General features: G+C 31.6%; 7 protein-coding genes across 9 annotated transcripts; 4 read left to right on the top strand and 3 right to left on the bottom strand.

The window, feature by feature from the left end:
- Positions 1-21,441: 21,441 nt before the first annotated feature.
- Positions 21,442-24,016, top strand: LOC112783313 (uncharacterized). Its single transcript, XM_025826215.3, has 4 exons — positions 21,442-21,791; positions 22,276-22,563; positions 23,047-23,271; positions 23,580-24,016. The coding sequence occupies exons 2-4, from the start codon at positions 22,312-22,314 to the stop codon at positions 23,823-23,825; spliced, it is 723 nt and encodes a 240-aa protein (XP_025682000.1). The 5' UTR covers positions 21,442-21,791; positions 22,276-22,311; the 3' UTR covers positions 23,826-24,016.
- Positions 24,017-32,815: 8,799 nt separating this feature from the next.
- On the top strand, positions 32,816-35,940 carry LOC112785186 (uncharacterized). The gene is made up of 7 exons (XM_025828639.3): positions 32,816-33,093; positions 33,203-33,297; positions 33,732-33,855; positions 33,977-34,095; positions 34,702-34,882; positions 35,004-35,147; positions 35,515-35,940. The coding sequence occupies exons 1-7, from the start codon at positions 32,866-32,868 to the stop codon at positions 35,803-35,805; spliced, it is 1,182 nt and encodes a 393-aa protein (XP_025684424.1). The 5' UTR covers positions 32,816-32,865; the 3' UTR covers positions 35,806-35,940.
- Positions 35,941-38,611: 2,671 nt separating this feature from the next.
- Positions 38,612-45,170, top strand: LOC112783134 (purple acid phosphatase 23). 3 transcript variants are annotated; one of them, XM_025825917.3, is made up of 11 exons: positions 38,612-39,028; positions 39,742-39,933; positions 40,755-41,091; positions 41,823-42,040; positions 42,143-42,333; positions 42,998-43,279; positions 43,862-43,984; positions 44,393-44,467; positions 44,567-44,629; positions 44,814-44,867; positions 44,966-45,170. In XM_025825917.3, the coding sequence occupies exons 1-10, from the start codon at positions 38,722-38,724 to the stop codon at positions 44,826-44,828; spliced, it is 1,803 nt and encodes a 600-aa protein (XP_025681702.1). In that variant the 5' UTR covers positions 38,612-38,721; the 3' UTR covers positions 44,829-44,867; positions 44,966-45,170. The 3 variants fall into 3 exon arrangements, with proteins under 3 accessions (XP_025681702.1, XP_072086965.1, XP_025681703.1); XM_025825918.3 differs by lacking the exon at positions 44,567-44,629 and having other exon boundaries at positions 38,613-39,028; XM_072230864.1 differs by lacking the exon at positions 44,966-45,170 and having other exon boundaries at positions 44,567-44,868.
- Positions 45,171-46,912: 1,742 nt separating this feature from the next.
- LOC112783137 (CASP-like protein 1D1) lies at positions 46,913-48,604 on the top strand. The gene is made up of 3 exons (XM_025825920.3): positions 46,913-47,337; positions 47,475-47,601; positions 48,169-48,604. Exons 1-3 carry the CDS (start codon positions 47,114-47,116, stop codon positions 48,391-48,393), a joined length of 576 nt encoding a protein of 191 aa, XP_025681705.1. The 5' UTR covers positions 46,913-47,113; the 3' UTR covers positions 48,394-48,604.
- A 428-nt stretch (positions 48,605-49,032) lies between these two features.
- Positions 49,033-50,671, bottom strand: LOC112783136 (divinyl chlorophyllide a 8-vinyl-reductase, chloroplastic). The gene has a single exon (XM_025825919.3). It carries the CDS (start codon positions 50,481-50,483, stop codon positions 49,233-49,235), a length of 1,251 nt encoding a protein of 416 aa, XP_025681704.1. The 5' UTR covers positions 50,484-50,671; the 3' UTR covers positions 49,033-49,232.
- Positions 50,672-57,019: 6,348 nt separating this feature from the next.
- LOC140183248 (uncharacterized) lies at positions 57,020-57,901 on the bottom strand. Its single transcript, XM_072231274.1, has one exon. It carries the CDS (start codon positions 57,899-57,901, stop codon positions 57,020-57,022), a length of 882 nt encoding a protein of 293 aa, XP_072087375.1.
- Positions 57,902-57,952: 51 nt separating this feature from the next.
- Positions 57,953-58,498, bottom strand: LOC140183247 (uncharacterized). Its single transcript, XM_072231273.1, has one exon. It carries the CDS (start codon positions 58,496-58,498, stop codon positions 57,953-57,955), a length of 546 nt encoding a protein of 181 aa, XP_072087374.1.
- Between the last annotated feature and the right edge of the window lie 13,591 nt (positions 58,499-72,089).

The raw sequence follows: 72,089 nt of genomic DNA, 5'->3' as shown, positions 1-72,089 counted from the left end.
GTTATTGTTCATATATAGTATTATTTTATTTTTGTTATTTAGAAAGAGTTTGATTAAAAATATTTTAGGAATAAATAAGTTTAAAAGTTTAAAAGAAATGTTTTTATTGAACTTTTTACATAGAAATATAATTAAAAAGAGAATGTTCAATTATGTGGATATATTCGATATACAATCCGATCCGATCCGCATATTTGCGGATCGGATCCGGTACTAAAAAACGCGGATATCATATCTGATCCGATCCGATGGAAATTGTGCGGATCGAATCGAATTTTCAGCCATATCCAATCTGATCCGATCCGCGTACACCCCTAGTTCAATAGATGGCATCAAATTAAACTAATGGGTTTTTTTTGTCAGAGATCCGGGCCAAAACTGGCCTAGACCCCATACAGAAACTCGAAGGCCCAACCCGACGCAGAAGTCAAACATATATAGTTAATTTGAGTGTATATAGTATAGTCAAAAAATAAATTAAATTACATATATATACATAAATATATTAATAGTTTATTTTAATGTACAAATAAAAATTTTATTTTAATAATTAATGAGTTATTATTCAAATGGTATAATCTTCTTATCTACTTATCTACTTAATATACTAAAATTGGGTTTTCCCCCAACTAATGAAGGTGATGTGTCGATCTCTCATGACTCTATTTTCCCTCCAAAATGAACTTTCTTATTTTATATTCTAAATTATTTTATAAAAAATATATTTATTATAATTATATTATAATTAATATTTAATGAATAATACATCATTATACTAATTTAGGAACATATCTTTATTTTTAGAAAGTACTATTTTCATGTAATTAAAGCACTCTTCTCTCTTCTAAAATTATTTTTAGAAAAATATCTTTATTATAATTATATTACAATTAGTATTTAACGAATAATGCATGATTATACTAATTTAGGAAAATATCTTTATTTTTAGAAAATACTATTCTCATGTAATGAAAGCACTATTCTCTCTTCTAAAATTATTTTTAGAAAAATATCTTTATTATAATTATATTACCATTAGCATTTAATGAATAATACATAATTATACCAATTTAGAAAAATATCTTTATTATAATTATATAAAATAATCTATTTAATATACTAAAATTAGATTTTTCCCCAACTAATGAAAGTAAGGTGTCAATTTCTCATAAATTTATTTTCTTTTCAAAATAAATGCACTATTTTTTCTTCTAAATTTATTTTAAAAAATCTTTATTAGAATTATATTACAATTAGCATTTAATGAATAATGTATAATTATACTGATTTAAAAAATATCTTAATTATAATTATATAAAAAGTTAAACATAAATTTATAATTCTAATTGTTATAAATATGATACTAACGTTCATAGTGGTAAATTGATATTGCAATAATTAATTTCTATAATTATTTTTGTACTACTAAAGGCATATAGTGTTTCTTTGTGGTTAGTGAGTCTAAATCTAAGAATCAAAGCATTTTTTTTCTAATCTGTTATTATTTTTTTATTGGGCAATTGTTTTTAAGGAGTTTTGTAGGTCAAGTTCAAGTCACATCTCCTCTACGTTTTCTACGTTTGTCAAAAAATATTCGAAGTGGAGCATATAATGAGATCGAATTTTCTCGATTTAGGTTCAATTTTGAAAAATTCGTGCCAACCTTGAAGATGCAATTCAAAGATTGGTACTATATTTAAATTTTTTTCTCTTAAGCTTTTTGTATTAAAAATAATATTGTATTTTTTCAGAAACTATCGGTATAAGTCCTAATATTTTTGAAAAATTTATTATAAATTAATTTTAAGTTTAATTATTTATTTATAGGTTTAATTTCAGAAATTTCTTTATTAAAGATAATTAAAGTAAGTTTTGATTAATTGAGTTTGAAATAAATTAAGATTCTTATTCAATTTTATAATTATTGAATTATTTTTTATATTTAAATTATAAAGTTTAATAATTGTAAAATAATAAGAATTTTATATGATTTGGTTTAAATAATTGAGAATTCGGAATTTAATAGTTTCAATTTTATCGGATGAAGAAAATTAATTATATTATCTCTAATTTTAAATTAAAACACTTGATTGAAAGTCAATTAACAAATTGATAACTAAATAATATTTAAAAAAATATAATAATTTTAAAGGATTAAACTAAATTTTTAATTAATATTCTATACTCCTAATTTTATTAAAATTACCTAAACTACCCTAGTTCTAACCCTCTACCCCACCGCCTTCCCTTCCTTTCCCCAAGTCTAGACCTAAGTGTTTCAGAAAACAAAAGAAACGTTGAGGGAGAGAGAGATAAACAGAGACAGAAAAGAAAGAATAGGGTGAAAGGAAAGAGAGAAGAGGGAGATCCGAGAGAGGGGAGTGCTGGTGGAGGAGGTCGCACCATCCTCGCAGACTGTCGCTGCCGCTGTGTCCTGCTGCTTGCGCCGCCGCCGCCATCCAGGAAGCTGCGGTTTCTGCTCATCGTCGCCGTTGAGATCGCGAAGAGAGATGGCTCGCGAGTGAAGGGAGGTCGCGGGCTTGGAGCCGCCGCGCCTTCGTCGCCGCTGCTCGCCTTTCCTGTCGTTGCCGTCCAACGCGAAGCCAGCCGCCGTCGCCGCATCTCCCAGCCGTGTCTGCCGCCGCCGTATCGTCGAGGGGGAAGCTGTCAGGTCGCACAGAGTGAGAGAGAGAGAGAAAGCACGAGAGCAGAGGAGAGAAAGAAGAGACCCACACCAGCCACCGCCGCTTCTGCAACTCAAAACCCCGCTGCCGCCGCCGGAGTGTGCACTACCGGTAAGGGTTTTAAGCTTGGCTTCTATTCTTTTGGATTCTGGGAACCTCTATCGTCACTGCATGTTTATTTCAGCTATCCGCCGCCGCTGCTTCTTGTTCTGAACTGTTGCATCGTCGTTGCCGCCGTTCGGGTCACTGGGAACGTGGCAGTGATCACTGGAACCACCATCGGAGTTACCGTTATTTCAGTTCAGCCATTCGTCCTTGTTTGGGTAAGCGATGCGTTCCGAAACCTTTAAATTAGTATTTTTGTTTTAAGTTATTTGAGGATCTAAGGTCTTGGTGTTATAGGATCGAGTTACGGGTCTTAATTGCTGAGTTCTATGACTGTTGTGTACGGCATCAAGGTGCTGCGTAGTCACCGGAGCTGCTGTTGCTCCATTTTCTCGATTATTCATAAGTCCAGTAAGTCGTTCCTTGTTCCAAACTCTTTTAGTTTCTGTTCTGTTATAGATTATTGAGTTGTACGCGACATTAATGTTTTAGAATTGAGCTAAGGCTGTGTTTAGAAGCTGTGGCTGCTGCGGGGACGGTCAGTATTGATGTTGTTGCTGTGGGATAAGAATAGAAATGCAGTTTGTCGCGTAGTTGAATTTCGAACGAGGTAGGGGTTTTCTTAAAATCTATTTTATATTACAGAGTTGTGATAAATAGATATTGATGCAAAGAGATTTACTTCTGTGATTATATTTGTCTTATGGATGTGATGGTTTGTTGGACTGAATTATTGGGTGCTTGATTGCGTGAGTGGTGTGTGGTTGTGGATAAAAACCGGTTTGGAATGTCATTTACTTGATTATTAAGAAAGGTGGATTTTCTTGGTTTTAGAGTTTACTTAGTAATACAAAAGAAACGATTTTGGAAATAATTTGAGATATGAAAATAAATTGATTCTGGGAGCAGTTTGATTGTGAGTTAGTTTGATTTTATGAATGATTTAATATTTGAGCTGATTCGATTTTAAAAAGAGTTTTATTGTTAGAATTGGTTGATTTGAAAATAATTTGACATTGGAACTGGTTCAATTCTGGAAAATGTTTGAGATTTGGAAATGGTTGAGAAAAGGTTTGAGAGATGTTTGGATGGGACCCGAAAAGGGTGGTAGTGTCCGAGTTTTAGAGGAGATGCTGCCGAAATTTTATAAAATTGAAAGTTTTATTTAAAGTAATTAATTAAAAAAGATTTGTTTTTAAGCATTATACGTTTTAAGATTGATTTGTCTATCAAAGAAAGAATTTTATTTTGGAATTGAGATTGTTAACGAACAGAATGAAAAAGAGGATGATGAGGATTTTATTTGAAATATGGCTTTGAAATGAACTTAGAAATGAGATTTGGATTGATGAATGATTATGATGTTGAGAATGTTGAGATGTGAACTTTGAATTATTCACATGGCTTATGAATTTGAAATATCTGAGATACGAGGTTCCCTGGAGTAAGTGCCGTGGCTTGCCACCACGTGTATCAGGTTGAAAACTCGATACTCTATTGACCCTACGACGTAAGTGTGTGACCGGGAACTATATAAATTCCCGGGAATGTTACCCCCATTGAGTAATATTGATTATTTGAGAAAAAGCTATGCATAGACTCTTGGGGATGCACGTCGGGGGACAGTCTAAGTACAATTCAGACTTGTCGGGTTGGCTGGATAACCGACAGATGAGCCTCATCAGCCATAGGACAGACATGCATCATATGCATTTGTATGCTTTGCTTGAGTTTGAACTTGTTTTGGTTTGCCTAATTGCTAAACTGTTCGTAACTGCTACTTGAACTATTTGCTGTAACTGCTGCCTACTTGTGCTTTCCTTATCTGCCTTGCCTGTGTTTGTCCTGGCGTGCTACATTTGAGATTGAACTTTGGTGTTGAATTAATGATTGTGTTATCTGATTGCGTGGTTGGTTTCTGATTGAGATTTTCTTATAAGAAAGGAAAGGTTTCGGATTTCTGAAAGATTAAACATTGTTTCTTTGAAAAGGTTTTAAACGATTACCTATTGGTTTTTTTAAAAGATTCATAAGGCAATGATAATCACTGAGCTTGAAAACAGTTTTCCTATTAAATATCTTCTTATGACAACTTTGAAACTCCATGGTGAGACCGTGTGGTTAGGTTCTCACCCCCTACAGCTTTACTTTTTCAGGAACCAGAAGAAGAAGCTTTAAGAGAAGTTATACTGCGTTCGGTTTATATGTTGTTGAATTAATTAGATTATTTTCTTCTCTCGTCTTTGTTATTACAATTTTGTAAGAGGGATAAGAGTTGTATGTTATATATATATATATATAAGGAGTCTTGTATATGAATCTATGCCTGGTTGTATTTTTCTTAAGATAAAGTATTTATTTCCGATTTTTAAAGGAATCAGCGATACAGTATCGAGTCACAGGCTCCTATTTTAATATTTAGTATGTAAAGTAGTCGTAATATTTCTTTCTATCAGAGAAGTGCAGCCGGAAGCGTGACTTCTGATAGTGAGGGTGTTACAACCGGTCTTTTGGTGCATTAATGTAATGCCATTGAAGAGAATAAAAGTCAATTTAATTTGACAATTTTAACAAGAAGATAGTCTGAATTTATACCGATTATAAGTATTCGATCTTATGATATTATTTCGGTTAGTTGTTACAATAATGACTCTAATCTATACGTATCTAAGGATTAGAATATATTAAATATTATTTAAATAATTTAGTTCTAATATTGGTAGTTGATTAAATTAGTTTTAGAGAAATTTAAATTGTTGTCTCAATTTATATATTATGACTATTCTTTATGGATATGTTATTTTTAAACTTTTTAATATGATTTTTTTTAAGTTTGTTTTCTTTTTTTATATATGTATCACCTTTTTTTTATATTTCAGATTAGTAATGCAATTATTAAGAGAAATGTAATTTATTAATAAATTAGAATGATTAAAAGTTTAATTAAAATTAACTAATACTTGTTTTGGACACAAAATTGATTAATTAAGATTAAGGCGTGAAAAAGAAAAAAGAGTCACAATACATGATTTTGCTTTCTTTCTAATATATAAAAATATGTGAAAGAAAAAAATTAAAATATCACCATTTAAAAAAATTGTTAATCATACGCATGAAGAGGAATGGGGAATATGCATGAATATAAAAAATAAAAAATTATTACTCGACTGTGTAGATTATATATATATATATATATATATATATATATATATATATATATAATCATAACAAAAAAATAATTAGCATATGTGACTTAAATTTTTATATGTACAATTAATATATATATATATATATATAACAAATATTTAGAATTATTTAACAAAATTAATATATATATATATATATATATATATATATATATATAAAAAGAAGTATTTAGAATTATTTAAAACAATAAATATATTCTAAAAATAAAAAAATTATTAACTAAACAATTGATATATATATATATATATATATATATATATATATATATATATATATATATATATATATATATACGGAAATTAGTATGATTTATGAATATTATTACGCATATGATGGTATTAATGGAATAACAAAATTAGTATAATTATTGTAGGCTAAAAAAATTATTTATAATAAAAAAATCAAAAAATAATTAATATATGTGACTTAATATATGTGTATTTAAATAAGAAAAGATTTAAAATTATTTAAACAAAATAAATAAATATATCATACGAATAAAAAAATCATTGACTAATCGATTAATATATACTGGTAGTATAAATAAAAAACCATTAAATAAAAAAGAAATAGCCTGTTTTTAATTTTGGGAATAAAACGTAAATAATTATAATATAATAATTTGTTTAATTATTAATATTTATAATTGTTATTTTAAATCATAAATTTAGACGAGAAAAAAAGTAGATCAACAAAAACGATTAATAACTATATTAGAGTTGATACACATAACATTAGATTAAAAAAAAATAAACGCAGTTACTACAATTTAAATTAATTTTAATAAAATAATTTAAAATTATAATTTCAAACTTATCACGTGCATAGTACGAATTATTGAACAATTTATTATTATGTACATGGCACGGATTATTAAACAATTTCTCATGTATTTTTTTTTCAAAATAAAAATACTATTTTTACTTATAATTATTATTCTTTATCAACTCTTTCATTTAAATACTAATATTATTTATTAATTTTTTTTATTTTTATTCCTCACATTTATTAAAAATTCCTTTTCAATAATTTAGGTATTAATTGTTGTTATCTAATTAACTTATTTTAGGTATTTACTTATTAAAATTTTAGGTATTAATTATACCTCAATTACGGTATTAAGACTTTGAACATAATTTCAATTTAATTTTGGACAATATCAAATATAATGTTACGGTGGGTAACCGGAGATTAATGGGCTGGATGGCGTTGGTTGGCCCAAACGTATGAAGGAGGAGGCTTTCAAGGGGGTCTGAAACTCGGTGCCCTCCGTCCGACCTGTGCGTGCGAAAGAATGGGGGGTGGTACCTGCAAAGACACTCCGATGCCTAAGTCAGCAAGGGTGTTAGCAGGTCTAGAGAGTATTGGGACTTAGAGATACCTGAGGGGTGTCAGTGTATTTATAGTGGTGAACCAATAACCACCGTTGGAGTAGTGCCACCTTTCTAGGGTGTTAACCGTCCCTTTATCTTAGGGAAGTTAAGATATGGCTCGTGAAGTGGTTAGAGAGATTCTAGGGGCAGTTACTCATTCAAATGAGTGCTTATCTGTCAGCTAATCCTCGTTCCCGACTTCTTTGGAGCAAGTCGTGACGAGTACCGACTTCGTAGTGGCTGATCTGGTGAAAGGTGAAGTCAACCCTTTGGGTTGGGCCTTTTTATTTGGATCCTGGGCCTTATTCGTTGGGCCAGGGTATGAACAGTGCCCCTACTCGAGCCCAATTCCTCTTTAAGATTTGGGTTCGAGTATACTACTCGGGGTTGTAACCGACTTGTTGGGGGATCGACGTGATGTTTCGAAACCGACGTGACTTTTTGTGACCTTTTGGTTCTGACAGTTACGTCTAATCAAGCGTCGTGTCCGTTAGGGATGTGCGTAGGGATTGATGGTCTTGGTAACGGTGCATTTTCATTAATGGCTGCCCCGTTTTTACCATTGTGCCCATAACGTACTTATAAATACTTTCCCTCTCTTTCATTGTTTCGTTTCTGCGATTTTTCAAATTTCCTCTTCATTCGTTCGTGCTGCATTTTTTCATCTTCGAAGGCTTTCGTTTTCTCCAACCCTCATTTTCGGATAAAGGTTAGTTCTTTTTGTAACATGCTTTTCTATTTGCATGCCTTTATTTTGTAGATAGGTTGGTTTGTAGACTTCAGTTCCGTATTTCCTCCTTTAGGGACCGTGTTTTTTATTTTTCCTTTCTTTTTTCCTTGTAGGTTTTTTGTTACCTTTTTAAGAAAAAGAAATGGCTTCCGTAGATATCCTTTCTCAGTGGGTTGATGTCACGGTCCTAGGGGAGGAACCCTCGGTCGATACTGAGTTTATCACCAACCTTCGCACTCACCACAGAATTTGTACTTCTGAGGAGGACGAGCCGAAGTATGAATTGGTAGTCCCGGGTCCTGAAGACCGGGTTAGCTTTGGGAGGGTCAATGAGGCGGCCCCTCATTTTTTCTTTATGTATGAGTGTATGATCACCCGTTTGGGTGTTTTTCTTCCTTTTTCAAACTTTGAGATATCTGTTTTGCATCACTGTCGAGTTGCCCCTACCCAGCTTCACCCCAACTCTTGGGGTTTTTTGAAAATTTATCAATTTATTAGCCAAGCTTTGGAGCTTCCGACTTCTTTGAATATTTTTTTCTATCTCTTCCATATGACCAAACCCTTCAGTGGGCTAAACAATAAGCAACAGTGGGTGTCTTTCCGAGCCATACAGGGTCGGAGAGTTTTTACCCTTTTTGACGAATCCTTCCATGACTTTAAAAATTATTTTTTCAAAGTTCAAGCTGTAGAGGGTCACCACCCCTTTTTCCTGGATGATAATTCTTCTCCCCGCTTCCCTTTGTACTGGCTGGAGGCCTCCCCCTGCGAGAAATATGGTCTGGATGACCTGGATGAGGTAGAAGCGGCCATTGTGGGGTTCCTCCGAGAAGTATGGGGGAGGGCCCCCTACTTAGACACTAAAAAGTTTCTCCAGGGGTCTCCGACCTTTGTCCAGGCACAGCTAGGTAGCTTTTATTTGTTTGTTAGATTACCGACTTGCCTGATTGACCTTTCCGACTTGTCTTAACCTATTATCTATTGTTTTTTTAGAGATGGCGAAGACAAACGCGCAGGAGTCCTACCAAAGAGTCCAGGAGGCTAAAGCAAGGTCTCGCGTCAGGACTGGTGGCGCCAGGGCGGTTATCTCTCCTCCTCCTCCTCCTCGGAACATTGGGACTCCCTCTCAGCCCATTATGATTTCTTCTTCAGCTTTCTCTCAGCCATCCCCCTCCGCCCGATCTTCTCCTGAGCCAGAGAAGAAGAAGCGCAAGGCTTTAGAGTCTGGCTCTTCTGGTGAGGTTAAGGCGGATGCTCTTGCATTCGTCCGAAAGAACATCTATCCTCATGCTCGTATAAGCATGAATGATGTTTCTGTTCGGCGCCACCTTACCACTCTGATTGAGGAGAGCCTCAAGGCGGCGGGGTTTGTGGCAAACTCTTAGATATTTTTGAGAAGGCTCCTCTCAGCTCTTTAGGGATGACCTCGAGGGTTGAGGAGCTGGAAGGAAGGCTTCTCTTATATCAAGAGCAGGAGAGGGAGTTGAAGGAGGAAGTCGCCAAGTTGAAGGAGGTGAGGGATAGCCTCCGGGAGAAGGAGAGGAAATTGCAAGCCCAATGCAACATGGAGGTGGGCTTGAGGAAGACAGCACAAGACAGCTACCAAAGTTTATTTAACAATCTTGTGTCTGTGAAAAATGAGCTGCTTAATTCTCAGAGGGCCTATACCGAGTTGGAGGACTCTATTGCTGATGGGGCTGAGGAGGCCTGGAGGATCTTTAGAGAGCAGGTCGGAGTCATTGCTCCTGACCTGGACCTTTCCCTTTTAGATCCTGATAAAGTTGTCATTGATGGTGCCATTGTGGATCCCCCTGTCCCCGAGATTATTTCCGAGTCAGAATTGAAGACTCGGGGACAGAGAATTATAGAGTCCCCTCCTCGCCCTAAGGACGCTCCGAGTTCTTCTACCGTTCCTCCGACTTCCTCTTTGTCTCCTATGGATGCCTCTCTTGGTGGTGCTCCTCCTGATCCTGGTGGTGGTGACCTGTCTACTCCTCTTGCAAAAAAGTAATTTGTTGGCTATTTGGGGGCCCGGCCTGTGGGTCCCCTCTTTTTAAACTCTTTATTTATTTTTTTGGGTAGTGTTTGAACATTTTTTTGGCCTTTTAAGGCCATAAACAAAACACTTTATAATACCCTTTTCAATAAGGGTTTATGTTAAAAAATAAATACCCCTTTTTTGGATAAGGGTTTAAGTTACCTTATGCGTGCATGCTTTTCTGATTGCAATTTTTTCGAATTCCCCTTGATCTTTTCTGAAAAAACCTTTTCTTTGGCTTGTCTGCCTTTCTGAACCTTTTTGTTTTAAGGATCTTTAGGACAGCCTTTTAATCTTTTCTTGGGTCTTTTCCTACCTCTCTTTTGTTATTCCTAGTACTCAATTTCGTTTCATTGAGTTTTTATGACTTAGGTTATTTTTGCGATTCGTTTTCTTTTTCTACTCGGTTCTTTATTTCGACTTATGGGTCGGAATGTTTCTGAGTTTTTTACGATCAACTTTTATAACCTCTTTACACCGACTTGTACCTCGTCGTTTTATCCTGACGACCATCTAGGTCGGTCATGGGATTTTCACGTTTTGTTGAGCTTAAGTCGACGCGTTTCGTAGAAAGAGAAAGCAACAAAGGAATTTTAGAGATATTTGTAAGCTAAAAAGATCTTTATTAATTGGGGAGGTACTTCATTGCTACTAAGGGTTTTGACAGTCTATTTCCCTTAGTCCCTACTATGATGCCTCGTTAAAAACCCTTCTCCAGAAAAAACCCTTTGGTTTTGGGAAAAAATCATGAAGTTGGGAAAAGAGTACATCAGGGAGTAGAGTTCGCTTTTAGCTATAGTACCTTTTTCATATTACAAGCATGCCATGATCTTGGTAACTCAGTGTCGTCCAAGTCGGTCACTTTATAATAGCCTTTTCCTAAGACCTCATTGATTTTGTATGGTCCTTTCCAATTTGCAGCGAGCTTTCCTTCCCCTGATTTGTTGACTCCGATGTCGTTTCTGATCAAGACCAAGTCACTTGGGGTGAATGCTCTTCGAATGACTTTTTTGTTGTATCTTGTAGTCATCCTTTGTTTCAACGCTGCTTCTCTTATCTGGGCTTCTTCTCGGACCTTGGGAAGCAAGTCGAGCTCCTCTTTATGCCCCTGTATATTTCCGATCTCATCATGGAGAATCACTCTTGGGCTTTGTTCGTTGACTTCTATTGGGATTATGGCTTCTACGCCATAAACTAGTCGGAATGGTGTTTCTCCCGCGGCGGATTGGGGGTTGTCCTATAAGCCCAAAGCACTTGTGGGAGCTCTTCGGCCCAGGCTCCTTTTGCATCTTGTAATCTTTTCTTCAGCCCTACCAGTATGACTTTGTTGGCTGCCTCGGCTTGCCCATTGGCTTGCGGGTGTTCCACCGAGGTGAACTGGTGTTTGATCTTCATACTGGCTACTAGGCTTCTAAAGGTAGAGTCGGTGAATTGGGTTTCATTATCTGTAGTAATGGAATGAGGTATCCCATACCTTGTGATGATATTTTTGTAGAGGAACCTCCGACTTCTTTGTGCGGTGATGGTGGCCAATGGTTCTGTTTCTATCCACTTTGTGAAATAATCTATTCCCACGATCAGGTATCTGACTTGTCCTGGCGCCTGGGGAAAAGGTCCTAACAAATCCATTCCCCATTTTGCAAAAGGCCATGGAGAAGTGATACTGATGAGCTCCTCCGGAGGAGCCACATGGAAATTTGCATGCATCTGGCATGGTTGGCACTTTTTCACAAATTTCGTGGCATCTTTCTGCAAGGTCAGCCAGTAGAATCCAGCTCGGATCACTTTCCTGGCTAGTGACTAGCTCCGAGATGATTCCCGCAGATCCCACTGTGGACTTCTTTCAACACTTCGGCGGTTCTTGAGGTCGGTACACACTTTAATAATGGTGTTGATATCCCCCTTCTGTAGAGGATATTTCCCACCAAAGTGTAATGTTGTGCTTCCTTTCGGATCTTCTTAGCCTCTTTCTTCTCCTTGGGGAGGATGTCAAATTTCATGTATTCGACCAAGGGGTTCATCCATCCGAGGTTTAATCCGACTACCTCAAGGACCTCTTGTTTGTCTTTTTCTTTTACTACGGAGGGTTTCTGGAGAGTTTCTTGGATCAGGCTTCTGTTATTCCCTCCTGGCTTGGTACTTGCCAACTTGGATAGGGCGTCTGCTCTGCTATTTAGATCCCGAGTTATGTGTTTGACCTCGGTTTCTACGAAGCGCCCAAGATGTTCCAGAGTTTTTTCCAAGTATCTTTTCATATTTGGGTCCTTTGCCTGATACTCTCCACTTATCTGGGAGGTCACCACTTGCGAGTCGCTGTATATCATCACTTTTGTAGCACCGACTTCTTCCGCCAGCTTCAATCCAGCAATCAAGGCTTCATACTCTGCCTGATTATTTGAAGCTGGGAATTCAAATTTGAGGGAGACCTCTATCTGGGTTCCTCTTTCATCCACCAGTATTATGCCTGCACCGCTTCCTGTTTTGTTTGAGGATCCATCTACGTAGAGTTCTCATGTAGTTGGTTTCTCCTCTTGGTCTCCTGCATACTCTGCGATGAAGTCGGTGAGGCACTGGGCTTTAATCGCCGTCCGAGTTTCATACTTCAAGTCGAACTCGGAAAGCTCTATTGCCCATTGAACCATTCTCCCTGCAACATCCGTCTTTTGGAGGATTTGCTTCATGGGTTGGTTCGTGCGGACTCTTATTGTGTGAGCTTGAAAGTAAGGTCGTAGCCTTCGTGAGGCTACCACTAAGGAGTAGGCGAACTTCTCTAGTTTGTGGTACCTTAGCTCAGGGCCTTGTAGAACTTTGCTGATGAAATATACTGGATGCTATCCTACCTCGTCCTCTCTTATCAGGGCCGCCGAGACGGTCTTGTCTGCTACAGATAAGTATAGGACGAGGTCTTCCCCAGCTGTAGGTCGGGTCAGAATAGGAGGTTGGCTCAAGAATCTTTTGAACTCCTGGAATGCCTCCTCGCATTCAGGAGTCCATTCGAATTGACATCCCTTTCTCAATAAAGAGAACAGTGGAAGGGATTTTAGTGCTGATCCTGCCAAGAATCTGGAGAGGGCTGCAAGTTGGTCATTCAGCTGCTGGACCTCTCTTAAGCAAGTCGAGCTTTTCATTTCCAGGATAGCTCTACACTTGTCGGGATTAGCTTCGATCCCTCTTTGTGTTAGCATAAACCCTAGGAATTTTCCTGCCTCTACCGCGAAGGCACACTTTGCGGGATTTAGTCTTATCCCGTGTAACCTTATGGTGTCGAAGACTTGTGAGAGGTCTGCCAAGAGGTTGACTTCTTTTTTGGTCTTTACCAGCATGTTGTTGACGTATACTTCCATTAGGCTCCCAAGGTGAGAGACAAACACCCTATTCATCAGCCTCTGATATGTGGATCCTGCGTTTTTCAATCCAAACGGCATGACCACGTAGCAAAAATTAGCTCTGGGCGTGATGAATGATGTTTTCTCCTGGTTTGGCTCATGCATCGGGATTTGGTTATACCCCGAGTAGGCGTCCATGAATGACAAGTATTGATACCCCGAGCTGGAGTCTACCAGGGTGTCAATACTTAGCAGTGGATAAGGGTCCTTGGGACAGGCCTTGTTTAATTCGGTATAGTCGACACACATTCTCCATTTACCATTTTGTTTTTTGACTAGCACTACATTGGCTAGCCATGTTGGGTACTTGACTTCTCTAATGAAGCCGGCTTCTAAGAGCGCTTGTACTTGTTCTTCTACTATTAGGGCTCGTTCTGGGCCGAGCTTGCGTCTTCTTTGTTGTACAGGTCGGGACCCGGGGTAAACCGAGAGCTTATGGGACATGAGCTCGGGGTCTATCCCAGGCATGTCAGAGGCCTTCCAGGCGAAGAGATCGGAATTATCTTTTAGGAGCTTAGTCAACCCTTGTTTTAGGATTTCCCCTAGGTTGGCCCCTATGTGGGTATTTTTTTCCTCCTCTTCGCCGACCTGTATCTCCTCGGTTTTTCCTCCCGGTTGTGGACGCAGCTCCTCTTTGGCCCTTGCGCCTCCGAGCTCTACTGTGTGAACTTCTCTGCCTTTTCCTCTCAGGTTTAGGCTTTCATTGTAGTATTTCCTTGTCAATTTCTGATCTCCCCTTACCGTTACTATCCCCGCTAAGGTTGGGAATTTCATACAAAGGTGAGGAGTGGATACCACCGCTCCGAGTCGATTAAGGGTAGCTCTGCCAATTAAAGCATTATATGCTGACCCTACATCGATGACTATGAAGTCTATGCTCAGAGTTTTTGATTTTTCCCCTTTTCCAAAGGTGGTGTGGAGGGGCAAAAATCCTAGTGGCTTTATTGGCGTGTCGCCTAGTCCGTATAAGGTGTCGGGGTAGGCTCTTAATTCTTTCTCATCCAACCCTAGTTTGTCGAAAGCGGGCTTAAAAAGAATGTCCGCTGAGCTTCCCTGGTCTACTAGGGTTCTGTGGAGATGAGCATTTGCTAGGATCATAGTTATTACCACTGGATCATCGTGTCCAGGGATTATTCCTTGCCCATCTTCTTTTGTGAATGAAATGGTTGGGAGGTCGGATGACTCTCCTCCGACCTGGTAGACTCTCTTAAGGTGTCTTTTGCGGGAGGATTTGGTGAGTCCCCCTTCCGCGAACCCCCTGAGATCATATGGATATGTCTCTCCGGAGTCTGCGGTGGTGGGTCTCTTCTATCCATATCATCTCGCTTTCTCTTCCCATGACTGTCCGACCTTTCTATGAGATATCTGTCAAGCCGACCTTCTCTAGCCAGCTTTTCTATTACATTTTTAAGGTCGTAGCAGTCGTTTGTGGAGTGACCATATATCTTATGGTACTCACAGTAGTCGTTGCGGCTCCCCCCTTTTTTATTTTTAATGGGTCTGGGGGGTGGCAGCCTTTCCGTATTACAAATCTCTCTGTATACATCCACTATGGAGACTTTTAGAGGAGTATAAGAGTGATATTTTCTTGGTCTATCGAGACCGAGTTCTTCCTTCTTCTTAGTTTCCCTCTCCCTTTCTTTTGTTGAGGGAGGGTGTCCAGGTCGCCAGCTTGGGTCTCTCAACTTAGCATTTTCCTCCATGTTGATGTACTTTTCGGCTCTTTCCTTTACATCACTTAGAGAGATGGGGTGTCTTTTGGATATGGACTGTGAGAAGGGACCTTCTCTAAGCCCGTTGACTAACCCCATTATGACCGCCTCTGTGGGCAGGTCTTGGATCTCTAAACATGCTTTGTTGAACCTTTCCATATAGGCTCGTAAGGATTCTCCGACCTCCTGCTTTATTCCCAGGAGGCTTGGTGCATGTTTTACTTTGTCTTTCTGGATAGAGAACCTCATCAAGAACTTCCTTGAGAGGTCTTCAAAACTGGTAACCGACCTCGGGGGGAGGCTGTCGAACCACTTCATCACCGCTTTCGACAAGGTTGTCAGGAAAGCTTTGCATCGCGTAGCATCAGAAGCGTCAGCCAGATACATCCGACTTTTAAAATTGCTCAAATGATGCTTCAGATCAGTGGTTCCATCGTAGAAGTCCATATCGGGGCTTCTAAAGTTTCTCGGAACTTTTGCCCTCATTATGTCCTCGCAAAAGGGATCTTCCCCCCTAGGGGCGACTCTTCTCTACCGTCGCGGGAGTTCTGACCTTTGAGAGAGGATTCTAACTTTAAGAGTTTTCTTTCTAACTCTTTTCGCCGCTCCATCTCCTCTTTTAGGTTCTTTTTGGTTTCCTCTTGTCTCTCCCGTTCCTGTTCTAACTGTTCGAGGCGACTGTGAACTAGCCCCATGAGCTCAGTTGCATGGGATGGTCCCTCTTTCTCCGATTCGCGTCCTTCTGAAGAATTCACCTTCGGATTTTTTATTCTGGAGGTGCCTTCCCTGTGTTGGTCATTGGCTTCCTGGTGAAGGGTCAAGTTTGCCTCATTGTTTCCGGTGTTCAGATTCTCTTGTTCAGAATCTGTCTCTACATGACCCTCATCAGGGGATCTGTCTGCCATTACTGGTTGATCTCTCGGGTCCCCGGCAATGGCGCCAATGTTACGGTGGGTAACCGGAGATTAATGGGCTGGATGGCGTTGGTTGGCCCAAACGTATGAAGGAGGAGGCTTTCAAGGGGGTCTGAAACTCGGTGCCCTCCGTCCGACCTGTGCGTGCGAAAGAATGGGGGGTGGTACCTGCAAAGACACTCCGATGCCTAAGTCAGCAAGGGTGTTAGCAGGTCTAGAGAGTATTGGGACTTAGAGATACCTGAGGGGTGTCAGTGTATTTATAGTGGTGAACCAATAACCACCGTTGGAGTAGTGCCACCTTTCTAGGGTGTTAACCGTCCCTTTATCTTAGGGAAGTTAAGATATGGCTCGTGAAGTGGTTAGAGAGATTCTAGGGGCAGTTACTCATTCAAATGAGTGCTTATCTGCCAGCTAACCCTCGTTCCCGACTTCTTTGGAGCAAGTCGTGACGAGTACTGATTTCGTAGTGGCTGATCTGGTGAAAGGTGAGGTCAACCTTTTGGGTTAGGCCTTTTTATTTGGATCCTGGGCCTTATTCGTTGGGTCAGGGTATAAACAATATATATATATATATATATGATATTTTAGGTATTAATTATTATTATCTATTAACTTATTTTAAGTTTTAAATTATTAAAATATTAGATATTAATTATATTCTGTTTACCATGTTAAGCCTTTAGACATAATCCCAATTTAATTTTAGACAATTGTAAGAAGCAAATATATATATAATATTAAATTAGAAGAGTAGATTTTAATTTTACATAAAATAATATAATAGATATAGAGTATAAATAAATTTACTTGACAAATATAATTATTCATAGTATGATATTTTATTATTTTATTACGATAACATATCTGTGTGCATTGACTCCCTATATAGCAATAACACACACACACACACACATTTTATTATTTTATTACGATAACATATCTTTATGCATTGACTCCCATATTTTTGTTATTTTTCCATTACATGACATATTTATTATTATATTTCAAATTTAGAGTTTCTTTGATCTAACATTGCAGTGAAAGAATAATAGTTTTTTATTTAAATAAAATATTTGGGCTTCTATATTACCTGATTCTCCTAAATGGTTTTCTTGAACGTGAATCCCCTAAACCATATAATATATAAATCGTCCTAGGGTCGTGTGTTTTAATGAATATATAAATCATTGTACCCTGGGACGATTTATGCATGAATTGCATAGGTGAATAAGGCATAAATCGTCCCAATCCACTGTGTGTTACGAATAACATGTAAATCGTCCTAGCCTAGGATGATTTATGCATTTTAACCTAAAACACTCTACTCTGGCACGATTTACGTGCTTCTTCCTAACCTTCTACCCCCTAACACGATTTACGTACAAATCTCAAACCTACAAGCCCCTAGAACGATTTATGTGAAAACTTTTATGTGTAATTCGAATTCTAACTCATTTAGAGTAAAAAGACGTGTTTCTTTAATATATGACAACCATTTTTTGATGCAATCACACCATATTTACTACTATATCAAATTTGAGTTCAATTAAGAAGTTAATTTTTGGGTAAAAAACTAAAATAAGGCATGCAGAGATTCATTAAACACCATTCAGCCAAAAGAAAAATTGATTCACTAATCAACCAATGCACAATTTAATGTAGTTCGAATCAACTCATTTCGAACTTGACTTGAATGTAATTCGAATCATGCAACTTCGAATTACATGCAAACGTGAAACATACATAATTCGAATTGATGCAATTTGAATTACTATCACATGTGAATTCAACATAATTCAAATTGAACTGGTTCGAATTACTCCCAAGTGCCAAGTCTTATGTAATTCGAATGATGTTGATTCGAATTATACATTGTACAATAAGATACTAGAAAAATATTATATAATATAAAAAATATACTAAAAAAAAGTATAAAATAAGATTATAACAAATTAATTTTAGTATAAAATTATTAAATATAAATTAATTTTAACTCCTATTAGTACATTGAATTAAAAATAACATATAAAAATGTACTTGTATTTATTAAATTTTAATAACATATAAAAATTTAATGACTTTTAAATATTCTTTTTATAATAGGAGTACATTTTTATATACTTTAAATACTTTATAAAAAGAATATTTAAATACTTTATAAAAAGATTATTTAATAAAGTGTGGTGTATGTTTATCATACAAAAATAAAGTGTTCGCGCCAATATAATAACATTATAACATTTTAAATCAATTTTTTTTAGGATTTTAGATTAAAAAGCAGCACATGGAAAAGTATTATTGATATTTTAAAGCTAACTTGATTAAAAAAGATAGAACTGCATTTTTTAGGATTTTATGTACATAATTAGGCTAATTTTTTTTTAATATTGATAAAAAATGTGTGTTACACTATGTTATTTGGTTTCAGGTAAGTTTTATTCTATTATAATTTTTTTTTACTTTTCAGAAGACACAAATCTAAAAAAATTTATAAAATTAATATATAATTTTTACTAATAATCAAGTGTTAAATGTTGATTAGAAATTAATTTTTAAATTAAAAAATTATTGTTAAATACAAATAAAAATCGTCCTAGAGATACGTGAGTTTGGGATTTGCACGTAAATCGTGCCAGGGTAGAGTGTTTTAGGTTAAAATGCATAAATTATCCTAGGCTAGGACGATTTACGTGTTATTCGTAACACACAGTGGCCTGGGACGATTTATGCCTTATTCACCTATGCAATTCATGCATAAATCGTCCCAGGGTATAATAATTTATATATTCATTAAAACACATAACCCTAAGACGATTTATATATTATATGGTTTAAGGGATTCACGTTCAAAAAAACCATTTAAGGGAATCAGGTAATATAGAAGCCCAAATATTTTATTTAAATAAAAAACCCAAAGAATAACAAGCAAAAAATGAAAAAAAAAATATGGGAACATTCTAAACATGGGTACTGCTAATCTTTTTTTCTTTAGTTTTCAAATATATTATTTATTTTGTTCATTTAGAGTAATAACTAAATTTATTATAACTATAGTAAAATTATCTTTAAACTATTAGTATTATTAGTAAATTTTTAAAATTATTAACATATTATTAGTATATATAATAAGCAGTAAAATTTTTTTCATGTTTATTATTTAAAAAATTTATAATTTTTACCGTCTTTATTCTATTTTTTTTTCATACCTAATGACTATTGATTACGATCCTATTAATAGTATCACCTATAGTAGATTATACGAAGAAAAAGTCTGAAAAATAAAGATAAGAATTATAAGGCTATAAAAAGTTCCATTCAAGTTTGACAAGAGTAAGACTGTTTACATAGAAATAGTTCTAATAGATGATAAGATTAATTGATTCATTTACTAATTTTTTTCAAGTAATGCTAAGTTCAATTTATAAATAGAGTTTAATTTTGATGCACTGACAGTATAAAACGTTTTACATAGTCATGCAATCACATCCGTTCTTTTGGATGACCATTCACGCGGTCAATGTGAAATATATTTATTTTTATTGATGTGTCATTACGTAATTGGATACACGTGTAAAACTACTTTACACTGTCAGTGCATCAAAATTAAATTCTTATAAATATTTGTAGTTCATATTTTAAGTTAATTTTATAAGTACACCATTTCACAAGTCAAAGACAATTCTTTTTAGTAGCTTTGTAAATGCTAATAGCTTTTATATTTAATTTATTTTACAATACGATAAAATTCATTGTTCAATCAAGTCAAAGACAATTCTTTTTAATAGCTTTGTAAATGTTAATAGCTTTTATATTTAATTTGTTTTGCAATACGATAAAATTTATTGTTCAATCAAAAATTATTTGACAAAAATATTTGAGAATGAATTGGTAGAAAGGAAAGTCTATGTCTTCTCAATTTTTGAGATCGAGAAATCAAGCGGAATATATCTTCTGACTGTACACACGTGCAAAATATCTTTTAAGATGGAGTCATGTATAGTACATTTGGTCGATGATCGTAAAATTATGGATAATCATTTTAATTTGCTTGCTCATGCTGATATATTGAAACAAACAAATGAACGATTCTACTTATTTGGTACGTAATTAATTTATATTAACTCACACAAAATTATTTTCCTTTTGATTTTAAGTTTTGCCAGAAAATTGTATAATAGCATCATTTTATCGATAACAAAAATTTTAACAGTTTATTTATGAAAATATTTAAAATTGTATTGTGACTTTTTTTAAAGGTATATCCTTTTATTAATATACTATTGTTAGTTTTATCGTTTAATATAAAATAAATCAGTAAATTATTTTTATTTTATACACGTTCGAAGTTATAATTTCTTATATTATTCACTCATTTGTCCTTAATTTGGTACTTTTAATTCAATTTTTTTGTTCAATTAGATGTTATTAGATTCTTGACTAGAAAAGAAAAACTCATATCATCATCAAAAATAGAGAGAAGTGACTAATACATTGTGATTGATCTTCATAATTTGCAGTATGTAAAATTTTAATATGAATATTTTTTTAGGTTATAATTATGTGTTGTGGTGCAAATTTTTTTTTCTTTATATATTACTACTTACTCCCTTAATTCTCGCTTTCATTCAAAAATGAGAAAAATAAGATGTACACTATGAGATCAATTTACAATCCAATTACTTGATCATCTATGTGATCACCAAGCAACCAAATACATAATTTATTCTCTAATTTATAAAATTTAACAAAGACATTGGTAAACATATTGGTTTCGCATTTATTTATATATTTTATTTATTTATGTTATATTTATAATTATATTATATCTATTTTTATCAATATATTTTTTTTTAAATATCGTTAATATTAACACATTGTGTATTAAATAAATTAAATGATAGAAACACGTAACTATTTTTTTTTTCAGTCAAGATTAAGTAAAATACTGTAATTTAGACTTGCAATATCAACATATTAATAATAAAATAAAGAAAAAAATATAATATTATATCAAAAAATTTTTTAAATCATAATTATAATTTATAATTGAAATCATAATTTAAATATTTTAAACGAGATAATTTCATTTAGAAAATTCATAATCCAAACATTATTTTTATACTCTTAATAGCTACATTCGAGTTAATACATTTAATATTATATTTAAAAAATACAAATAACGCATATCATATTATTTATTTATTAATTAAATTATTACAATTTAAATTAATTTTAATAAAATAATTTAAAATTATAATTTTAGTATTATCAGGTGCACAGATTATTACACTTGTATTCATCTAAAAAGTCGCCGTTCGAATCTCCCTATTTGGTAAATTTTTTTTATTTTTTATAAAGATGACTGCACGAGTTTTTATATTAGATTTGTTGTTAGACCATTAATTCTCGCTAGTATATATAAAATGAAAGCAACGACATATTTCACGCTCGTTATTCAGAGCCGTAAGGGAAAATCGGAAGCAAAGGAAAAGAGAAGAGAAGAAGAAAACAAAATTTGCTAAAAACACTTTTCCCCCTATCCTCTTTCTAGTACTTACCGCCCCTCCCGCTCGCAACCCCCTCCACCGCCTCTCTCTCTCTCTCGTCGCCGCCGCCGCCTCCTCCACCCCTGCCTCGCCCAGGTCGGTGCCCTACTGCTGCGTTTTAGGGTTCATAAGAAGTTTCTAGAGAATATAACAGTTTTTGAGAATTGTGCCTTCTACCTGTTTGATAATAGTCCTAGTGATGTCTGGCTATGTTCTTAGCTGATGCTCTTTTTCCTTTAATCTATACTTCCTATTTTCAGCTTTTCATGATTTTAGTAGTGAAGCTGAAAGTGAAAACAATGGAATTTAATAATTTTCGTTGATTAATCACAGTTCTTAAATATAATTAAAAAACTAGTAGGTATTGATATGTCAGACTTTTATAAGGGTGTTTGAGAAATCCCTTTTTCCCTCGTTAGTTTTATTATTTTATTTACAAAAATTGTGAAGCTATGAAACACCGCAAGTAAGAGAGGAAAACATCCGGGGTCAGATTTGTTTACAGAGTTCTAATAACTTTTTTTAAGTCGCAAATTCATCCAGAATGATCTGACATAGAGTATGATTTTGCGGTTCGCAGGAGTTAATGCTTGAATTTTAGGTGCCTTTTGATTCAATGATGATGAATGCAACAATTCAAGTTACCGTGGCGAATCCTCAGGTTTATTTCAGTAATGCTTCTGTGGGTCGCCGGCTTCCTTTGACACCAGGTGCATTGCAAATGAGTTGGGATCCTCTTTCCATGGGGACTTCCTTGTGCCCACTAGTAAAACCTCTGTCTAACATGCGATGTGCACCCATATTAAAATCTCGGAAACCACTCCATGTTTGTTTAGCCGGTGGACAAGGAATGATGGAAAATAATCAGGTAATGCACATTCATTTGGGTTATATATATTTGGCATTTATCGTTTTAGCATTATAGATGCTTAATTTTACTTTAGATGATCTTGAAGAAACTTAAAATTTATTTTCTTAAGCCATTGGTTGGGTCTTTGCCTAATCAACTTGGAATAGTTCTTAGTTACAACATGAATAATGTGCAAGTGGCATTGGAACTGGGTAGGTGAATGAGTATAGTGTAGTGTAGTTTAGCTAAGGAAAAAAAATCCCATGATACGTTTTCAACGGTGAAATTAGTAATCTGGGCCAAATCAGATCAATGGACAAGATGACTAGAAGTAGCACTTTAAATAACTCTCAAGCAGTCAAGCCATTTCCTATTATAATCTTTTACAAAAAACATGTTGTGGGGTATGTAATAGATGATACAGGGTAGCTTAGATGCTCTAGCTTCTTCACTTAGTATTATATATCTAGGTTGATATTTTGGTTGATTTGATGTAACTAGGATGGCTCGTGGACATCTTTTGACAAAACTATGGAACAATTTAAGGGACAGTCCCTTGAGGATTTATTCCGACAGGAAATTCAAAAGGGGGGAGGTGGGGCCAAGCCACCACATGGAGGTGGTGGTGGTGGTGGCGGCAGCTCAGGTGGATCAGATGATGGACGCTTTGGGTTGTCAGATGAGACTCTCCAAGTCGTTCTAGCAACAATCGGCTTTCTGTTTGTGGTACTCTCTCTGTCTCTTAAGCGTGTGTGTTGCATGAATTGAGCAATTATTATAGTTCTCATTCTTTATTTAGTGTGGTTGAAGGAAAAGCTATAAGGGATGTAGGCAAGTAGCTAATAATTGCTGTAATATTGTTCTTGTGTATACTTAATGAAAGATAACTGCCACTCGGAGCTGTGTTGAAAATTTAGAATGATCAACTGTTACTAAGAGCTGCTACCTGCTTGCTGAAGTTTGATTTACAAGTTTTATATATTGTATATGCTGTATATGCCATATCTCATTGGGTAGCATATTGTCTTTTACAGTATATTTGTGTCATCGATGGCATGGAACTTGCAAAGCTAGCTAGGGACGGCATCAACTATATGATAACTGGAAAGCAAAGTATTCGATTAAAGCGTGCGGCATACAAATGGACACGTCTTTACAGGATGTTGACAGAAAAGAAGGAAGCTGACAAGCGTCAGTCTGAGAACGCCTCAACTTCAAGCAACACTTCTTACTACAGAAATGCCATTAGGAATTACATGGAACCAAATTCAGATGAATGATTGTTGACTGTGTATATTCCTGTTCTCCCTTGTTTAATTAGTGGAGCTACGCTTGCAGTTAGATCAATTCATATGAGCTAGGATGGTTTTCTTCTTTAAGGCATAGGGAGCATATTCAACATTCATACGATGTGTCAACATTTGAGAATTACAAACTTTCCAAATAAATTCAGAAGCAATTTTGGGTGGAAGTGGAACATTATGTTGGTGAACTTGATTAATGGATCCATCATAGAAAGTCTTGTCTGATTCCATTTAATTCAAGAGTTCACTTAAGATGCATCGTTAGTGTTAACTTTGTTTGCACTGTGGCCAAATGATAGCATGCAACCAGGATAAAATAGGGTAGTTTGTTTTTGAATTATAGGATGTGCAAATTCATATCTGCTGAGGTGCAAATATAATGATCAGTTTAGATTTTAGATTTTGCTTCCTATAAATAATTTTGGTTTTCATAAATTATTATTATTTTCCCTTTTTGTGTTTGTGTACGCCAGAGTGTGCGTGCACGATTTTAGTATCATTCCCTTGTATGATTTAAGGAGGCTTTGCAAAGCACCATGACAAGTATGCCATTTCAGGTTAAAAGGCACTCAGAAATTGACTTGTATGATAATGATGAGACAGAAAAAATGTGAGCATTCTTACACGAGAGTTCTGCATATGTCAAAGATAAAAATAAAAAAAGTAGGTATAAGTAGTTCTTTCCTTACATAAAATTCGCTACAATCGGGGTATTTATCAATTAAGCAGGAAAGCCCTAAACTAATTCTACAAATATGGATTCAACTATATTACATGTGTATAAATAATCAGGAATCTCTTTTATAATGATAAAAAACTTTTAATTTCCAAAACAAACATTATTTCTGAGATCCACTTCTTCATTTGAGTTTCTTATCTGTTAGGGAAACTTTCTGAGAATCCAAAAAAAAAAAAAAAAAAAAAAACGGATTTTGCGAAATAATATTTTTAATTTATTTTGGGAATTAATTTTTTTTATGTTTTATAAGAAAAAAAATCCTAAATAATTAACTACTAAATCATTCATTCGTATACAATACATATTAAAAATAAACTAAAATATATATGCTATATAAATGCGTAATATTTGATTTGATGACTAATTTTTAATAGGTACTAAACACATAGCATTCTTGTATCGTAACTGATTGACAAAATCATTAAAAAAACAGTAGTTCAACAAAATTATTAAACAAACTATTTAGTTTAGATAATTTTGCTGAACTATTCTAATTTTTTCATATAAATATAACGTTAATTTGCAGTTTTTATTGATAAAATACAAAAATATCACGTATTTATATTTATATTTAAGCTTTATAAGTAATACTATCAAATTTTATTCATAATTACAACAAATTTTACAAATAATATAATTAAAAATTTATATTTTTTTAGACTTGTATCAAAATTTTTTTGACAAAATTAAAGATAACTACAAAATATAATTAACGTTTGACAATGAAATAATAATATAGTTATTTATCAAATAAGAAAAAAAAATACCATGGTGTTGTGTGGTGGTTGTAAATTGTAACACTCTAACTTTTAGCACGTGATGATCGTACTAAAAGTAAAGAGTTACTAACCTATTTTTCTTATTAATATTTATATATTTAATATTGAACCTTTAATTCGATATCACGTCTCAATTTTTAAGAAAATGCCTAAAAAGTTTGTTTTTATTAACTAAAATCAAATATCAAAGATCCCCAAACAATACTAATCACATAATTATTAATAATAATAAATATTGTACAAAAAAATAAAAAAGAATTCAGATACAATTCCTATCCCTCTGAATAAAATAAAATCTTAAATAACAAGGGTGAGGGAATTCTCTGAAAGCAACTCAATTCATAACTTAACTCAAATAAAACTAATAACCGTCCGCAACTTTAAGCTGAGCCTTCGAACCTGTGTCACTGAAAGGGTGGAAGATTTTGGGGTGAGAACAAACCACACGTTCTCAGTAGGGAATGGGAATGCCGTAGAAGTAATGAATTTAATGCAAATAATTAACTTTACTCAATAAAACTATATTTTTATCAAACCTTTTGAAAATACTTTTTACTATTACTTTATATAATTAATTATCTTCTTTAAATTCCGAACTTATGACAAATCTCAATCACAACCTCAATACTTAGTCATCTTAATACACAAACTAATAGCACAGGAAACAGATCAACACACAAACAAATAGCAATAAGACAAACAAGTCAAACAGCACAATCGCAAAGAAGTAATACAGGCAAACACAACCAAATACCAATGTGCAAACAACATGATGCATATCTATTCCTAATGCAGGCCATGAGCTCATGTGTCGGTTGCCTACCCGCTCCCGACATTACCCGGGCACAAATCCCAGATATGGCTTTCCAGATGCATACAGTGTGCTTGTAAGTCGTACGGCTAGGCCGCATACAGTGTGACTTTAAGTCGTACGGCTAGGTCGCATACAGTGTGACTTTTCAAATCAATAAGCGTACATCTGGAAAACAGTTCTCGGTGTGTAGGCGTCCCCACTATACATTTGGCACTAAGGCCCAAACAATGTCACATCTGCTCTGTGGCAGACAGTCTCTTAAAGTTTTTCTTTATCTTTGCTCTCTACTCTCCTGTGGCAGAGATTCCTTTAAGTTAATATATTCTTTAAATCCTTATTCTCTGCTCTCCTGTGGCAGAGATTCCTTTTCTTAAAAAAACGAACTCAAAATAATACTTTAAACAAAATCTCTCCTTACAAAATTGAATTTAAAAATATTATGTTTTTCTTAATAAATCGAGTTTTTTTTAAAAAAAAAAGTAGAGTACACATTTTCTCAACTAAATAAATCTTAAATAATTTAATTTTCCAAAACCAAATTTTTAAAATAACTTTTCAAATAAAACCTCAGATTTTATAAAATTTCGGCAGCATTTCCTCGAAAATTCTCAAATCAGCGAAATTTTTAATAATCAGAAAACAGTCACAAATAAACCGTCATCACAATAAATCTAGACCGAGCACAAGCCTAAATCAATTCAACGCTCAACACAATATCATCCAATCGAATTAACATATCCAGTAACCAATAATTTCTCAAACAAGCTTGCAACGATATCCACCATCATTAAGTGAATCTCAATTCCACAACAATCACATTTTCACAACCTCAATCCAAGCTTAATTCCACCAAACCAGTTAATCTCTCATAACAACCAAACCAGTCACATTCACAGCAATAATCCATACTCAATAACATTACTATTATTAATATATATATATATATATATATATATATATATATATATATATATATATATATATATTTACAATTATTCAATTAACTTTGTAGGCATTCTAAATTAAAAACGTTTATCTTTAAAAATAAATCCCCTACCTTCGTACGAAATCAAAATCAACGAAAATTTTGGAGAAACTTTCTGACCAAGTTGCTGAAAAAGAAAACGTCAGAAATCATCTGTGCCTCCTAAGACTCCAATTGGCCGAACTCAAGGGAAAGAGGAGTTACATCACCATCAACTTCTACCGGATCAAAGTAACACCAACGTGTAGAGGAGGAGGATACGAACACTTTTACCAGATTAGATTTTTTATTAGAATTACGAATCACAAGAAAATTGGAGTTGAAAGTCACGGTTCCATAGAAGTTTCTTGGTTGCTCTCTCTCGGTCCTTTCTTTTCTTTTTCTTGTATGATTCGATGATGAGGGAAGAGAAAACGAAGAAGATTAAGACTGATGGTGATGATTAGCTTTTATAAGGTAGGTTAGGTGTCATAATAAGATGGATATCTATTCTATTATATAAAAATCGGATGTCTGTACTTAATGATAAAGCTGACGTGGCATACTTCAGAGAGTGTTTCCCGATTTAATTGTTTTATCTCATTCAATACAATTTATTACACTGACTTAATTATATCAACTAATTAATTTGATTAGATATTTAAATATTTCTTTTCTTAATATAATTTATTATAAATTATATTACTTAATTAATTATACTACATTAATTATAATTTGTTATATTAGTGAATTAGTCTTTTCATTTATAAAGTCTAAAATAAAATAAATAAATTATTATTTATTCTAATTAAATTTGTTTATATACTATATATGAATTAATGTCTATTCTATTATATAAAAATCGAATTTCTACATTTAATGGTGGAGCTAATATGGCATGCTTTTGAGAGTGTTTTTCGATTTATTTCTTTTAACTCATTAAATATAATTTATTATGAGATTAATTATATCAACTAATTGATTTGATTAGATATTTAAATATTACATAATTATTATAATTTATATCAATTTATTTTAATAGTATTTCCTAATTTATTTCTTTTAATATTCTGGTAGTATTTTTTAATTTATTAAATCAAATTAGGTATAAATTATGTATATTAATTAATTGATTTGATTAACTTATTAATAATTAAAATAATGAATCTATAAATAAAATAAACAAATGAGATATTTTTAACTAATAATTAAATCAAATTAAATTATATGTATGGAGTCAAATTCAAATTATGTGAATTAAATACTAAACTAAAATATGATCATTTCTTACTTATTCAAATTAAATGCAATAAATACAAATTAATTTTGTTAGATAATCATGATTTTCTGGTCTTCTATATATAGACGGCCAAACAAAATGATAAGAATCATCATTTTTATCGATTTTGTTATTTCAACTCTTCTTTTCTTCTTTTTTTTTTCTTTATGTAAAATTTCTTTTATGGATAAATGAGAAGGTATGTATGAATAATGTTTCGTTGATTGTTTGTTTATAACTCAAAAATATCTCAATTTAAGCCTTATCGTTGCTGATGGAATTGGATGACAATGTGCTCGGCATACTTGCGGCTTAAGAAATCAGGTCATGTGTTCGAGGTGTACCGATGCAAACTTTTGGAGCACTGCCATTGAATTCACTGTGTAGCTACAGCAAATTATGATATAGTGAAAAAACGTTTATGCATGCATGCTATTCTTCTTTATATATGTATCCCTCTATTTTTACAATTCACATCTTTATATATTAGATTCTTTTTGACATTATTTAAATTTGATATTTTTTTTCTATTTTTAAGCTTCTAATCATTTTTTGTCTTAATATTTTGTTCTCATCAATTTCTATATTTTATTTTAGGTTAACTTTGTAGTTCAAATATAATCATTTATGTCATTAATTGACTTGATATTAACAATAAATAATTTGAAAAAGGTATTTTTTTGAAACAATTCACCTAAATTTAAATTATTACGTTAAACAGATGATGATAAATATTTTTGTATTAAATCTCTTATAAAAGAAACTTATTGAAATGTTATGTTATATGATATAATTTGATTATATATATATCTTTTTTATCTCCAATCTAAATTATTTGAATTGTCATATTATTTATTTTTAAATTTAATTAAATATCTAAATATTTTACAATTTAATATAATTTAATTTATATAAATACATGATTTTAAATATTTATATAATAAATTCTAGAGATATTTTTACAAGTTATAATTTTTTATCTGTATATTTAACTTCTAATAATATTTTTTATTTATTAATATATTATTTCTATTATTTGAGTATCCATAACGCATTTTTTCATTGTACAAGTTACTTGGAAAAAAAATGATAAAATTTGATTTATAAAAATTTAAAATTGAGCGTTTACTATGAGTAAACTCAAATTTTAATTTATTTTTTATATTATATAAATATTAAATTCTTTGATTAAACACTTATTTATTTATGATAGGATATTATATATATAACTTTTATATTGGCAATTAAATTTCAATTGCTACACAAAAATAATATATTTTAGGTAATTGTATATTTTTTGTTATTTTAAAAATTATTATATATTTTTAAAATTATTTAATTATGTTTATTCTTTTAAAAGGATTGCTATTATTAGAGAACAACTAATATTTATAATAGTCTAAAATTAAAAAAAAAATAAAAAATAAAAAATATTAATATTCTAAATTTTTGAAGTATAAATCTTAAAATAAATATATATGATTATGATTAATGGTTAAAATTGGAGTTTTTATTCTATTCTAATTTTTTTCAGAACATATTTGCCTTATTTAAGTTTTATTTTTTGATTGATTGCTTTTTTTTTTTGGTATACTTAACTGCCGTTAGTTTATATCAATTAAAATTTATACCTTAAATAAAATAGTTATGTGTCTAAAAAAATGAACAAAAAAAATTTTTTATTTTTAATCAAAATTGATGTCGCTTTAGCTTTTTTTCTACATCACATCTTATATTTTTACTATATTTATAAGAGAGTTTTTATTCAAATTAAGAAAATTTTTTAGTTATTTTTCTTTCTTTTAGTTTTAAATATTATTTACTAATATAATAAAAAAATAAAAATAAAAATAATTATTCACATAATTAAAATAAATATCCTAATATATACATGATCTTATGTATACCAAGAATTATTATATATAATAAATAATTATTTATTTTTTTTAATTACTATTTATAAAATTTATTACATAATTTTATCCTCTTAATATCAATATTTAATGAATATAAGATATAAAATATTATTTATATTATTTAACATACAAAACAAATATCTTAAGTCATCATGTAGAACAAGAAGTATAATAGTGCAAATACTTATTTATTTATTCTATTTATCTATTCTATTATATAAAAATTGGGTTTCTACACTTAATGATGGAGTTGAAAGTTATTTTACTTAAAAAAATTGTAAAATGATTATTACTCACTATTTTTAAGTTAAACTTTAATTTTTAGAATAATTTTATAAATTTCTTAATATAATAATTATTTTGTGTTTTTTAAAATATCTAAACATATAATTTTTTTTTTACTTTTATAAATTTTTCCGTGCTTAGCACGGGTTCATACACTAGTATATATATATAACCATACATTTATATGCTTGCATGCCTCCACGTTTCACATCTTTATTTTGCTTTCATATTGTGAATGAATCCACGTTTCATATATATATATATATATATATATATAAAATGCATATGAGATCAGCTTTAAATTTTCTTTCTTCATTCCTTAAAGGCTTCGGCAATAATAATAATAATAATAATAATAATAATAATAATAATTTTATTTTTTTTCTAAAATATCTTATTATAAAAATAATTTAAAAATCTTAATAAATTTTAAATTTAAACTATCATAAAATTTAATTTAATTATCTTTAAGAGAATAATTTTTTTTAAATAAAATAATAAATTATTATTTATTTTTTTTTAAAAAACTCGGGATGTTATATTCCATCTACTTTACAAAAATTTTAGCTCTCGAAAATTCATACAAAAAGAAAGATATTTCATACCACTTCACCTTTTAAACACATTTAAGGAAGAAGCAAATATATCTCAGCATATTTACATATATACAACTTTCAAATACTTTGATGGTCATAGGGCATAACAAGGGTAGAAATGTGGTTGCAAAGCAAAAATAACAAGGCAGGTTCGATGCAAAAGATAACATGGTTCAATCATGTAATGGTAAGGCAAGATAACGAAATGTTATAAAACATGCATGGGGTTAAAATGACATGCTTAACGTCCACACACTAATCTAATCTCACATCAACTTCAGGGCTTCAACTGCCTATATGTCAACATGACATAACTTCACCATTCCCAATCATACCATATTAAACAGATTCTCCATGAATTCTCAACCTCATCAAATATTCTGCAACCCAATAACAGACACAAGTCTAACTTCAACAAAACTCCTTCGCAAAAACCAAGCTCCTCAACATCCTGTGACAAGTCTACCTTATTTTACTTTTTTTTTTAATTTTTTATTTATAGTTAATTATACGGTACTTATGGATTAGAGTCAATTTTTTTTAACTTATCTTTTATAGCAAATTTTAAATTTTAAAAATTTATTTATTTTTACACTTTTTAAATTAAATATTAATTTATATTTTTTTTAGCAAATTAGGCACTATTTTTTAAGCACAATATATTGATAATAATCACTTTTATTTACCTAAAAAATAGAGAGTATAGTACTCTTCTATTCTAAACAATAATAAAAGTACAATATTCAACCGTTTGTTTTAAAAAATTTTAATTCATTTTTGAAAATTGTCTTTGAAAATATATTATTTTAAAATTCTAAAATTTAATTCATCTAAATAATTTATTCTTACCAAAAAATTATTGTGGTAATATTTAAAAAATTTTATTTTTATTCTAGAAGCAACAATAAATATGTATAAAAAATATATTTAAAATTATTTTTTAAAAATATTAAAAATAAATTTCAATACTTTTTAAAAGCATTTGAGGAAAAAATTTAATTTTTATATTCTGTAAATATAAGAGCAGTTTATATCTATAACGAATTCGTACCTAGTTGTGTACAAAAAATAAATAAATTTAATTAAATCATAATAAAAATCTTAAATTTTTTATTTATAAAAAATATACACCGGATTTTGAGAATCACGTTATTCATTTTGTTTTATAAACTGCTATATCCACCAGCAATTTATACATAGTATATAATAAAAAAAGAAAAGTTACAAATATATTCTAATTAAAACCAAAATAGCGATTAACTTTCTCCTCTATCCTAGTTTTTTAGGACAAAATATATTTTAGATTTTAATCATTAAAACCAAAATACTCAGGACAAAAAAACTAAAATAAAATACTAACTAAATAAATAAATAAATAAAAATTTATTTTTAATATATTAATTATATAACATAATTTACACAATTATATAATTATATTTTTTTAAATAATTATTCATGTAATTAATATAAAAAATAATTATTTTTACTGATATAATAAATACACAAGTAAAACTATTTTAAATTAATAAATTTACCGTCAAAAATAAATTTATAATAAATAAACAGTAAAGAAAAAGTAAGATAAGATATGGAATATTTAAGAAAGTTCAAATTGCCACCTCACTGTTCTGCTATCAAATTCCAATGGCTTCCATTCAGTGCTCAGTTTCAGTTGCTTCAGTTCCCAAACTCTCCAACCTCAACACCACCATTCGACCCTTTCCGGTTAACCTCATTCCACCAAACCCTAAACCAAAGTGTGTCTTTAGATGCAGAGCCTCCTCTCCAAGGCTCGGAGATGCTGCAATGAGCGTCGAGAATCTCCGGCGCTTTATTGACCTTAACGTCGGAAATTGGAACGGCTCTTTCTATGTAACATTCTTTTTCATTATCAATTTTTTTTAACTTCCAACCAACCAATTATGCTAAATTACTCTGTTTCTGTACATTTAATAATCTTTTACTTGATTCATTTCCATAGCAATTTGATTCTTGTGGGAATTTGTTGCAACAACTGACTACCAAGCTTGCTGCCAGCTCTTACGGGGAGGATGAGCTTATGAGCCTCATTCAAACGTATGCAACATTTTCTTTTGATTAACCTTTTTCTTTTTCTTTTGTTAAATTCCAAGGGAAATTACAACAAAACTAGATGAATTTTGCTACTTTATTTGTATAAGGTTTATGATGATTTTCCTGGTGTTTGGGCTATACAACACTCGACACTCTTGTATTTATAAAATGTAACATTAACTATTAATGGATAGTTTAGATACAATACTCTATGAGTACTGTTGTGTAATTTATTGCTGTTTTGTTATTTTTGATACAGCATGATGCTTCATAAGGAAAAATATTGTTAAGCTATGGTTAAATTAGTGAATATGAGAAATAAAAAGGTATTCTGGAGTTTGAAAATGGAATTAGTAAAATCTCTATGATCTTAATTCACTGTATTCTTCAATTTTTGAATAAAAACTTAAATAATTTGGTTATGTTTGTCCTTGCAGACTATATATTAAACAGCCATCATCCAGTACTTCAATTTGTGAAGACGACAATGACGATGAGACAGAATGGGGAGAATACAAAATCAAGGAAACCAATATGTTTACTGTTGATAAATATCAACAAGTGAGATTTTCTTCTAAAGCTGGAAATTCATAGCATAAACAACTTCTTTTCTGTTTTTGTTCTTTTGTTGTGAATGTGATTCCAATGCTTCTTTAAAATCTCCATTAAAATTAGTTTGCAGATAGGCTTCTTCCCATCAGAAAAAGCATATGCACTGCGGTATCAAACGGCTGGCATGCTGGAAGCAGTACTAAGGCAAGGAGTGCTTGGAGAAGATGACACCGGTGAAGAATCACCAAAGTAAGGGCTTCTTTCGGCTTTCTACATAACTTTATTCAGGGTACTATTGACATATCTATACATTAGTTGAAAGAAATCAAGGCTGCAGTAGGTAATTATAGTGATGGGACTTGCATTACATGTTAGTATATAGAATAGTGATTACTCAGAGACAGCTTTATAACATTTTGATAACATGCATGGTATCATCAGCTTATGCAAGATTTGATTGATATGTAATGCAAAATGCAGTACAAATTTTTGTGGTTATTTAAGGAGCTTTACGCTATGCTTTTACAAAATTAATTGAGGAATATCCATAGGCAAAGCAGATCCGAAACCAATTGTTTAACATCTGCTTTCAGATCTCTATGTGTGTTAACTGATCTTGATGATAATTTTTTCCACTTGATGAAGTTTTCCTGTTTAGCTTACCCATTTAATCTAAAACATCCTAATATGCAAATAATTAGACTGCGAATGCTCTGCTGTTGTATATTTGTACTGATAACCATAAAAGAGTTTACTGTTTAGTGGTTGGACGCGTCTTTTCCAATATGCTCATGGACACATACATGCACATTAGTTTTGCTACCTTCGTTAGACTTTTTTACAAATATGGTGCAGAAATCTCAAGATTCCCTCGCGCCGACCTTCGGTTGTATGTGAGAATTGCCTGTATTCTCTAGAAAGAGATATGCGAGCAAGAGCGTTTCACATTTTGGAGCCAAAAGGCACTATAGACATGCTTATTGTCTTCCTAGAGGAAAGAAGTGATGGTTCTCCTCCTTTACTTGACTGCACTAAGGTGAAGTTAGTGGATTATGTGCAGCTTTTTGTTCTTTTTTGGTGTTATTTTTGCTGACATTGAGTATTTATTTACAAATAATATAGTTACTTATTTGTTTTTCCATTTTCATTCGTTGCAGGATGGGAAGGATAAGTTTGTACCCTTTCTTGGTAAATGGAAAGGTCATTCTGTCACAAAACGAAGTGGTGTATATGGATCTACAATTGCTGAAGCCGATACAGTTGTGTTACATGAAATAACCGACAATGGCCAACTTATTCAGGTATTTTGCATTTTGTTAACATGCTCTGTGCTATGATCTTGCTTTAAAAAAAAAAAACATTATGATGACATCATAGTCCATTTGGAGATTGACTTTATATTGCTTTCTTCCATTTAGTGTCTCTTTGTTAATGAGATTTAATTGACATTGTCTTCTCTTTTCTCTACACCTCAACCTTTTGGATCTATTGAGTAGTGTCTCCATGTCCCTTCTTTTTGAAAGCACATAAATTGGCTTAAAAATTGTTTGGGACAGGGACAACTAAAATTTTCTCTCTTTCCCTTTCTCCAGTCATCTCTATCTATAATTTGTTGTCAGAAGAGTTTTCCTAATTCTTGTTTTTGTTCTTGTTACTTGGGTATATCAGGATGTTACTTCAACATCTGAAGGGAAAGATGTTACCACCAATGTGCATTGGACCGGAACAATATCGGATAATTTGGTTACATTTGATGGTGGTTACCAAATGATATTGTTGCCAGGTGGCATGTACATGGGGTGCCCTTGTGACGTGGCGAAAAGTGTGGCGGAGTCAAAGTCTTTCCATTTAGAGTTCTGTTGGTTGGAGACACCTAACAAGAGGCAAAGATTGGTTCGCACTTATGATGTTCAAGGCTTGGCTGTCTCATCTACTTATTTTTCTGAGACTAAATTGTGAATGATCAATCTGCTTCACTTCTCTGTGCTTTTTATAGTTGATGATCATGAAGAGAAACCTATGTAATGTAATGCTAAAATTTGTTACCGTTGTATCTTTGATTCTTTGTGATAGGCTGATTAATGATTTAATTCAGATTTATTAGTATGGGGAAGGAAATAATAGGGTAATTCACCTAAAAAATGAAATGGAATTCAATATTACCTAAATGTCCTAAATCAAATAAGGTTATGTGCATGCCCTCATTTTATGTAAATCGAAGTTATTAAGCTCGATTTAAGTATTATTCCATGTAAATCGAATTGAGTATATTCAATTATTCATGTAAACTTCTAATAAATCGAGTTTAATAGCTTCAATTTATATAAAATGAAAACATGCACGAAATTTTATTTGATTTAGAACATTCAAGTAATATTAGATTTTATTTCATTTCTTTAGTTGAATTATCTGAAATAATAAAAGATTAATTTTGATATAAACAAGTTCTGTACTATGCATTTGGAATTTGAAAGTCTACTCTTGTCCATGAAATCCTGAAAACTGGATTTTGTGTTAAAAATTTTGGATAAATATCTTTTAAATCAGAGAAGAATTGTAAAGTACTAAAATAAAAAGTTAATCAACATTAAATTTGTAATTTCTGACGTGTGAATTCTATAATTTTGATTTATCAATTCTCTCAGTCTAAGAGTTTGATAAAAAAGTTTTATAGTGTGTTAAATCAGTTCAATATTTTGTGAACACTAAAACAGGTTTATGAATGCCTTCTTTACATCACGAACACCTTCTTCAATTGGTCAACATTCTAGTTTTAGTTATGCTATTATCGTAGTTCTTTTGCTTACTTAATTTTTCTTTTAGATTTAGGAACTTAGTGGTAGTTTTTCTAATTTGTTGGAATTCTACTTTTTATTATGCCAAGGGCTCAAGTGATTTCTTTCTCAATTGATGAATATTATCTTTAATTAGAATTAAAATACAAATATTGATCAGGTAAAATAAGAACTGCAGTGCTCTTTAAGAATTTGTTTGAAATGCTACAAACTAGAATTTAGTAATTTATTCAATAGTTGATTTTTTTTTTATTTTAAAACAAATAAAAATGAATGATTTAAATTTCTTTAAAAATTTTGATTTCAAGTTTTTTATTTATAAATCAGATAAAAAAGAATTTAATTTTTAAATCAATTTTCACATTTCTCAAACTTAATATTTCAAATGTCAAAAACATCTTTATTTATAATTAATAAATAATTTTGTCAAAGATAAAATTATAAAAAGAAAAATTAACTCATATAAAAGTTATTCCAAACTAAAAAATTGAACTCTATTCTATTAATATATTAAAATTATTTTAAATAACAATATCTTTTTTAAAAGACAATAAAATTATTTTTTCGTATTAAAATGGTTCAAACAAGCCATGAGAAAATAAATAGTTTACTATTGGGGCAAGTAAAGCTCGAGTTTAGGGAATAAATGATACTGAACCTTATAAAATTGATAGGTGAAAATTCAGATGCAATCAACTTCACATGAAATTGATATGAAAAATATGAATCGGAGTTTGAAAAAGGGGAAGGAGTCCTCAACCCGCAACAGATGGAGGAGGATTTATTCAATCACATAGTTTGGGCTCCTAGAACATGCCCCCAATTATATCTTTCAAATCGCCCACACTAACAATCCATTCTTCTCCTCCAAAAGGTGATTTTAGTAAATAACCATATATAATACTTGGACTAAGGGTCAGGTTGGTAATTTTTCTTACCTTCTTTTGCAATCAATTTCGCTACAGCACATGCTGCTCTAGCTAATTGTTCACCCTTTCCGAGTGTGATTTCTATGTTATATATGGCTAGTCCCCATCGTCTAGTGGTCCAGGATATCTCTCTTTCAAGGAGGCAACGGGGATTCGACTTTCCGTGGAGGTAGGGTACTACGAAAGGAAGTTGATGATGGATCATCTAAACTAAAAGACTAAGAGTCGTTAGATAAAAATTTAGTCAAATCAATCAAATTATTTAACTGCTTTCAACTATCAACTTCACATAGGGGTGGCAACACTACCCGAACCCGAGGGTACCCACCCCGCTTCTACCCGCTCGGGGCGGGTAATTACCCGCCCCCGCACCGAGGCGGGTTTTAACGGGGCGGATTCTTGAGCGGGGCGGGGGCGGGATCGGGTTTAGGTTGAACTCGCCCCGGTATATATAATATATATGTAAATATATATATTTTTAATATATAATATATGTAACATATATAAAATAATTAGTAAAATGATTAATAATATTATACCATATATAAATTTTTATTTTAATTTATATTATGTATGTAAATGATGGTTATATAATTTTTAAAATTTAATTTTATTTGTTGGATTTAATAATTATAAGGGCGGGGCGGGTACCTGCAGGGGCGGGTTAGGGTTTAACATTTTACAACCCGCAAATAGGGTGGGGCGGATTTGATGCGGATTTTTCGTAGGGTGGGGCGGGGTCGGGTAGAGCAAAAACCCGCCCCGTTGCCACCCCTAACTTCACATAAAATTGATTCCACCTGACTATCGCAACAATCATTTTTTGGAATCTTCCCATTATGCACTTGTCCTCTGAATTCTACTTTGGTTTCAGAGTATAAGAAGCAAGATGGTATAAAGAACATTTAACTGAGTGATAGAGAGATTCCATCGTTGACTTTGAATAAACAACCAACTCTTTTGAATGGCGAATTGACTACTCATTTATCATTATTAATTACTAATTATTATTTTGAAAAACAATAAAAGAAGTAAGAAGAATAAGAACAAGAAGCAGCATATTCCAATAAATATGGTATGACTCTCACATCACATTAGAACCAACACTAGCATCATTAAATTATAGCTTCAAACTCAAGTCTTGTAAGTTAATGAATCAGTATCCGCATAGGATCCAACACAAGACAATGAAAATGAAAATGGCTTCCACCATAATAGTTTTGGTGATCAACATTTTCACCAGCATGAAGGTGGCAGTCGCAGTGCCACCGATACCCACCACCTTAGACGGTCCGTTTGAGCCGGTGACTCGGCGGTTCGATTCGTCACTCAGAAAAGGCAGTGATGACTTGCCGATGACCAATCCAAGGCTCAGAAAGAACGTGACCTCGAATTTCCCGGAGCAGATTGCGCTTGCAATTTCTTCACCAACTTCCATGTGGATATCCTGGGTCACTGGTACTTTATCTATCTCATTCTCACCAATTCACATTTCTCAGTAGTAACATTTTGTTTCTAGGGTTTTGCCTTTTTGTGTTCTTGCTCCTTAGAATAGTGATCAGGGATAAGAATTATTATAGGAACATTTTGTTTCTGAACTCTTATGTTATGATTATGATGGCTGAATCAGAGAAGAAAATTCATGGATAGGGTTAACTTAACTAGCTAGTTTAGCTATTAGTTTCTTAGAGTTAGCTTAATTTTCATGAATTTATACAGTCATCTAATCTAATCATCTAGTGTTTACATTGTTAAGAGTGTTCTACTTGTCTCATGTATGATAAAATTTGATAGGCTAAAACATAATAGTATAGTTTATCTTTGTCGCCGGTATCTAGACGCTATTATATGCAATCTGAACAATCCAATTCAAAGAAGTGTGGTTACTCCTCCCAACTCCCTACATAAGATTTTTCCAATCTCGAAGACTCGAAATCAATAAAGTTTTCTATTTTTTTAATTTCTTTTATGATAATGTTATAATAAACTAATAAAAGCATACACAAGGTAGTCAAAAGAGAGTTTCACTGTAGACATGATACATAATAAGGCTCCATGACATCGTTTGATCCATGTAGCTGAGCCCACCTAGTGGGATATAGCTTTGTTGTTGTTGTTGTTATAATAAAACATAAAGTTGTTAATGGGATGGTTTTGCCCTTTTGGTTAAGGGGATGCACAGATTGGTCTTAATGTGACGCCAGTTGATCCTGCATCTGTTAAAAGTGAGGTGTGGTATGGTAAAGAGAGTGGCAAGTACACAAGTGTTGCAAAAGGTGATTCACTTGTTTATAACCAATTCTACCCCTTTGAAGGCCTTTGGAACTACACCTCTGGCATTATTCACCATGTCAAACTCAAAGGTACTTTTCAATTTCTTGCTGTTTTAATCTCATTACGATCTTCAATGGTTGATGATAGTGCTTGTTTGGTACCAAAACTATAGTCAATTATTGGATAGAACTTAGAAGTATTTACTTGTATAATGAACTAGTAGAAAGTATATTCCTTTTATAAGATTCTTCAACTATGGTGTTCTGTTTGTATGGTCTATCAGAGTTGCTTCTTTATGTATGCTATGCATTCTGGAACATCTATTCTTCATGAATTTGGATCCTCTAAAGTAAAGAAGTTGGTAAAGTAGTAAAGTGAAGGGTTAATCACCATTGATTTTGTAACTTCCCTGAAATGTGTACCCCACTATCTTAATTTAAGAGTGATTAACTCCTCACTTTATCACTTTACTAACTTCCTCACTCTAGAGGATCTTGATCCATTCTTCATATATTATGCTTGTTCTAATAATATCTTCTATTCTATGTTTTGCGAATAAGAATATGAGTATTGAACACAAAACAGTACAATACTTACAAAATTATTCACAAATTTAAGAAGCTTAAGATAACAATATTTGGAGCAACTACATACATATATGTGAGTAAAAGTGAAGTATTTTGCATCATATCATCTATCATATCTCAATCCCATCATATGTTGGAACACATTTGAAGTAATATTTATGAGAACATGAAATGTTTTATGGTACTCATTTATGAAGATGCACAATATAATATTTTTGTGATGATCGTTGAATATGATAGCAAAAGGAATATTACAAGTGCTATGAATCCAATGTGTTATTCAGTTTGCCAAAGTACTTCAAAGAAATTTCTTTCTTGCATAGGCCTTGAACCAGGAATCAGATACTATTACAAATGTGGGGATAGCACTATTCCAGCTATGAGTCAAGAGCATGTTTTTGAGACTTTTCCGAGGCCTAGTCCAAACAATTATCCCAGCCGAATTGCAGTTATTGGAGATTTGGGCCTCACAAGCAATTCTAGCACAACTATTGATCACTTAACTTACAATGATCCTTCCATGATCGTAATGGTTGGAGACTTAACGTATGCAAATCAGTATTTGACAACTGGTGGAAAAGGAGCTTCTTGTTATTCTTGCGCATTTCCGGATGCACCTATCAGAGAGACGTATCAGCCGCGGTGGGATGCATGGGGAAGGTAACCTACATGGCTACATTGATATTTTGAACTTATGCCCCGGAAACATAATATAATCTAGTCTTTCGGTTACCTACATTGATATTTTGAACTTATGCCCGGGAAACATAAGTATTCTAGTCTTTAGCTGAGCATACTAACAACTGTATGTTGAACAAAACAATAACCAAAGTAAATATCACTTTGCAGATTTAGCTGGATATGCAACTAGATTTTTCAATTTGAGAATGAGATAAATTTCTCCAACATAGAACTTAATTAGATTCTGATACACTTTAAATTTGGTTTTGCTACACTGTACAGAAGCAAAAAATTTGTAAGCCAATTATTAAATTGCCTGTTTGATCTAAATCTGCATACAACAACTACTTGGTGCCTTATCCCAGTAGATGGAGTTGGCTACATAGATTAAACAACATCTTAGTGTTCTTTATAGATCATATATGTATTATGCTCATGATGTATTATATACCTAATGATCCTAATATCCATATTCATTACCACTTTATTCCTTTCCTATTCTGCATCAATATGTTCCACTCTTTCACAGATACTAGTAAGCATTGACCATCCTTTGTATAGTAGCATAGCACTCAGATATCAGCTAATCCTTCTTCTCCTTGGTTGTTGTATATGCCTCACATTGTTAATAATGATATCCATCATGTGAAATACTTGATTTCCGAACTCCAAAGAGATTATGATTTATTCATTGCTTTTTAATACATCAGGTTTATGGAGCCTTTGACATCAAAAATTCCAATGATGGTTATTGAAGGGAATCATGAGATTGAACCACAAGTCGATGGCATCACATTCAAGTCATATTTGACAAGATTCGCAGTCCCTGCTGAAGAAAGTGGATCCAAAAGCAACTTGTATTATTCTTTTGATGCTGGGGGCATACACTTCATTATGCTGGGAGCATATGCTGATTATAATAGTACCGGTAATTGATAGGGTTAATTTTTTTACCTTTTTCCAAACCATTCAACAAAAATAACTTATGTGTAGATACAACTTGTTATGTGTACTTGGATCTTCAATCTAGGTGCACAGTTTGCATGGCTGAAGCAAGATCTGCAAAGTCTCGACCGGAGTGTAACCCCTTGGCTTGTAGCTGCCTGGCATCCACCTTGGTATAATAGCTATGCTTCACACTATCAGGAATTCGAGTGTATGAGATTGGAAATGGAAGCACTTCTCTATCAATATGGTGTTGACATTGTTTTTAATGGTCATGTAAGTTAAAATTACTCTATTTTGTTATCAATTGTAGAACATCAACTTATTAATAATTCGATGCCATTGTTTAAATATCCAAGATTTTTTTCCTTTTTTTTATATATATTTATTTTTATTCTATTTTTTTGGTATCACTATGTTTTAACTAGTTGAATCTTTCAATTAATCATATAATGATCATATAAATCGAATGGAATCCAAAATAATTAGTCATGGTTTTGATTAGGGAATTGGTTCCAGCACCACATTGTCACTTTGAAGGTCTGAATGAGTTCACTATCTGCATTTTAGGCAGCCAAATTTAGGTGAATAATTTGAAAATCTTATGATGAATGATGCATATACCTGTTTGAAGAGTAGTTGCAAACTTTATGCATATTTAATTTCAAATGAATATATGATGATCGAGTGATTTTAACCCTGTTAGGAAATTAAGATATGTAATATCAGTTTTGATGCTTATTACATGTTCTTCACTGAAAAATGTTGAAGGTGCAATACCTTTGGAAGTGATTTTTTACTTTTTATTTTTCCTCTTCAATTGAATTTTGTCCTTTGAGAAAGAATTCTCTGGAATGGTGTTTTCTTAAATAAATTTTGCTTTGGATGTAGTTTTCTCCTATGGTTTCAATAAAAGTGTTACATTTTTTCCATCACGCAGGTTCATGCTTATGAGAGGATGAATAGAGTTTACAATTACACATTGGATAAATGTGGACCTGTTTACATAATTGTTGGAGATGGTGGAAATATTGAGAAAGTAGATGTTGATCATGCTGATGACCCAGGAAAGTGTCCTTCACCTGGAGACAATATACCAGAAATCGGACCAGTTTGCCACTCGAATTTTTCCTCTGGTCCTGCCAAAGGGAACTTTTGTTGGAGCAAACAACCTGAATGGAGCGCATTTAGAGAAAGCAGTTTTGGACATGGGATTCTTGAGGTAAAGTCTTCGATTTTAGGTATTGTGAAATTTTCATTCTTGTGTTTCAAAATCTGATATTGGATAGTGTCACTTTAGGAGTTCCAATGATTTATTTAATCAATAAAAATTTTTTACCCCAATCTCATGGAAATTTCAGTTCCAGCTAATGATGATGCTATAGCTTCAATTTGATCATTCTTAATTAGTACTATTTGCAATTCCTTTAATATTTATATTGTAGACCAGTCCCAAGGTTCAGCTAGCTTAATCAAGGGATTTAATGATTTTAGTATGTTGTCATAATGATGCTATTCTTGGAGTCTTATTATTATGTGATATGTCTATGTATTCAATTCTGAACAGCAACTATCTTCATGGGCATTTAGTTTATCCCTCCAATGTCACTATTGTTACTGATGCGTCTTAAAGATATAAAGTACCAAAAAAATCTTCCTAAAAGAACTTCCCCTTTTTGTGATTATAATCTACAATTGGATTCACTATTTCACATTATTTTATGACAAGGTTAAGTCCATTAACTCTCAGGTAACATGGTATTTATTCTTTTCTCAAACATTTAACATTCATATTTTATTGCAGGTGGTGAATTCTACATATGCATTATGGACTTGGCACCGAAATCAAGATAGTTACAAAGAAGATGCAGTTGGTGACCAGATTTACATTGTTCGACAGCCTGAATTGTGCTTGAAAGATTCAAAAGTATGTTCCATACTGAAGCTTTAGACCTTTTAAGATTATGTTTTACCCCTGTATATGAAACTATATATGAGGATTTTATGCTTTCCTTTATCTACTAATTCATTCTAAATGTCACTCCATCTGCTTCAATATATGACTTTTAAAACACAAAACACACATTAAAGAAAGTAATAAACAGTGATGGATTTTGGTTTGTACAACAGAAAGCATTACTAATTTTTGCCTCTTTGTAATCTGGTAGACAACTATTTTTCAAGCTTGAGTTGTAGCTTTATTTTTGGCAGGGCTTTTAGTCCTAATTAATTAATTAAATAAATAAAACCTAATAATATGTTTATAATTGAAGTTACATTAATGGGTAGTGAATGGAAATTAATTTAGTCAATCTTCTTTTGCATTTCTTAACAGTCACAATCACAGTCACAGCAATTGCCTACACATCAAACATCCTCTTTCTCAGCTGCTCCCGGCCGCCTCTCTCTGGTAAGCTACATCCATAATCTCCTACTTTTACTCTCTAAAGCTACATTTTAATTATCAAAAGAGAATTGATATCTGAACCACCTGAATCTGATAACCCAGGATTATTTTTCTATTATATCACAAATCCTTGGAGTTCTCTTTATATTTGGTCTATATTCTCAGGTAAACGAGATATTGTTCCTCTTGTCTGTATCTCTCTGGTAGTATTTGCATTTCTCTTATGTCTTCAATAAAAGAGAAAAAAAATTATATGCAACAATTTTGTTTTGTACTAATTATAAAAAAGAATACTTGTTCTCTTTAGCTCCTTACTGTTTTCCTTGTTTCTTTAAACCTCATTTTGAAGCTGGCTTGGAACTAAGATTTGGACAATCCCTCTTATAATTCTTGTAAGATAGCGGTAAGGATAAACTACACAATTATGCTTCACACTTTCAGCTTTCAATACATTTGCTAATTTTCCTAGTGTCATATCTGATTTTGGTTTTCTGAATGCAGGAAGAAAAGAATCATGTATAGAATCAATCAGATTTAATAGTTAAGGATTTTGAACATGGTTTTCAACCTATATGTAATTTCACTAATTTGTCACAGATTACTCTTTTTTCCTTTTCTCTTGTGGTATAACATAAAGGTTATAGATTCATATTATAGACACAAGATCCAATTTGATAAAAATAATAAAATTTAATTCAAGCGAATATATATTGTGTGGTTAGTCAAGTGGTGGTTTGATTTTCAAGCTATTTTATTTTGGAATTATTTCAATGAATCTAAAGAGATGCTGTTGGAAAGAATTTTATTAGACTCGGATAATCTTCTTTGGAGGCAAAAATATCCAAATTTTTAAAATTATTTTGTCCAAAATTATATTTTTGGGACTAAAATTATTATTTTACTTTAAAAATATAGTTTTAAATCATGAGAATGTGGTCTAATGACAACAAATAAAATTAAAAATTAAAAATTAAAAAAAGAGAGATAGAGAGACTATTCTGCCCCTTATCAATTATCATTAGAAGTTGCTTTGACCAAAAAGAGCAGTGTCTTGAGAAGTGAAACTTTACATCATTGTGCACTTGAACTTAGCTTAGCAAATTCCAAAATTCATAATAAAACATAATTTACGCCTCTGACTAGGAGCACCTAGTAACTAAAGTATAGTAATTAAATGTCCTCTCTAAGAATTAAGTCGCTTTCAGAAAAAATAAAGTATTATTTGATTAAGAAAAATATTCTATGTACACCAAAAATATTTTTAAATGTATATTTTATATTTTAACATATTACATAATATATATACTTTGGTTGATTTGGTAAATATGTTTTTGAAGAATATTGTTTGTATGGTATTAAATAAAGAATTTAATTTTGATACACGGTAAAATAACTACCTTTTACCATGATCACGTGAATAATCATTCAAAAGAATGAATGCTGTATAAAATGTTTTTCTGTAAGTATATTAAAATTAAACTCTTAAATAAAACTAATTAACTTGCAAGCTAATAATTTGTTTATTGGTTAATATATAGGTGAAGATGATATTTTGTTCTTAGTCAGACTTGCACATTCATCAATTTTATTGATTTTGCGCCATACAAGTTCTATAATAATAATAATAATAATAATAATAATAATAATAATAATAATAATAATAGAGAAGTCCACTAACAATTAGAAACATAATTATATTTCTAAATTATTTTTAAACTGAAAATGTGGAAAGTGGGAGAGCATGCTTACTAATACAGTCAAGAGAGCTATCCATTATTTCTTGATTTGAATATTTTCAATTAAGAGCCACTGTCTGAAAGTTTGATTCAAATTTCCATTACAGCAGTTATAGAAACGTATGAAGTGGATGGTAAGTTCCTTTGGCACCGGGTAAAATTACATCGCACATAACTCTTATAGGATGATATATATTTTATCGATCAAATAATTGAATTATATTATAATATAGTGAAAATCATATATTTCAAATCGGATATCAATTAGTCACCAAAAAAAAAAAAAAATCGGATATCAATTAATATGTAATTGACATATTAAAAATCAGCGAAACCAATAGAAATAAAATTTCCAATAAAACTGAAATGCAACTAATTTTTTTTGTTACTGACTATATCTTTCAATCCGATAGGCTAAAGATTAATCTGTCACAGATCAATAAGTTGTTATATACAAGGTAAGATTCAAACATCCGACACTCATTTAAGTGAAGTGAGCAGACCAGTCACTCATTTAAGTGAAGTGAGCAGACCAGTCAACCGATCCAAATTGGTTGAAATACAACCAAATTAAACATATCAATTCTAGACAATAGTACTAGTCAAGAAAGAAATCCAAGATGAACATATATGCTGTTTGGAGAAAAGACAACATGATACAGACCTTATAAAAATCCATGGTTATGAAGGCTATATGACACCCCCAAAATGTCTTTTATGTGAACCTTTTAAGGCTTTAACTAACGATCAAGCTATTCAATCTTCTTAAATAAACAACTTTGGCGTGGAGGGAACTCCACCCCATTTGTTTTTACACCTTTTCTTCATTTCTTTCTCCCTCAAATTCCAAACCAATCTCCATAACCAGCTAAGAAATTTATATACACTTTTCAAGTATCAGTGTATTCATTATATGGCTTCTACCACAAGTACAGAGCCTGTGAAATCATCATCAGCTCCAATTCCTCTAGCTGCTTTGGATTATTCTAAGATTGATGTCATACTAAGATTTCTGTTGTTTGGTGCATCAGTGTCTGCTGTTGCTTCCATTGTCTCTAGTGATCAAACTGAGTTAGTGCTATTCCAAGGTGTGCCTGTGCCAAACCCTGCCAAGTTCAAATACTCACCAGCCCTTGTGTAAGTTGTAGAATTTTTGTGTCCATTTTTTGTTGTTTGAAAACATATGCTCTATGTACAAATTAACATTTTTCACCATGAAAGGTTTATTCAGATACTAAATAAGTGTTTGAATATATCAACTGCTTTGCATGCAGATATTTTGTTTCTGCATTCAGTGTTTCTGGATTGTATGGCCTCCTCACTACTATTGTATCAATCTCTGTTATCCAAAAGCCTCAACACAAATTGAAGTTCCTCTTCCACCTTCTCCTCTGTGATGCGGTAAATATCCAAATAACTCTTCTTTATTTTCACCTTGCTACTCATATTTTCTCTGTGCTCTTACTTTTCATAATTCTAAGGACGAGTTATCCTCGCCTCGAATTCAAAATGCTCTATATACACTAAAAATCAGCTACCAAATTAATCACTATGTATTGTGTATATTTACATAGTTTTTTAATTAAATAATTAGTCACCAGAATAATCAAATCTGTCATAGTAGAATAATCAAACCTTCAATAGACAAATTCTCAAACTTGTTTACAATAATAGTATAATAAAATTTCATGAGATGCCAAATACATACTTCTATAACTGATTGATGGTTGATTTTTTATATACAAGTAACATGATTAATTTAGATTATAACACATTTGGTACCCTTGAATTTCATAAAACATAACACTTAACCCTGACCTTCCTTAACAAGATGAATGTCACAAGCACAAATAGAGGAGAGTTGTGATGAATTTTACCAAATCTTAGAAGATGTCACCATACTTTGCCCCTGCAAAACACAACAAATTACGAGATACACTGTTTATTTACCATAATGACACTATGCAGCTTATACTGGGGATAGTAGCCTCAGCTACAGGAACAGCTGGAGGCATTGCATATCTTGGTTTGAAGGGAAACAGCCACGTCGGTTGGATCAAAGTTTGCAATGTGTATGACAAGTTCTGTAGGCATCTTGCAGGCTCCATAGCCGCGGCTTTGTTCGGCAACATTGTCAATGTCTTGCTCATATGGCTTTCAGCTTACACCCTTCACACTCATGTCCCCAAATAGATCATTGAAGGGAAATATAGATCGTTCACCAATACATATGCACTCAACTCTCTTCCAGAGTCACATTGTTAAGAAATTTAGCCAGTTGTGTTACTTTGTTTGTGAGTCTTGCTGCAGAGGTGCTTATTCAGTTGTACTTTGCATTCTATTTGTCCCTTGAATGATTTTGTATTTTGTGATAATAAAACTAAAACGATTTGGTGTCCCTAAAGAGAGATTAGTTATATTTATTTATACCATGATCAAGTTATTATACTATTAATGCATCATAGAGATTATTTGGTTGAGTACGTTTTATTGGAGTACTTTGTGTTTTGTTTCTTTAACTAGTACTAGGCTCCATTTTGTTGTGTTAAGCCCTTTTCTTTCTTTCTATATATATATATAATATATATTATGCAACTATTTCATTCTGTAATAGTGCAGATTCTAAGAACTTATATCAGTATCTCTTGGTCAAGACTCTTGAGTATTGGACATATAGCATGCTTAGTTAGTTTCTAATGAAAAATTCCAAACCATGGTTTAGGCAAAAGCTTCTCACTTTTGAGTAACCAATTCTCAGTAGCAACTGCACATTCAAATTTATGATATGAGCATTAAATTAACATGCACACATCCCATTCAAATTACCAGAACTTTAGAAGATCAAACTTAGCTATTAGTATTGACAGGCAATTTATTAACAAGGGGGATTAAACTCCTATGCAACTAGAGATGAAGCCCATGAAATTTGAATTTCTTCAATAAAAAGCTTTAACTTGTAACTTCTATTACAGTGCCTATAGTTGAATGCATGCATTTATATAAACAAAATCGGTTACTTAACCATAGCCACATTAAAATATTGTTTGCTCACCTAGTTCTTGACCAGACATTCCCTCCCTTAGCACCCTTGCGAAAAACTCCTCCAATGTATCATTTCCATAGCTAGGCGTCTTCTCATCGCTATATTCTCCTGTCTCCGGATCCAAAATCAACATACTCTCGGCCGCATAGTACCTTCCAATTTTCCCAAACTCGGCTGCATCTTCCAGCGAAGGAAATACCTTAACCAGAAAGTCAAGAACACCAATGGCAAAGTCCATTATCCCAATTGGAACCTTCAAGAACTTAGGCTCCTTTCCCAAGAGCTTAAACAACATCTCCCCTTGCTCCAATGGAGTTAGTGCCTTCCCTGGCCCCCCAATTGGTAACACCCTGTTGATCTTGTCCTCACTCATCACACAATCCACAATGAAAGAGGCCAAATCCGGCTCGCTAATCGGCTTACAAGCACATAATTTACCGTCTCCAAACATCACATAAGGCTTCCCATCCTTCACCAACTCAACCTGACCACCCAAACTCTTGAAAAATGCAGTAGGCCTAACTATGCTATAAGTGAATCCACCCTCTTCAGCTTCCTTCATTAACTCTGCCTCGAATTTCAGCTTGGCGCGCTGAAACTCGAGGAGAGGCTTCTGCACACAAATTGCAGAAAGCAGCACAAAATGTGAAGCACCAAATTTCTTACCAGCAACAAGGCTATTCCTTGTTGCCTCATAATCAATCTTCCATGAATCCTTCACTCCACCACTCCTACTTGCAAGGCATGACACAACAACATCAAATGAAAACCCTAAATTTTTCAGAGATTCCTCAAAAGTATTCAAATTGGTAACATCTGAGAAGCACACATTGGCACCTCTTAACTGAGCCAAGGTCTCATCTTTGTCATTTTTGCCCCTAATTCCACTCCTCTCCCTAGCAATAGCCACAACATTAAAACCCCTTCTTACCAATTCTTTCACCACAAAATTTCCAATATACCCAGTTGATCCCACCACCAAAACATTAACATCTTTGGGACTCTTGTCCCTAAATGAGGATTGGGTGGCCTCAACAGCTTGAGATTGTGTCAGAGAAGCATAAAGTTTGAATCTTTCATTGCTAAATTTGATGGGTTTAAAGGATTTTGTTGAAGGAGTAGTTGAGCTTATCCGGAATAGCTTGAAGCATTGAGAAGGCTCTGAAGAGAAGTTTATGAAAAGGTTTTGATGCTTTGGTGAATGGAGTGTGATCAAGTTGGAAGAGAAACAAAGGGACATTTTTAGGCAGGGATGAAGAAACTATGAATGAGTGTTGCATATGGTAAGAGACTCAGAAGAATTAGATTGACAAGTAGGAAAAACAAGAACAAAAGTGAAGTGGGAATTAGAACGGAGGGATGGATGGAATTTGAGGTGGAGAATGATTGAATGAAGCAGGAGTGTTAAGTTGGAATAAAAGTGAGAGAGAGGAGAATCCACATAGATGGTGTTGAGGAGATTATGTGGGGTCTATGCGCTACTTTGTCCAATTGGATGCAACTTCTTGTAATATTTATTTACTTTCTCTTCACTTAATATATCACTAAGTTATTTAGTAATAAAATTTAATTAAATTAGTCTAATAATTTATTAATATAAGTTAAAAAATTAAAATCTCATAAAAAAATTAATTTAATTATAAAATAATTTATTTATTTATTTATTTATTTCTTTACTTAAATTATTAAGAATAAATATTTTAGATAAAAAAAAATATTTACATATATTTGTTGTCTCTATCTTTGACGAACGAGTCTCTTATCGGTTTTGTTCTATCTGACAGTGTTTATTAGTGAGTGTGTCCACCAAATTTTGAGATACAGCGACACATTCACACTCATATTTTATATTTGATTTTTAAATACATAAAATTTGTATATTGTCACTTAATTGAGATACTAAATGAAGGTTGTAGAAGACTTAGAGAAGGGGGTTGAATCTATGGCCTTCTTTTGTGTTACTGCAATAACCCTTTTAAAATCAACTTGCAATCTGAATCTGTTTGAACTAAAAATTTATGAGACAATTTCGTTTTGTCTCATGAATATCAGAAAATAGAACAGAACAGGGAAGAGAGAAGCTGACACCATCATGTATCTTGATTCGGTTGCCTTGTGCTATGCAACCTACGTCCAGTCTCCACCACAACAGTGGTAGAATTTCCACTATAGTTAAAGTATTATATACACTAATTCCACAGGATTGACACAATCCTTTCACACTTAAGTTCTAACCTAACTTGACTTGGTTATGCTAATACCTAACTATTCACTCTTAGTGCTAACCCAACTAAGAAAGTGGTACCTCACAGGTATAAAATACAAGCCACATACACAACCTAAAGAAATCTGAGATAACTCTAGACTTTTCTCTCAAGTGTATCACTCAGCCTCTTTCCAATCATTGGTTTTTACTTGAGCTCTCTCAATATGCCTTTTCACTCAAGAAAATACAGAAAGATAAACATAGAAAAGTACATTACAATCTATAAAACATGAAGGAGATTGACTTCTTCAACAACCTCTTTGCTATGTGATAAACCAGATTTGCACAACTCTGATTTAGTTTTTCATTTTGGCGGAATGCCTCTTTGAAAGAAGGTACTGTCCAAATTGATAAACTCTCTCAGAGATAACTTCTCAGAACATACACCTCAAGAACATTGGTTTTCTCTCCTTGTCTTCTGAGTGAAGAAAAATCTTCTTTTATCTCCTTGCATGTTGTTGGGTTGTTCTCCCTAGGTCAATTTCTTGAGTTTTGTGCTTCATCAACCCACTATCTCACTTTTTTCCCATCAATTCCTCAAAATAGAAACTTTTTCTCTGACCTTCTCTTGTTGATCGAAAGTCATAGGAAAGCAAATAGAAAAAGTCTTTCAATGGTAAACCCAGATCTTAGCCATTGAAATACAACTTGGTCTCCAAGATACACTTGTGACATTGTAGCAAAGGAGGGCAATGACCCCCTCTAATTTTAATTTTTTACATGTAAATTATATGTAAATTTCAGTTTAGCCCCTCTTAAAATTTTATTTTAGTCTTATTTTATTATATAAATATTTTTGGCCCCCTCTAATCTTTTATCTAGTTCCGCCCCTGCTTGTGACCATATATACACAGCAGTTTAGAACATAAATCAACTTTTCTTTGTATCCCATTTTTGGACTGGCAGAGAGTTGGGAAGAAGAGAAGAAAATGAGATGTATGTAGAAGGAAATAAAATCACCTTTAACTTCTGACCTCTTCTTGATACAGATTGATGTGGGTGATTAGACTTCTACCATTTGCTTAACCTTCTCTTTCTTACTTCTTTGGTGAATAGTTTAGGGAAAAAACTCTCTCTTTCTTTTTCTGATTTCTGACCAAGAGGGAGAAAGTGTACATTGCTTTTGGCAAAAGCACATGGGAGGGATTTGCCTTGCTAACGGATTTGGATTGGATCAATTCATTTGGCAATCCATTTTGATTTCTCAGCTTTGTTTTCTTTTGGGCTTCGCTTGTATTATCAGCCCACCAGCCTTGTTCTAATTTCATTTAATTGAGCTGCTAAATTGATTTGTGTCACTTCAACCAAAATAATCAAAACTCATTAGTTAATTTGCCTAATAAATTAATGTTTGTTATCATTAATTAATTTAGTTAATTTTTTAACTCAACACTAAGACACAAAGATTAAGACATAAATTTTTTTATTTCTATCTTTAATAGTGATGATGGTGGTAATTTTTTTTTTTTGGAATAAGAATAATATTACATTTGTAATTTATATTCTATCTTGTGTATAATTATTAAATAAAATAAAATTTTTGTATCTCCTTATATGTATGTTTTTAATATTTGTATATTTATATCTATATTTTCTCCTAAAGTGAAGTGCATGAGAAATATAAAGTTAGATTAGATGAGCCTTCACTTTCTCTGATTCTGCTCTTAAACAAAATGCCAAGAATTTGAGGCTCTTCAAACAATATAACGCTTTTATTGAAAAAATGATCACTTCAAACGGAGAATGATAGTAAATATTTCTCCATAACTTTTACTTCATGTCTCACCGAACATGTCATCATCTTCTATGCATTGTCTTACCCTTAAACTCATAGGTTGAGGTTGTTTATAGACACGCAACACTAAAATAAGAATACAAAAAAACAAAATTATATTTGACGATATAAATTTTATATTATATTTAAAAGTATTAAATTAATATATTTTATATTTATTTTGACAAAAAAATATAAAAATACTAATAAAAATATATTTTATTTTTTATTATTTTTATAATTATATTTTTTTTATTTTTAAATAAAAATAAATTAAATTTTTATAATTTATTTTAACTTATCACTTATAAAAATATTAATTTTTGCATTTCTATTTTTTTGGCTTATTCTCGGTATATTATGTTATTCTATTCTCACGACTCTATTTTATAGTCGTAAGTCTTTCAACTCGACAGGTTAACGACTAATCCGTCGCGGATCTGACATAGAGAAGGAGAGAGAGAGAGGTGGACAAGAAAATATCGGAAGAGAGTTTTCCTTTTTTATCGAATATAGAGAGACTCGAACCTATGATCTCTTAAGTGAGTATGGGAGACTATGTCATTTGAGCTATAACTTATTGGCTTGTTGTAAAATTGTGATCTGGGATATCATCGAGTGTATTAAATTGTTTTTTTTTTTTTTTTTTTTGGACGTGTTCGGTTTTAGAAACCAACCGAACCAAACCCAAACCCATAAACAATGATCCCGTAGCCCACTACCTACTCTAATCCCAATTGAAATTATATTCCCTCCACTGTAGCCGGTAATAAGGCAAATAGATTTCCTTCTTCTTGGCTCGTGTTTCTTAATGGAGGAGCCAACACGGATGACAACTTAGATGCGGAGCACAACGGTTAGAGCAGATAGGTAAGGCAATACAGTCCAAATGGTTTGAGCCTGAGCCAATGACGGAGATGCTAACACAATTTGACGAACATGTCGTTGAAGCCCTGAAGAAATTGGCTAAGATTGAGCAGTTAAATGACTTCTAATGATTCTTCAGCAGCGGGTCACTCCGGCAGGCTGGTTCAATGAAGCAGGGATGCTGAATCTCACTGGGAGGGTTATATGCGACGGCTTTGAAGAGGAAAAGGTAAGCCAATCTTCTCATTTCTGATTAATTCTGCAATTTTCTTTGGTGGGCAAGATGACCAGTGGTTGGCTAATTGATTTTGTGCTTTCAGAGATGCCAATGTGTGTGCCAGCACATTTCCTTCTCTAGGAGTCCAGGAGAATCCACAGTTTGGGAGTCTCTTCTGGATGACTTTTATGTCCTGGATTATTGATTCTGCTTCCCACAAGGTATCTCCATTTTTGAGAGCTTGAATTAATTGTAGGCAATCAGATTCAATAGTTGCATTTTCGATGTTAAAGTTTTCCACTAGGATGATTGCTTCTCTGATGGCTGTTGCTTCTGCTATGATGCTAGAGCTGGTCTTGATATTTGCTGTTGTCCCTCCCCTGAGACTTCCATTGCAATCTCTGATCACTACTGCCACTGTTCCTGTTCTGGTTTCTTTGGAAAATGCTGCATCTGTATTCAGCTTGAGCCAATTTGGAGGGGGGCTCTCCAAATTACAGGTACATTCTTCCTGCTGTTAGGTTCCGTGGTGCTTTTATCTTCCTTTTCTATTGCATTGAAATAATCTAGTTCGAGCATTTTGGCGTAGTTGATAGTGGTTTCTGGATTAGGCTCTGTACTCTGAAAAACTTTTCGATTTCTTGCTTTCCAAATGGCCCACATAGTGATGCCAATCCGGCTCCAGGTCTGACTAGCTTCTGTTTTGCTCCCTTGATTGCATTCTCTGAACATTTCTTGTAACCACACCCCAACCGAGCTGACATTCTCTTTTGATGGTGTACATTGTACTTGCGAGCCAAACCAAACCGCCCTCGCCCAATCGCAAAGCAACAGAGCATGTTCCATTGTCTCTACTTCCTGAAAACAAACAGGACATAGGTTACAGTTAGTTACCTTTTTAATCAACAAATTGGCTTTAACCGGAAGGATATTGTGGGTTGTTCGCCAAAGAAACATCTTTATTTTTTGGGGTACTCTCATGTTCCAAATTCCTTGCCAAAGATCTTCTATAATTGTGCTTGATGAAGGCCTGTCTTTTGGAAAATTTTCCTCTTCCTCTTTTTTTGCTATGTGATATCCTGTTTTAACGGTGTAGTCACCATTTTGTCTATACGGCCAAACCAGGTTGTCCTGTTCTGCTATTCTGCTGATAGGAGTTCTGATGATTTTTTCTGCAATGATAGGGGAAAAGGTATTCTGAATCCTTGGTACGTCCCATTCTCCTGTATTTAAAATCAAATTCCCCATTCTTAGATCTTTATCGCTGTCCTTGTCGAGAGCTTTATTTGTGTCATGTATCCAGTTGTCCCTCCAAACATTGATTTTTCTTCCTTGTCCTATGCTCCATTTGGCTTTGCTCTTTAGCAATTCCCTCCCATGAAGAATGCTATTCCATATTCATGATCCTCTCCGATGGGGTTGGGCTTCCCAAAATTCACAGTTAGGGTAGTACAAGGCTTTGAGGATTCTCACCCAAATGGCATCTGGATTTTTAAAAATTCTCCAAGCTTGCTTGGCCAGTTGAGCCGTGTTTTGGTGTTGAAAGTCCTTGAAACCTAAGCCTCCCTGTATTTTGCTCATGCATAGCTTTGTCCAAGCCCTCCAATGAAGTCCTCTTTCTTTTCCTTGGCTCCTCCACCAAAATTTAGCCACTTTAGCATTTAACTTGTTGCAGAAGTTCTTAGGAAACTTTAGTATACTCATGGCGTATGATGGGATTGCTTGAATGACTGCCTTTATGAGCACCTCTTTTCCTGCCTGATTCAACAGCCTCTCTTTCCATCCTTCAATTTTTCCATCCACTTTTTCCATTATCCAGTCCAAAGCCTTGCTTTTTGATCTTTCCCATTGCGCTGGTAATCCCAAGTACTTTCCCGGTTTGTCCCAAGCTGGAATATTAAGAATGTCCTCTATGTTGACTCTGGTTTGAATCGGGATCTGATTTCCGAAGATGATCCCTGATTTCTCCAAGTTGATCATTTGTCCGGATGCTGAAGTATATTCGTTGAGGACTTGGACCAGTTGGTACACTTCCTCCTCCTCCGACCCTGAAAAAATGATGCAATCATCAGCAAATAATAAGTGAGTGATAACCGGGGCACCCGGGGCTAATTTCACCCCGGATATTAGATTGCTACTTCTCGCTTTATCCATAAGAATAGTAAACACTTCAGCCGCAATGATAAAGAGATAAGGTGAAAGAGGATCTCCCTGTCTGAGTCCTCTTTGAGGGACTATTTCCCTGGATAGAATTCCATTAACTTTGAATTTATATGTCACACTTTTGATGCACTCCATAGTGAGCTTGACCCAATCATGGTGGAAACCGAAGGCCTTGAGCGCTTCTTCAATAAAATTCCATTCCACTCTGTCGTACGCTTTATTCATATCTAGCTTGATAGCCAAATCCTGCGATGCTTCTTTTCCTGTACTGGTGATCCTGTGAAGAGCTTCTTGCACAATGATAATGTTGTCCTGAATCATTCTTCCGCTAACAAAAGCACTCTGAATCGGAGAAACAACCTTGTTCATGATGATTCGGAGCCTGGCCACCATAACCTTTGAGATGATTTTGTACACATAGTTGCAGCAGCTTATAGGCCTCAGATGATTCAGGGTTTCCACTTGTTTAACTTTAGGAATGAGCACTATTTAAGTTTCATTTATCTCCTTTGAGATATGACCCTCTTTAAAAAACATTTTCACTGCTGCACAGACATCCTTTTGGATAGTGTTCCAATGCTTCTGGTAAAATTGGCCACTCAAACCATCTGGCCCGGGAGCTCTAGATCCATCCATGCTGAATATTGCTTGCTTTATTTCTTCTTCTGTAACTTCCTTTAGCAAATCATTATTCATCATCTCGGTCACTCTCTTGGGAATACTCTTAAAACAATCAGGCTGACTGGTACTTCTTTTAGATGTGAATAATTCCGAGTAGTGCTCTTCTATAAGCCTCATAATATCTTCTTGTTTGTGCACCCAGTTTCCTTCATTGTTCCGCAGCCTGTCAATACGGTTCCTATCCCTTCTTTGTATGGTGGAAGCTTGAAAAAAGGCCGTATTGCGATCACCCCACTTGAGCCATTTAACTCTAGCCCTTTGCGCCCAATATTTCTCTTCTTGCTTCCATAGCTCCTTGATTTTTCCTTTTGCTTCCTTTAATTGTTCTTGCTGGTTGGGAGAATGAGAAGAGTTTTGTAGCTGCTGAATCTTGGCTTGCCACCTTGCGATCTCCTTGTCTGCCCTTCTAAAGCTTGTTCTATTCCATTCCCTAAGGGTCTTGATGCAATTTCTTGTTTTGTTGATTAACCTATTCCAATCATTTGCATTGCCATTGCCTCTGATCCATCCTTCCTTGATAACTTCCTTGCATTCCTCTTTGTCATCCCAGTAGGCTTCGTATCTGAAGAGTCTTGGGATTTTTTGGGTCGGCCTAGTGTTAAGGAGGAGAGGACAATGATCCGAGGATATGGCCGGAAGAGCTGTGAGATTAGCATGGTTGAACAATTGTCTCCATTCCCAGTTAACCATCGCTCGGTCAATCCTTTCTCTCGTTACCACACCATCTCTTGGGTTGCTGAACTAAGTGAACTTGCTCCCTTTCAACTCCATGTCCATGAGGTTCTTCTTGTTCACCAACTCCTTGAACTTCTCTATTTGAATTGGTGGTTTTGGGTGCTTGCCAACTTTTTCTTCTTGACTTAGAATGTCATTAAAGTCACCGATGAAGCAGCTTGGCTCGCCTACCATATCTGTTGAATCACCTAGAGCTTGCCAAGTTCTTCTTCTATTCTTGAAAATTGGATTTCCATAAACAAAGCAACATTTCCATTCAGGGCCATTATTACTTCTAATATCGGCAGATATGAAGTTTTGACACCAAGAGTAAACTGAAATAGCAACTTTTTCATTCCATAATAAACATAGACCACCGGACATACCCCGGGGTTCTACACAAAAGACATTTTTAAACTGCAGCTTCCTAGCTATTTTCCTAATATTCTCCTCCTTAGATCTAGTTTCCATAAGGTATACTATGGCCGGCTTGTGCTTAACACACAGATTGTTTAGCTCAGAAACTATCGCAGTCACCGCCACACCGCGACAGTTCCAACTTAGGATAATCATGGCTGAGGGTGGGGCTTGATTAGGCCCGCCTCCTCAGCCGTGATTGTTGTTCCTTGTTCTGCCACTTCTCTACTGCCTCCTTCTTGAATCAACATGTTCTTGATTCTTTTGGTGTTCCTTGAAACTCGATCCTCATCCCAATTCGCTTCTTCCATATTCCTGACTTCTCTCTCTTCACGCTTCCTTTTGATTTTTAGGTTGTACTGCATTCCTATGCTCAAGACTTCTTCCCAAATCTTTATATTATTGTTGACTTGATTGCTTGCATTTGACTCATCCTCTTCATCCTCTGATGCCAGCTCAACATAATAAGTCTGCCCTTTTTCGTTCTTGTAAGAATGTTTCTTTTTATGGTTGTCAACGTTGATTCGCTTCTTTGGTTCATCTCTCATGGTCCATGTGTTGTCCATGCCTATCCTTTTCCCTTCATTCTCTGAGCTCTGTCTCCACGGACCTTGGCTATGGCTTTTCAGACAATCAACTTGATTTTTTCTTTCTTGGGGAGTGAATGGTGACTTGTGGTCTCCTATGGCAATGGCTGAAGTTGCTTGTGATCCATATGGGTGTGTTTTAGTTGAGCCCTTTTTGTTTGCTTCATGAAAATTGACAAGTTTCTGATGGGCTTGCTCTGTTGTTTTGTTTGCTTCATTGGTGAAAGTGTCATTGGGCCTATTCCAGTTAGAAGGCCCAGCAATGGAGGAGACTCCTTTTATTATTTCCATTTCAGCTCTTCTTTCTTTCTCCTTTATCATGACTTCGTTTGTCTTATCAGCTCTCTTTCCTTTTATTTCTTTTATGCTTCGCAAGGTTGCTTCCAGAAGGTTAAGGATGCACATTTCTCGATCTTCTGAGCCTCTTCCTTGTGTCAGTGGATTTGCTTCCCTAGTTTCTTCCATCTCTTCGCCGCCAATTTTCTCCTTTTCTTCCATTCTGGCTTTTCCGGATGACACCTCTATCTCTGGAATATCTAGTATCCCCTGGTCCTTTACTCTGTCCTCTATGCTTTGACTATTTCCACCTTCCGCTTCTGTCGTGTGGTATTCACGCGCTTCTTCTTGTTCCTTGAGATGTTGCTCCCATTTTTCTTCCTCTTCTCCTATGTTCAGCGATCTCGCTCTTTCTGCCGCCAGCTCGTTGGTGTATCTAGGTTTTGACGGATCCCAACATGCCATGGCTATTGGTTTGCTGCAGTTCTTCTTTTCATGTCCTATGATACCGCATTTGAGGCAAAAACAGTCCTGAAGCCTCTCATACTTGAAACTGATCCAGGTCTTGGATTTATTGTCCCTGTTGAGCCAGAATCCTGTTTGGAGTGGTTGAGTAATGTTGATGGCAGCTCTGCAACGTAGATAGTTTCTTTTAAGGGTTCCATCCTTCATGGGATCCTCTACTTCTCCTACTATTCCAATGAGTTCTGCAATTGTCTTTGCCGTTTCTTTATTAAGGAGCTCAATTGGTATGCCATGAACTTGGATCCAGAACTCCATGTGGTCATGTCTTACATCAAGAATAGCTTCACCGTACAGCCACCTCTGAAGGTTCATCAGATTTCCTCTTACATTCCATGGGCCATTTCGGAGGAATCTCATCCCTAGTTTGCTGTCCTTAAAGCTTATGAGCACTTTATTTCTCCCCACTTCGGATATAGATACATCTTTGGGGTTGCCCCACATGCCAAGTATAGAGTTTTTGATTGCTCTAAACTTGAGTTCTTTGTCTGTAATGATTCGGCCAATCAGATTGAAGCAATTTGGTTTGAAGCCAGGACTGGGTTGCAGGTTTAGGGTGATGGTGGTGCCTTCTATGGGTTCGGTGCCCATATTTGGTCTAGCCATGATGAAATGTGGTTTAGGTAAAGGAAGGGTATAGCTGAAAATACAGGGATATATGGATTTGAGGCTAGGATAAAGAGAGTGACAATGTAAAGGTTGGAGGTGAAGAAGTGTAGGACGTTGATGTTGGGGCAAGGTGTTTGAGTTTGGTTCAAGTGCAAAGATTTGAAAAAGGTGATTTGAATAGAAAAAAATTGCAGCGGGTCAAGGTTTCAGGAGGCAGAACCTGGTGTTCTGAGGAGCTCTCCTATTGAGGGAGAGTTCTCTCCATCGTGAGAGAAGTGTATTAAGTTTAATCTTTTAGTAATGTATTAAATTGTTAATAAGAGGAGATTTTTAATTGGGTTAGACCAAATGAAAATTGGGCCATGCATTAACGGGCCTGATGGATAGTTTGGATCTCATTTTTTTATTCATTTGGCCCAACCCGAAAAAGTTGCTTCCCTCATTAAGATCTACATGACCAAAAACAAGATTGCAACTGAAACTTGACACAGATGGAAGATTTATATGCCTCTCATCAAGCTACACCAGGATTCAAACCAGTGAAATTATTGTTGGTAAGAAGCCTATAAAATTTTACCCTAAACTAAAAACCTAAACTCTAAAACCTTGATAAACTCATTAGTAATACTATAAAATATAAATTGGTGATAAAACATTATATTTGTGCAAATAAAATGAATGATTGGACGACAAACCATCATCACCACCAGTTACGAATCCAGAAAATTTTAATAGTGGGGCAAAAAAAAAAAAAAAAAAAAAAAATATATATATATATATATATATATATATATAATATAATATAATATTATGTGTACATAAAAAGTAGTTATCAAATTATTTAATAATCATTATATATTTGTATATAAATATATGTATTGTTTAATTTATTTTTAATGTGTATTTTTTATTTCAATATATATACACAGGTAGTTATTTTTGATGTAAATATAACATGATTAGTTTTTATAATATCTAATTTTACAAATTAAAGCACTAAAATAATCATTTATAAATAGGGTAAAGTATATTTTTTGTCCTTAAAATTTGACAAAAATTTTAAAAATATCCCTAAGTTTTATTTTGTTTCAATTTTGTCCCATAAGTTTTCGATTTGCATCAAATATACCCCTGAACGGCTAATTTTTCAAAAAGTTTAAGATCGATTCAACAACAATTTCATAAGAACAACTCTTCAACACAAGCAAATCAAGTATAATTTTCATGCATTATTGTTATATTGGTCTTAAATTTTTTGAAAATTTAGCCTCCGAGGGTGTATTTGATGCAAATCGAAAATTTTTGGGACAAAATTGAAACAAAATAAAATTTAGGGGTATTTTAAAACTTTTGCCAAACTTCAGGGACAAAAAATATACTTTACCCTTATAAATATCTGTCTTTTTATATAGGATAATGCTACATATTCATATTTTTTTGTTAACCAAGTTCAATCAAATTTGTCTAAGACAACAAAAATCAGTTATGACTAATATTATTTTAAGTTTTATTGTTTAACTTGGTTAGACTTAGTTCATAAAAAGACTTGGATGTGTAGTATTTCTTTTACATATATATAAGTAAATACTTATTTAGAAATTTACTTCTTATATAATTAGAAGTCAATTCTTATTGAGATTCATAGTTGAAAAAGTTTTTTCAATTAATATAGTTACAGAAAAAAATTAAAACTAATATAAAAAAAGATAAATAACACTCTTTCAAGTTAATTTCTAAGAAAAAGTACAAATTTCATTTAAATTGAGAATTAATCATTCTAATGACATCTAATATGAAACTTTTAAATTGACTATGAAGTACCAAAAGTTGAGTAAAAATTTATTGTGGGATCAAATTTAATAATTTAGTGGGGGCAAATAAATATTATTATTATATACTACTCAAAAAAATTTCAAATCGTAGTAGGGGCGATTGCCCCCACACTCATATACATACATCCGTCCCTGATCACGACATAAGCCTATAAAATTTAAAAAAGATTTTATAAATATAAAAATTTAACTATCAAAAAAATTATATATTTATAAATATTTGTATATTATTTTATATTTTTTAATAAAATTATCAATTACCAAAATAAAAAATCTATAATAATAAAATAATCAAACTTATTTATAATAGTATAATCAAATCTTTTTATAAACACATCAAATATATATTTTTATACAGTACTTGATTAGTGACTTTTTTTTTAGTATTCATTTAATATAGTTAAAATATTTTAGCTAATGAATTATATCAAAATTAAGTATTAGATGGTTCGAGAAAAAAACTCTTAATTAAAAAAAAATGCCATGTAACTAAGACTTGCACATGCTCTAGGGTTGTTTGTATTATAGATTTTAAATTATATTTGGGTTGTTAGTATTATAGATTTGAAATTATATATTTTATGAGTAATAATTAGGAATTTTAATTAATTCATTTTTTTAATTATTTTTCTTTCACTAAATAAGTGAAAATTTAAATACATATATTATAGTTTAAAAATATTTAAAAGATAAAAGAAATAAATTTTTTATGTAGAAATTAAGAAGATAACTAAGAAGATGAGATAATACTATAAAGAGTTATATTATGTGTACACTAAATTCAACTATTAAAGTCAATCACTAGTATAAAATATATACTGAAATATAAATATATATTGAAAATAAATAAACTACACATATATTTATATATAAATATATTAGTCATTAATAACTAATTTTAGTAGTTGATTTTAGTGTACAAATAATATTTTTAAATTCTAAATCATTTCTTTATTATATATAAGTCACTTCTTGATGTTGATGATGTCATTTTCCATTTTCTTTTAATTTGATTTTACGTGGTTACGATGTCTCTTGTTGGCGATTTTGATCTCTATTATTATTTCACACAATCGGCATTAATTAATTAAAGTCCTTGCCCCCTTCTCTCTCAAAGCATGCAACTTGCAAAAGAATGTGTTCAATGTATTTTATACCCAAGTGGCAGATGCCAGATATGGTCATCTTGACAAGTTTGATGCATTTAATTAATTATATAAAAAAAGTTTTGAGTGTATCGAAAACATCAGTATTCTAATTGTTTTAACTGTTTATTTTAATTAATATATATTATATATATTTTTTATAATTCAAATCAACGGTTAAAATAACTGAAATACCGGTGTTTCAATACACTTAAAACTCCTCCAATTATATATACCGTAGCTATCAATATCAATACCAAAGCATGGATAATTTGAGTTCCAAAAATATCCATTTTAATGATGTATTTTTCTTACTTGCCACAATTAAATGAAAGAATATAAGATGATTAGATATTTTATCAAATTTAAAATTCTAATGAATTTTTTATTTTATAGATTTATTAATTTTTTAATGTGAACTTAATTTTATATATTTCTCACACTTTTAACGTTAGCAATTATTGTATTTCTTTAAAGAGTATTTGTTATAAAATCTCAATCAACTTATTATATATAAAGATTTGTTGTTAATAAATAATAATAATTAAATCGATTATGTTATATGTACACTAAAATAAGCTATTAAAGTCAGTTACTAATATAAAATATATATTAAAATATAAATACATATTAAAAAATAAATTAAACTATATATATTTATATATATTGATAACTGATTTTAGTGACTAATTTTAATATACCAATAGCATTTTTGTAATTTGATAAATGTATTAATATTAATATCACTTGTTTTGACTAGCCGACATTGACTCTTTAGTCAAGTAGCTACAAAACATAAATCAATTAAAACAAAAACAAATATAAAGAATTAAATTTTAATTATTTAATATCAGCTAACTTTTTTCAATGGCCAAAATTTTCATTTTTGTTTTGAAGGATTTAAGATTTAAGATTTAAAATTTAGAATTGAAAACTTAAAATTTAGAACTTAAAATAAAAAAATAATTTTAAACAATTAGCTTCTAGATAAGCTCTTGAAATAAAGGTGTTTATTGAGGTAAATTGGAAAAAGTAAATACTAATGTACTCTGAAAAAAAATATAATATTTTTTAATTTTAAAATATAAATTTTAAACTTTAAACTATAAATTCTGAGTCTTAAATTATAAATCTAAATTTTAGATCATAAATTTTAAATCATATATTCAAAATCCTAAACCCTAAATACTTAAATTTTAAATTCAAAATTATAAATTTAATTCATTAATATAAAATATAAGAAATAAAAAGTTAAAATTTACTTAATTAACAAATAATATATTACATCATAATGCAAAATAAGTAGAAGAAATGCATGTAGTTGAGAATGGCCCACTTGAATCAAGTAATGATCAATATATACTTCAAAAAAGTGTTAAGGGTTGGTTCGAGTTAGCTGTGTTGAAAAATGACAAAACATAACGGAAAGGAAAAGGTAGACTCAAGTTTCTGCTTCTTGGGGGGAAAAAATGGTGGTAATTATGAAAGCTTTCTTGTTCACATGAAATTATCATTGGACATTGGTTATAATTCATAAACATTGCATGTGTTGTTGAAAGGGTTACACACAATAATAATGTTCTTTTTCCTTTTCCATGAAAATGATTGATGGGAAATAGATTTTTCTTTTTTATAGTTGAAATGAGCTCACTTAGCTCAGTATACAATTTTCAATCCTTTTTGAAATGTTATTGTTTTTTTTCACGTGATTGATTATCAAAGATAGCATCACACACGTTAGAGGCAAAATATATCATCCGTACTAATAAGAGTTTAATTTTCATGCACTGTCAGTATAAAATGTCTTATATAATTATGCAATCACAATTGTTCTTTTGGATGATCATTCACGTAGTCAATGTACAAAATATTTAGTTATTTTTAGAGAAAATTTCACTCTCTTCTCCTGCGAGATGTGAAAATGACACTCCTCTCCTCTTTATTTTATAAATATATATTCTCCTCCCTTCTAACTTTTAAAAAACCTCCTCCTTAATCCATTTTAAATTTTTTGTGTTAATTAATGTTAACTTTATCCATTTTTTAAGAAAAAATAAATTATTTTTTGAAAAAATACCCATTAACAAAAATTTTATTTTTTATCATTAAATTTTGCTTACCAAAATACTCTTTAATAAATTATTCTTTTATTGATTAAATTGTATTTTTATCAAAATATTTTAAAAAAAATTAATAATTAAATTATTTTTTTCTAAGATACCTAGCCTTTAATAATTTTTTAATGATTAAATTGTGATTTTACTAAAATTTTTGTTAATAATTATTTTTATATTTACTATTAATTTTTTTATATTAATATATGTTATTTTAATATTAAATAAAAAAATTTTACCATTGTTAATATGTATAACAACTAATATATATTGATATTAAAAAATAATCTTACTAAATTTTTTTATTTAATGTTAAAATAATATATATAGATATCGAAAAATTATTTGTAAAATATAAAAAAATTGTTAACGAAAATTTTGGTAAAATTATAATTTAATAATTAAAAAATTATTGAAGGGTATTTTAGAAAAAAATAATATAATTATTAAATTTTTTTAAAAATATAATTTAATCAATAAAAAAATAATTTATTAAATGATATTTTGGTAAGCAAAATTTAATGATAAAAAAAAAATTTTTGTTAATGGGTATTTTTTTAAAAAAATAATTTTTTTTTCTTAAAAAATAGATAAAGTTAACATTAGTTAACACAAAAAGTTTTAAATGGATTAAAGAGGAGATTTTTTAAAGGTTAGAAGGGAGGAGAATGTACATTTATAAAATAGAGGGGAGGGGAATGTCATTTTAACATCTCACAGAAGTGAAAAGTGAAATTTTCTCTTATTTTTATTAATGTAACATTACGTAATTAGATGCATGTGTAAAATAATTTTATATTGACAATACATCAAAATTAAATTCTAATAATATCATAGTTTTTTTCAATATTACCTCAAACAAGTCCCATCATTAATACAGAGGAACTTTTTTTTTTTGTTAGTTTTACTCTTTTTAATAGAAATGAAGATTAATAAGAAGTATGTAGAAGCAGCTAGCAGCCATCACAGTAAATTAAATTTGACATGTGATTTAAAACTTTAATGCTTAAATGAAAATGATATGAAGATGTTGCTAATGTTGTATTTAGCAAATTAGTTAGAAGTAAATAAAATTAAATATGAATGGCGATAAACCAAAATGAATGCTATGTTGAATTTCCCCAACCAACTTAGCCACCAACCTCAAATCATAGCTTTCTACAACAAATATCTCAATTATCATCAATTTTCAAACCCGTATATATCCAATAATGCAAGAAATAGTGCCATTCTTGCTTGTCATTGTTAAAATTATTTGTAGTGTTTCCTACTTTTAAGATTGTGTGAAAGAAAAAAAATAATAATAAAATTTTATTTTATGTTTTTACTTTTATTTTTTCCATAAAATTTGAAAAAAATATTGAAAATAAAATAAAAAATATAAACAAAATGCACCCTTAAATTTTAATGTATTTATTAAAATAAAAATTAAAAAACTTTAACTAATAATAATCTTAATATTTTCTCTTAAAATACATGTTATTAGTAAAATCTAAAAAATAATAAAAATAAAAATACCAGTCGACAATACAAAATCATGGCCAAGTTGTGCAGCCACATTATTATTGGTTGCAAGCTCGTGCAGACAGAGTATCAAGCATGGCGTTTTATTGCCAATTAAAAATGCTCTCTCAAATGTGTGCACAAAATTCAGGTCCACTTTTTGAATTAACTAATTATTGAGGGCCACATTGCTAGGCCTAGTTGGTCCTTTGCTGCCTTTTTATTTTGTATTTATTGCCACTTTTGTTAGATTGCATCTTTGATGTTATTACATCACTCATGTTATTACATCCCATTTTTGTTCTAATAATCTTACCCTTCTAAATTTTTTTATGAATTAAATTGAATCAAATTAAATATAAAATTTAAAATAATATTAATCACAACAGATTTTTATTATATTAAATTAACTTAATTGAATTTAATTAATAAAAAATTTTTTGTTAATGACATATATACACTGTAATTGTTAATGCTAATGCTTTTCATATAAAATAAGGAGGACAAGATTTTTAAACTCTAAAATTTAATTTTTAAATTTTAAATTTAAATTATTGGTATAAAATATAATAACAGAAGAATTAAGATTTGGTTAATTAACAAAAAATCTAGTACTTTATGCTTAGTAAAAAAAATTATTTAATATTTTATTATATAAAATTGGATAAAATGGGGATGTTTATTAATGTATACCGGTCAATTAGAGGGAGATGGGAGAGGTAAGTATAATTTATCTATTTATGAAAGGAAAAATAAAAAAGAGAAATATAATATAAATATTTGAATAAAGTTTTAATTAAATTAGGTTTTTAAATTTTATGTATCAATTAAATTTGTTTCCCAAGTTTATATTGCACCAAAATAGTATTTAGTCTATTTTGAGCCTTGACCGTCAATTGACAATTGACATGGATTTAATGACATCAAGACGAATAATGTATCAGGGTCTATCTTGTAATGCACATTCATTAATTTAATTAAGACACCAATTTGATTCAATATTTTATTTGATATCTTAATCTTTAACAAAATTTTTTGACAATTATACATATACATGATACCTATACAAAAATAAGAAAAATATGTACTATAAGCAGGGACATATCCAAAAATTTAAAGAAAAGGTTTTTTTTTTTTTTTTTTTTGGTTTAGAGCCTAATAACTGGTTGAATTGCTGGTTTTTTGAAAATTAAATTATCAATATATTAATTATTCAGATATCACAAGAAATTATTAAATTATATATTTAAATTAGTCCCTGATTATAAGACTATTACATGCCATTTTTTTAATATATATATATATATATATATATATATATATATATATATATATATATATATATATATATATATAACTTTCTTTATAAAATAAACAAATCAAATTTCTCAAGTAAAAAATTACAGAGACTAATATGTATAAATGATTTGTTATTAAAAACTCTAAAAAATTGTTAAAATTATTTAAAATATATATTTTTAAATAAATTAAATTTTTGAATTTTTAATAAAAAATTTTCATATGTAACACGTCAAAGTGAAGACGTATGATTTATCATGCTGAGTTAGCTATCAAGTTCAAGTGCATGCATTTGTGTGTGAATTGTGACTCGGTGATTCAACTTGCCTTTCAAATCGTTAGTAGTCAGCTATCACTATCAGCATTCATTGATTAACTTTTTCAATGAAGGTGGTGAATGGTGATGAATTGATAGTTACTTAGTTGGATACCGTGTAAAATAACTTGCATCCGGGGTGGTAAACGGAATTACAAATATGAATTTCTGAAGCAACGAAAAATATATATAAAGCAATGGAGGCTAAAATTTTTAGATGTGGATATTTTGAATGTGAAATTAAACAATATTTTATTATTTTAGTATTTATACTGTTATGATAATAGTATAAAATGTTATTGATGTTTTGTTAAAAAAATATTATTTTAATTATATAAAGATAAAATATCACTGACATTTTGTAAAATTTTAATTATAAAATAAAGTATCGTTTTTGTGTTTGGGATAAATCTTAAAGTTGTCTCTAACGTTTAAATCGTCTTATTTAAGTCGCTAATATTTTAAAATTGGCTCAATATTGTCATACCGTTAGGGATCTGTTAACAGAATTAACGGCAAGATAAAATTGAGACGATTTTAAAACGTTAGGGACGTAAATAGGACGAAAAGTCGAAAACGTTGGGACAAAAACGATATATAAAAATAAATTTTAATTTTATCCTTTAATAATATTAATTTTTTACTGTATATAGTTATTCAATCATTTTTTAATCACATCTAAGTAAATTACACTTAATCACATTACTTTCATTCTAAATAAATTAATTTTTTTATAATTTTACTTTTAAAGATTTTTACTCTTAAATATTAAAGAATTTCAATATATTAGAGATAAAAGGTACAATTTATACTTTATTGTATATGTATCATTTTTTTTCTTTTTCGCAAATTTATGTACTAGTTATTTTACAAAAATTTCGTGATGAGTAAAAATCTTTAAGAGTAAAATTATAAAAAATAAATTTATTTAGAATAAAAGTAATGTGATTAAGTTTAATTTACTTAGATATGGTTAAAAAATAATTGAATAACTATGTATCGTAAAAAATTGATATGATTAAAGGATAAAATTAAAATTTATTTTTATGTATCGTTTTTATCCCCAATGTTTTCGTCCTATTTAAGTCTCTAACGTTTCAAAATCGCCTCAATTTTGTCCCGCCGTCAATTCTATTAACAGATTCTTAACGGCAGGACATCATTGAGCCAATTTGAAACGTTAGGGATTTAAATAAGACGATTTAAACGTTAGGGACAACTTTAAGACTTACCCCAAACGTTGAGGACAAAAACAATATTTTACTCTTAATTATATATAGACAAAATGTTACTGACGTTTTGTAAACACACATAACAATGTATAACACATAATTTAGATAATCTTTAAAGAATTCATCAGTCATAATCTAATATACAAAAATAAAAATTCAGCAATGGATACATTCAAAAAATATATGCGAAAAATATTTAACACCTTTAGAAACATGAAGATTTTTGTTAAATATTTAACTATAGAATTCATATCAATAATTAAAAAAAAAAATTATACGCGTACCATTTATAAAAAGATACTATTTGATGACATCAATATTTGTTAAGGTGAAAATTTAGGTGCAGTTAATTTGATGTAAAGTTGATAGTTGAGAACGATTAAATAATTTGATTGATTTGACTAAATTTTCATCTAACAATTCTCAATTATCAATTTTATGTAAAGTTGACTGCACCTAAGTTTCTACCATTTTTTAACAACCAATAATATCATGCATTATGGCACCAATATATATATGAACAACCAATAAGTATTTTAATTTCTTTGTTTTTTTAATTACAAAATAATTTAAATATATAATTAATTAATAATAAATATATTTTTATACAGATATTAAGATTGTTTGGTGTATAAATAATATACTACTTAATAAATATTAAATAAAAAATATGTTTACAATGATTTAATCATGTAATTTTGTATAAAATAATATTAAAATTTTAATTTATTTAAATAATTTATTATTTAATTTCTCTAAATAAATGTCTCAAATAATTCATATGCTATGTGCTCAATTCTCATTTTTTTTTTCTCTCTTATTTCTTTTTAGTAAATTACAGATCATATTATTTATGAAAGATATTTTGTTTTAGTAGAAATATTCACATGTCATTGCCAACAAAATTTTCAAAGATTTTTTTTTTCATTAGAAAAATTAAATTCAAATGATTGGAGATTGAAATAAACACGAGCACTTAATAACAATTCTTTCCTTCAGAATTAGTAGCTAAGCCAACATTTGGTTTCAAAAATACATACAAAGAGAGGTAGATACATTAGTATACGTTGTTTGTTTGTTGAAACACAAGTTTTTGATAGATATATTATGTTAATATATAAATACACATAAAATATATATATATTTAGTATTTTTTTTTAAATATTGAGACACGGAAATACAATCAATTAAATATAATTTGTTATATTTTTATTTTTTATTAATTTTTATACTTTTATTCTTTATCAAATTTTTATATTTTTACTTTTTATTAATTTTTATAAAATATGAATTTTTTTTATTTTATTGTGTCTTATTCAATATTTACCAAACACAATATATATACATTAATAATTTGTGTTTATGTATTTATGTTTATATCTCTATATTTTTGTCTCAAAAAAGACATAAACCAAACATTGTCTAAATTCTTCATCAACCTATTTGACTAAATCTTAGAAAATTATTAAAATCTCTAAACCACCTAATAAATATTACTTGTTGAGTATTATATATATGAATTCTATGTATATTTTAAAAATAAAAATTATTATAAAATGGATGAGTTCTAATATCTATGGATATTTATTTAATTAAAAAGTTAAAAGAAAAATATTTTTATTAGATAAAAAATGTCCCCACAAGAGTGTCTTTAGGTTGTTAGAAACAAAACAAGCCACAGCACATAAAACCACCATTTGCAGCTGCGGCATTACCAGCCGCAGAGAGAAAACCAGGTTCCATACAAGACAACACAACACTTTTAGATTTGACGTCATTCATTACATTAAATTAAATTTTTTGAACAAATTTAAATTTCAGGAAAATATCAGAGATACTTAGTTTATTTTCGACTTTATTTAAGTTCATATTAAAAAAAAATTAACTACTACAGCAAAACATTAACCACTTTCATTCTATAATTTTATTACCATATAATTATTATTTATTAGTATGTATATCTAATAATTAAAATTTGCTTAATATCTGAAAAATATAAGATGACCTTAACAAAATGTCAAAACATTAGACAACATTATTTCTAAAAATTTGTGTTGTGTATATTTTATTAGTTAGATGTCAATATTTTAGATATGTAATTTTTAAAAAAATTGTTTTGTAAATAAAAGTTTTTGTATTATACATCAAAATTTTTATATTCTAATTTTTTAAATATATATAAAAGAAGAAAAAGATAATAATAATAATAATAATAATAATAATAATAATAATAATAATAATAATAATAATAAAGAAGAATGAAGAATGAGGAGAAAAACAAGAAAAGAAGACATTGAAGAAGACTCGCGACC

This window comes from Arachis hypogaea, chromosome 20 (genome assembly GCF_003086295.3).
Source record: "Arachis hypogaea cultivar Tifrunner chromosome 20, arahy.Tifrunner.gnm2.J5K5, whole genome shotgun sequence".
In the NCBI taxonomy this organism is placed as follows: Eukaryota; Viridiplantae; Streptophyta; class Magnoliopsida; order Fabales; family Fabaceae; genus Arachis; species Arachis hypogaea.
This window is presented reverse-complemented; position numbering and strand designations above follow the sequence as displayed.

What these genes read in the sequence shown, in the direction of transcription:
- LOC140183247 (XM_072231273.1), bottom strand. Translation starts at nt 58,498, where the DNA reads ATGATTATCCTAAGTTGGAACTGTCGCGGTGTGGCGGTGACTGCGATA.
- LOC112783134 (XM_072230864.1), top strand. Translation starts at nt 38,722, where the DNA reads ATGAATCAGTATCCGCATAGGATCCAACACAAGACAATGAAAATGAAA. An exon ending in TGCTGATTATAATAGTACCG is followed by an intron (nt 42,041 to 42,142) that starts GTAATTGATAGG and finishes TCTTCAATCTAG; the next exon opens with GTGCACAGTTTGCATGGCTG. An exon ending in TGTGCTTGAAAGATTCAAAA is followed by an intron (nt 43,985 to 44,392) that starts GTATGTTCCATA and finishes ATTTCTTAACAG; the next exon opens with TCACAATCACAGTCACAGCA.
- LOC112783137 (XM_025825920.3), top strand. Translation starts at nt 47,114, where the DNA reads ATGGCTTCTACCACAAGTACAGAGCCTGTGAAATCATCATCAGCTCCA. An exon ending in AAATACTCACCAGCCCTTGT is followed by an intron (nt 47,338 to 47,474) that starts GTAAGTTGTAGA and finishes CTTTGCATGCAG; the next exon opens with ATATTTTGTTTCTGCATTCA. An exon ending in ACCTTCTCCTCTGTGATGCG is followed by an intron (nt 47,602 to 48,168) that starts GTAAATATCCAA and finishes GACACTATGCAG; the next exon opens with CTTATACTGGGGATAGTAGC.
- LOC140183248 (XM_072231274.1), bottom strand. Translation starts at nt 57,901, where the DNA reads ATGGTTAACTGGGAATGGAGACAATTGTTCAACCATGCTAATCTCACA.
- LOC112783313 (XM_025826215.3), top strand. Translation starts at nt 22,312, where the DNA reads ATGATGATGAATGCAACAATTCAAGTTACCGTGGCGAATCCTCAGGTT. An exon ending in GAATGATGGAAAATAATCAG is followed by an intron (nt 22,564 to 23,046) that starts GTAATGCACATT and finishes TGATGTAACTAG; the next exon opens with GATGGCTCGTGGACATCTTT. An exon ending in CAATCGGCTTTCTGTTTGTG is followed by an intron (nt 23,272 to 23,579) that starts GTACTCTCTCTG and finishes TGTCTTTTACAG; the next exon opens with TATATTTGTGTCATCGATGG.
- LOC112783136 (XM_025825919.3), bottom strand. Translation starts at nt 50,483, where the DNA reads ATGTCCCTTTGTTTCTCTTCCAACTTGATCACACTCCATTCACCAAAG.
- LOC112785186 (XM_025828639.3), top strand. Translation starts at nt 32,866, where the DNA reads ATGGCTTCCATTCAGTGCTCAGTTTCAGTTGCTTCAGTTCCCAAACTC. An exon ending in ATTGGAACGGCTCTTTCTAT is followed by an intron (nt 33,094 to 33,202) that starts GTAACATTCTTT and finishes TCATTTCCATAG; the next exon opens with CAATTTGATTCTTGTGGGAA. An exon ending in ACAATGGCCAACTTATTCAG is followed by an intron (nt 35,148 to 35,514) that starts GTATTTTGCATT and finishes TGGGTATATCAG; the next exon opens with GATGTTACTTCAACATCTGA.